Raw genomic sequence first — 72,089 nt, forward strand, 5'->3', positions numbered from 1 at the left:
TCAAGGGAGGCACCTGTTAAAAGTTCCACAGTGTTTCCATCCTCAAATATCCGACATATAATTATAATCAAGTTCCAGACAAGGAGGCTAGCTTTCTTCAATTCAACAAAGTTTTTTGACATTTTTCTCTCAGACAGAAAAAAGAAGTATTTAATTGGGGGAGGCAAACATGCAATCACCGTAGGTAACTTGCTGATTACAATAGATACTGCCTGAGCAGCAAGCCTTGTGAAGCCTGGGGAAGAAAGGAAAGAAAAGGTATGATTAATATTAGCATTTGCATTCCGTCACTGTGTTGTTTTGAGTGTTGCGTGGGGATGTCTAATTTTTGTGGAGAAAATTGTTGAGAAGAGCAAGTGCTTGACATATTCCGACAGAACTTCACTGGGGTCCCCTCCAGTGCTGCCTAAAATTCCTCAAATCTCAAACACGTTTTTTTTTTCTTTTCTCATGAATGAAGATTAGAAAATTTAAAATTATTAATTATACTTTTATCTATTAGGACTGCAGGTTTAAAGGGCTCAGATGCCCTCTTAATTAACAAATGTAAAGGCACTCCCGTTGGACCTCTCTGTGGCCTTTGATATTTTCTTAAACCTCTTCCTCCCTTGGAATCCATAACAGAATCATTCCAGATTTTGCCGGGACTGGCTCCCCTTCTTCTACTTTTTAGCCCAAATGTCACCTCCTCAGATAGCCTTCACTCACCACCCCATCCAAAGCATCCCTTTATGCTCTTCCCATCCCAGGTCCCACTTCCTCTCTATCATCAGAGGCTATTTTGTCACCAAAAATTCTCTTCCCAGTTGTTAATTATCTGTCACCCTCCACTAGAACATAAGCTCCATGAAGACACTACTGTATCCCCAACACTGAGTATTTCATATATCAGCTCTTCAATAAAGATTTGGTGAATGAATGAACCAACAAACTGTGTCCCATGCTAGTTCTAGTTTATACTAACACCTCTTAAATGTAGGTATTGTTAAGAAGTCCTTACCTATTGAATGATGATTCTACACACTCTCCCTTGCTTGGGGTCCTCTCTCTGAAGGATGTACTGATCTTCCCTCTCTAGATCAGGGTGCCTCAACTTTGGCATTAATGACATTTGGGCTGGATAATTCTTTGTTGGGAGGAGCTGTCCTATGCACTACAAGATGTTTCAGCAGCATCTCTAGCCTACACCCGCTAAATCCCAAGTAATGTTCTCCTCAGTGTGACAACCAAGAATGTCTCCAAGCATTGCCAAATGTCCCCTGGGGGGCAAAACCTTTCCTGGGGGAGAACAAACCACTCTTCTAGATGATTCTCAGAATCTTCAGTCTTGGCCTTTCTCCAGGGTAGCAATCCTACAACTACAGCTCCCTATTGGACATTTCACTTCTCTGTTCTAGTAATGATTAACTCATTATAATTAAAACCAAATTAATTGTTTTCCTCCCAAACTAGCTTTGCCTTGCTGACTCTCCCTCCCTCCTCCCTCCATCCCTTCCATTCTTCCTTCTTTTAAAATCTGTTAAGTAGTCCTGTTGATCTTTCATTCCAGAAACCACATTGATAAATCCTCCTACCCCCTCATCTCTGACATCCAGTTTCACCTCACTGTGAAACATGGCTACCCACCTATTAAAGCCCCTCCTTACAAATGGTACCTGGACTACTGCAGTACTTTCATAACTCATCTCCCTGCTCCGGACTACGCTCAGCCACTCTCCTGTGTTGTGAAGCCAAATTCACATACTATAAAATCTGTTATCTAATTTCTCAGCCACAGTTGTTTGAGCTGCTCCCACTGTTATGAGATCAGTCTCTGAAGTGTTGCTGTCAAAATACTCCACAGTCCAACCTCAGACAGTTTCTGTAAACCTCTTTATTTTTATCCTCATTGCTTTTAGGCTTCTAGATATCTCATTACTCTAACATGGAATGCCCTCTCTCTCCATGGGTCACCCATCTTTTTCAACTCTTGGTTCAAAGTCCTGTCCTCCTGTGAATTTTATTTGAACATACTATCTATATGACCAGTTTGGTAATTAGGTCTGTAATGTGCATGCTGTCATCTTTTGTATTATCATCTATTATTGCTTATGTTATTTATGTCTTCATGAGTTATCTTTACAACTAGATGAAAAGCTCCTCAAGAGCATGGAAAAAAACCTCATCAGTCTTTGACTATCCCACAAAGCCAGGCACGGTGTTTTAATCTACTACATACATAATAGAATTTGAAAATTGAAACTGAGTGACAAGTCAAAAGAAGGTAGCTTTGAGTTCTTCAGTAAAACATTCTTTACTGCTTTTGCTAAACACAAATCATAAAACAATGTGAAAGATTTTTCAAGATATTTGTGACATTTAAAGAAGTCACTCTGCTCTAAAAAAGTACAAAGCTCTTGGAAAACATATGTCTAGTCTAGTGACTCCACAGATATTCATGACAACTTAAGAATCATGTTAAAAATGAACTGGAACAGTCTTCATAAGTTTGTAAAATTGGGCGCAACATATATTTGAAAGATCTCATAAGACTATTGTGTTCAATAAAATAATAAATGTGAGAACACCTAGTTCAGTACTTGGTAACGAATAGTTCCTTGATAAATGCTTTCTTTTTGTCCAAATGAGTATGCGTAGATGAAGCTTGAAATATAGATAAAGCAAATTAAGAAACTCCTTTGTGACCACTCTTCCCTGTGTTCTCAAATGATTTTAAATGTTTGTTGTTCTTTACGTGTTTGTGTCATATACTCCCAATTCTACTCTCAGGTGTTTGACTTAAAAGATTCTATCTTGTGTTCTGCTTATTTAAAAGAGGGTTTAACTGCAGATACCAAGGAAACATTTGACAATCTAAGGAGATATCAGGTAAAGATTACCGATTCTCTTTACACCTGCACTTCTACTGATATTTTAGAAAATCTGAGGACTCCAGGTGCTCAGATCCCCACGACTTTATTAAAGCTTATGGCAAATTCCAATCAGAACCTTTAGACTACTGACAAATGAATAGATCTATTCTACTAATCATAGGGACTCTGAGTCTGTGATGATGTTAACAACACTCCAGGCAGGGATCTTTTAAGAATGCCACACACTCATTTTTCTGCCCTTATTTAAATGTTCTGGTTTCTATCTCAGCCATATATATGTTACATGTTGGAAGGGCCAACTTCAGAGCTGACAAAGTGTGAAAAAATGTATGTCTTAGAATGGATGCAATGTGATATGAATATTTATGTATTTATCATTTCTTTCTTCCTAGACATGGACCACTGGCTATAATAATATATTTTGTGATTATAAAACATGCAGAAAGGAAATTTACAATGAATGAAGACAAAATAATATCTTAAAGTTATTTTTAAAATTTTATTTATTAATGTTATAAGGTGTCCATAATAATTTCTTGACTGAGAATAATGTGATTTAATATGCTTTACTATTTTTAAAATCTGGGCTTAACACTTCAACAGAATGATTCAAAGGGCAGGTTCTAAGTTCAGTTTGTTTCAATGCTTGATTTTAATGACTATCGTAGGTGAAAAAGCTACTACATGAACCTACATAGATCCATGTTGGAACAAGCGTATTAATAACTGTGCTTGTGAAATCATGGCACTTGTTTTTCAATCTCAACCATCAAATAGGCAAAGGCTGTTGTTGACATTTGACTGCTAAATATTCATTAATCATGATGTCAATTAGTTATTCTTGAAAAATAGAAAAATATTTCATTTTTGTATTTTCAAGAAAAATATTCAGGAATCACTGAAACTCTTATTTGGAATATTTTAAATTATGTTAGAAAACTCTATTTCTAAGTTCTTAAGTGTGTAGGTAGGGTATTTTTATTGGTGATACTGGTTTTTATAGAACTAGTATTTCTGGGTTTTATAAAATGAACTATCTTAGTAACTTCTGATAGCATTTTGTAATTTCTGCCATCAGTTTCTTTCCCAACAAATCTGCATGTGAACGATAACATGAATACATTTCTTCTTGTAATGCTACATTTCTTCTTGTAATTCCTCGCCAGAATCCATTCATTTAAAACAATCACTCCAACAGTTTTCCCATAAAGCATTCTTTTTATTTAAAAAGTAATTTATTGGGGTAGCTGGCTGACTCAATATTACTCTTAATCTTGGTGTTCTAAATCAAGCCCCATGATGGGTATAGAGATTACTTAAAAATAAAATCTCAAAAAATAAATAAAAAGTAATTTACTGCTACAAAAATTTCTCTGGCATATCTTTAATTTAATTGTTGTCAATGAGGGACGCCTGGGTGGCTCAGTCGGTTCAGCGTCTGCCTTCGGCTCGTGATCCCAGGGTTCTGGGATCAAGCCGCATGTCAGGCCCCTTGCTCAGTGGGAAGCCTGTTTCTCCCTCTGCCTGCCGCTCCCCCTGCTTGTGCTCTCTCTCTCTCTCTGACAAATAAATAAAATCTTTAAAAAAAATTGCTGTCAGTGAAACAAAACAACTACTTTGTGTATCTGTTCTTTGAAACATAATGGAGCATATACCTAAGCTGAGCTGTATCAGAAGCATCTGAACTTTCATTCAACTCTTCAGTAAGTCTCCTACATTGTATGATTTATTGTAATATTTATTTCTTTAAATCGTCACTATTTTCTATGTAACAGTATTTACTGGCAATGTAATACAAAAACGCATTTCAGTTTGTCACCATAGTGTTGTCCGTGTTCTCTCATTTTCACCGTTTCAGGAAGGACAAATGTTCCCTTAAGTTAGTGACTATTTGTCTTTTAATAGGTTAGAATCCTCAAAAACACCCACCACCACCACCAACAACAAAAAGGACTCTAAATATTTAACGTTACTTAGACAAATACTGTAAAGTACTGGTTATATCACTTGACTTACTAACATTCTTGAAAACAATTATAGAGGTTTGTCTTCATGTTTTGGATACTTAGTTTTGAAATCTTTGGCTAATCAAGATGATTTCCAACCATCTTTAGCTAGTATCTCAAGGCATGATACCTACTTAGGAGGGATTCATGTTTAACAATAATGTATGGGAAGTCATATTTCAAGTGGTTTTCCCATATATTTCCTTTTTTAAAATCTTTTTTTTTTTTTGCCAAATCTGATCAGATCATCATCATTTTACCTTATAAATATGGCTGAGAAAGAGCTCATGTCAGGAACAGACATCAATGTGAGCTTTTTCACTTGGTTATTGCCCGCCCTTCTTGCACTGTCAGTATTAGGTTTCACCTGCAGCTGATTTGTTAATTTACAGGAATATGTTAAAGCCACTTGCGTGTTTTGTGAGGCTTAATATTGTTAAAACTAGATTCTGAAATACAAAGACAAACTTGATTCAATATTGTACCCTAAAAGCTAATGAAAGAGTAGGTCCAAGGGAGAGTTACAGTAACAATCTTCATATGAAATTTTAGTAAAATTTCATTTCGTCCTTTCTTCTCATATATCAAAGAATTGTGTTGTACATCCCCAGAGGCATTTGCACGCATGTGGAACCAGATACCTCCAAGAGGAGGTATCTACTGTATAGTTTATCTCTAGCCTCTACTAAAGCGCTTGGCATGTAGTAGTAACTCACTTAGTAATTATCAATTGAACGAATAAGGAACTTAATGTCTGGCCTGTAAATATTATCTGCCTTGCATACTGTAGTGATAATAAAGGTTGAGCACTGTCAGTCTAAAAGAGGGTAGAGAGATGGAGAATCATGGTATTCTCCTATTGTTATATCCAACTGGAATGCACAAAATGGTTTATACACTTTCCTCCATCATTTTCTTTTATATATTTATGTGACTTGGCACCATTTATGGCTGTCCATTGTATAAGGGTTATACATCTACTCTTAGTGATAGTTTTATGGAGAATATTACTTAGTATGGAAAATCACAAGAACTGGTATCAACAAAGTAAGCATTTTTTTTTAACCTGAGGTTCTTTGAAAGATTACGGAAGAATTCCAGAATACCTGTACAAAGCAAAATTATTCATGAATAGAATGACTTGAAAGCCACAAACAAAATAGTGCTACTCATACAACATATGTTAGCTATAGATTATGCCTCCTGAATTGCTCAAAATCTATGAAATATCCAAAAGCTAGAACGAAGGAGAGATGGCAACAACTCAGACAAGGAAGAACTTAAGTAATGAAAAGCTGACATTTTCCAATTTCAATTAAATGGCTTTACTAGATTCAAAGGCAGTTTAATAGGGCTTGGGCAGAATTAAAGCATTACTGTGAAAGGTCACAGATAGATAATTGATTTGAGTTTGTAATATAAGGTTGCTGGATAAAAGCCACATTAGTTAGGATCTCCATGGAGAAGAATGAAAGAAAGAGTAGTCCCTTCAATTGACTTTGGTAGGTTCAGTTAGAATATTTTAACATTGAAAGTTTCCTTAAGTTCATGAATAAATTCTTCTTTAAAGATTAATATAAAGGGAAAAGTTTTATTTTAAAAATCCTAAAGAAGGTTCATTAATATGGCTACATAATATACATTCAAAGGGATCTTAACACAGAAACACATAGGTACAAAGAAACCAGATAAGAAGAGAGGTCTTAATTAATAAAATAAATTGGGGGAGCCTGGGTGGCTCAGTCGGTTGAGTATCTGACTCTTGGTTTCAGCTCAGGTCATGATCTCAGGGTTGTGAAATCGAGCCCCAAGTCGGACTCCCTGCTCAGCATGGAGTCCCCTTGAGGATTTGCCTCCTCTGCCTCCCCTCCCCACTCTCTAAAATAAATAAATAAAATCTTTTTTTAAAAAAATTTATTTGACAGAGAGAGTGAGAGAGCACAGCAGGGGGAGCAGCAGAGGGAGAGGGAGGAGCAGGCTCCCCACTGAGCAGGGAGCCCAATTAGGGACTTGATCCCAGGCCCTGGGATCATGACCTGAGCTGAAGGCAGAGGCTTAAGAGACTGAGCCACCCAGCTGTCCCAATAAATAAATCTTTAAAAAATAAAATAAAATAAACGAATAATGTAACTCATGGTTCTAAAACACACTTAGATGCACGGCCCCTAATAGGAACAATGCACTGAATTCAGAACCATAGATATCGGGGGAAAATACTCTGTTAAAAAACCACATGGTTACTAAATGGGGTGCTATTTTTTACCTAAACGGCACACAAGTAGGTCTGTTAACAAGAGAAAAGAAAGTAATAATTGGTGGTTGCAGTGGAAAAAACTTCAAGGAAAAATATTAAACTGAACCTCAGAACAATCTTCTTGAGAGTATGAATTTTAGATTACTTAGTAGATTTAAGGTTAGTCACAATCATTGACTAATCTGTGAATACTAACATGAATGCAACATATCACAGAAAATTCTGTAGTTAAATAAAGACTTTGACCATTGGAGTAATTTTCATTTCTAGTTTCGTTGGTCATAAGGCTCACAGTAAAAAAAAATTACAGGTCCCAAATACACAGAAATGGTGGGAAAAGGACTAATACAGTTTACAAATCTTACAATTTTAGAATTTTACTTGATTTCATATCCTGGAAAATTGCTTCTTTGCGGATATGTTTTTTTAAAAAAAAGGAAAGAAAGAAAGAAAGATACCTTTGCTTGATTCTTTCCTTTTAGTTTCTTTTGGAATATAATTCCATTCCTTTGGAATGCTCTCACGCAAACATTCAGGAACGCTGTGCTTGTTGAGGTTGCTCTCACAGCTTCTCCCAGAGCTCATCACAAATATTATCTGCTGTATGATGTCCTTGACGGCGTCAGTCAGTGCCAATCTCAAGCATCGGATGACCTCTAGCTCGGACTCCATGCACGTTGAGACTTTAAAATCAGACAGCATATTACAGTTAGCAGAATCTGGAAATATTCTGTGTGTTATTCAACTGGGAATTCAGTTTGTCAGTAATCTAATTGAAAGCTATAGAAAAGGAGAGCTGCTTTTAACTTTGAAATCATATAATTAATAAACAGTCCATAAACATTTGGGAAAAAAAGTTTCTTCTTAGTAATAAAGAAAATGGCAATTAAAATAATAGTGAATCACAACATTTGCTTGTGGTTTGGAATTCTAAAGGTAGAAATATAAATGGTATGACCTTCTTAGATGACAACTTGGCAAAAATATCAACACTTTAACATTTTACTTACCTGCTAACCCACTTATTCTGTGTCTAAGACTTCATCCTAAGAAATTAATTACAATCATGTAAAGGATATAAAGGAAAATTGAAAATAATCTAAATGTCCAATAATTGGTTATTTGTTTAAATAGCTACACATCTATACAATAAAGCCATATATTATTCAGTAGAAAAATAAAGGCAGGTTAGGAAAAGCATGACATGATATTTATTTTAAATACACACACACACACACACACACAAAAGAATTAAAAGATGCACTCTACAACACTAATGGTGATTATTAATGACTGATGTGATTTCAGATATTTTCCTCTTCCTTTCCTTTTTCCCCTTTTTACTTTTGTTTCTTTTGTATCCTCTGTCCCTTCTTTCCTTTTTGCCATCCTGCCTTCTTTCTGATTATATATATTACCTACCATGGCTATGTATTACTTGTGTGATAAATGCAATAAAATTTTACTTGTTTTTTAATATGACAGGGAAGTCTTGGGATAACCACTTGAATCAATACAGAAAAGTACCTATATGTTTTTCCCCTCAAATTTTGAGGTAATGTTCCCTTTTTTTTTTTAAACTTTTATTTACTTAAGTAATCTCTACACTCAACATGGAGCTCAAATTCACAACCCTGATGTCAAGAGTTGCATGCTCTTCTGACTGAGCCAGTCAGGCACCCTGGGGTGATATTTCTCAAATGACTCAATCCATTGTTAAAACCACCAGGCTGCTGGAATGCCTGAGTGGCTCAGTCTGTTGAGTGACTTGATTTCAGCTCAGGTCGCAACCTCAGAGTCCTAGGATCGAGCCCCACATGGAGCCCCCTGTGGAGCCTTGCACTGAGCTCTGTGCTCAGTGAGGAGTCTGCTTCAGGATTCTCTCTCTCTCCCTCACTCCCTCACTCTAAAATAAATAAATAAATCTTAAAAAAAAAAAAAAAAGAACCGCCATGTTTAAGAGAATCTTGATACTATCCAATATTGAGAGTTTAACTTTTTAACATAGTGCAATCATTGGGTGAGCTGATGCTCTTTATGGGAATGGTGGAGGATAGAGCAGTCTATCTTTTTAAATGATGCTTCAAGACTTAAATTCCTTGAAAGGCATAAAGAAGCCTTCTTCCTGTATCCGTAATTAATATTTATTTTGCTTGAACTCTGTGGAGTTATGGATTAAATACATCTCAGGTATCTAAAAATTCTAGAAAGCCAGAAATTCCCCTATTTCCTTTTATTAAAAGAGAATGTTTATTCCTTTTAAAATAAAATCAAGGTATTACAAATGATAGAGAAAATAACAGTCTTATCTCAAAGAATTATTTAAAACCTATATGAATTAATTTGTAGGCACTATATACACTATGTAAGTATATGCTATTATTATTATTATTATTATTATTATTACCTAAGATGAATTTCTGTAAAGTTTATAATATTATAGTATAGGGTGCCCAGTGTTCTCTTGATGCAGGCTTCTGAAACAAGTTGAGCATGGGATACCTATGGTAGGGATAAGGTACAGATATGGCAAGAAGAAAAGGAAAAATAAGAAGTAGAGAGAATAAAGCAAGTGACAAGCCCTTCAGGTTTCTGGCTCTGTATATAAAGAGCTTGGAAGTCACCACTCTGTCCTAACAACAAGTGAAAAGCTAAACAGATGGAAAAATCAACAACTCTTCTTGGATCTGTAGAGAGGTGGGGACACTAGGCAAACCACTGTCCCCAAGACTGGAGTGACAGACAAGAAATATAGGGAGTCACAGCTTACTGGAGTGGAGACTCATAAGCGCAACCTACCATGGGAACAAGTGCCAAGGGAGAAAGTCTGAATTGTAATTGATGAATTGCTGGAGGCTCAGTGTGGACAAGTCTTAGAGTTAACACTCCAGGAGGACCCTGTCATGTGGAGGCTGCCACACTTCTGTGAGTTTTACCTCTATGAGTTCAACTAGGTGCCCATAGTAAATGTCAAAGAAAAATCTCCAAGAGCTTCTAGCAAGAGGAGAAGAAAAGGAATATTTTGAAATAAGCCAGAGCACTCTGTTCTTAAGGGCTGCCCTCAGGAGAAACTACTAAAATAGAGCCTACCCACTGGGATGTTATCAGAGCCTAACTGACCTAGAAGAAGGGACATATGCAACTTCAGCCCACTCTAGCCATAATCTCCTACATAAAATGGGAGAAAAAAAACCCTGAGAAACACTTGTGAAGTACACCATCCAGAGGTATAGGCCCACTAAAGACTGAGAGCTGATCACAGAACTATAGAATGCTTCTCCTCCCCCAAATCTCTCCCCCACATCACTAAAAGCCTCTTTATAGCAGTTTCTTTTACCCAATACATCATGTACAGTTTTCAAGAAAAAAATTACAAGATATGCTAAAAGGCAAAGAACACAATTTGAAAAGACAGAGCAAGCATCAGAAACAGATATGGCAATTAGAATTATCAGATGAGGAATTAAAATAACTATGATTAATATGCTAAGGATTCTAATGGATAAATTAGCATGCAAGAATAAATGGGTAGTGTAAGTAGAGAGATGGAAATCTTGAGAAAGAACCAAAAGGAAACACTAGACATCAAAAATAGTGTAACAAAAATGAAGAATGCCTTTCTTGGGCTTATTAGTAGACTGGACATAGGTGAGAAAAGAAACTCTGGGCTTGAGGATATCTCAATAGAAATCTCCAAAACTCAAAAGCGAAGAGGTCAAAGTCTGGGGGAAAAAAAAAAAAAGAACAGAATATCCAAGGACTGTGGGACAACTACAAAAGGTGTAACATACTTGCATGCATGTAATGGGAATACCAGGAGAAGAAAGAGAAAGGAACAGAAGAAATATTTAACACAATAATGACTGCAAAGTTCCCCTCGATTTACTATCAAACACAAACCACAAATCTAGAAAGCTCAGAGAACACCAAGCAGGGTACATGCTTAAAACTACTCCTATACATATCATTTTCAAACTACAAAAAAGTAAAGACAAAGAAGTCCTGAAAAAAGACAGAGGAAAAAAATTTATCTTATTTATAGAAGAACGAATGTAGGAATTAACATCCAACTTTTCAGAAACCATGCAAAGAAGAGTGGAGTGAAATATTTAAAGTGTTGCAAAAACAGCAACAACAACAAGAACAAAAACCAAAACCTGAACAACCTAGAGTTCTGTACCCTGCAAAATTATCCTTCACAAGTGAAGGAGAAATAAAGACTTTCTCAGGCAAAAAAAATCGAAGACATTTGTTCCAGTAGACCTGTCTTACAAGAAATGTTAAAAGAAGTTCTATAAAGAAAAGGGAAAGTATATACAGGGAAAACTTGGATCCACATAAAGTAAGGAAAGACATTGAAGAAGGAGTAAGTGAAGGTCAAATAAAAATTTTAATTTTTCTTTTTCAGAATTGATCTAACAGATAAGTCTGAAATAATTCCTACAAGTATTCACTTATGTATATATCTTATACCTGAGTGTACAAAAGTTGAGTCCCTCATGACCGCTGTAGGGTCTCAGGTTCTAGAAAATATTCAAGACCCAGAGAATATTTCATATTTACAGAGAAACAATTTACACAAAGACCAAGGACGTTTCACAAACTTGAAGTTCTGATCCTTTGAAACACCCCACACAATTCGGGCTGTATTAGTAAGTGTAATACCTTTTTCAAGAGACTTGTCTGACCTAGTGGAGAAGGGTTTGGTCAAAGCGTAGGTGAAGAGAAGACTAATTAGGAGCGAGTAGCACTTTTGCTTTCTGGTGGCAGCACCTAAAGGCCATTGGTATCTTCCAGGTCATTTTCAGTACAGTTTTGTGCTAAGAGTCAAAATGGTTCAAAAACTTAAGAGTTGAAGAATAAATGGTGGTTGAAGCATGTGGGTCACCAATTCTTTATAATCCTGTGAGAGAATTCAGCTCTCAATTCACCTGAATACCTAAAAGCAAAAGGGGTGGAGGAGCTTTCAAGGTTATTTTTCAAGGTTCAGTTCCATAAAGTCTACATCAGAAGTAATTCAGTCTTTTTAACTGGAAAACTGTCCCTCCTTTGGGTGAAGAGGTAGCCATAAGAAATACATGGAAACTAGGAGATAAAATTTTAAAAGGAGATAATTATTACACAGCCATTAAGTGATACATTCAGGTTTTTAAAATCATTACAAAAAGTTATCTATTGCTATTTTTCAGGGATAATGACCAAGAAAAGTTGTAACATAATGACTTTAAACTAGCTAAAAAGATATTCAAGTAATGTCTAGAGGATAGTCAAAAAGTCCAGGAAGAACAAAACCATGAATATGAGCAAGTTAGATTTTTTTATATGGGTCCCAGGAAATATTTTATGCAAAAGTAGTTTCCAAAACAGTGTATGAAACAGTTTATAGGTCGACAGCCAAATGTAAATGATGTAAATAGTTAATGGACTAACTACTAAGTTCTCATTCTTTGTTTTCCCAAGATATTATGCAGAATTAAAGCCAGGAGATTAAGTATAAAATAATGCAAGAACCTTTTCACCAGGCCCTGAAGGTGGGGCAACACACGAACACTTTCTATTCAGATATGCAACTTGTTCTGGCTTTAACATCCGTTCTAGCTGTAGGCAGAAGAACAGCACAAATGGAAAAACATATGGTCCCCAAAGGAACAATAGAACATGCTTGCCTTGTAGAAACAGAGACACTATGGTCATAATAATAAATGCCTTTTACATTTAAAAAAAATTGACCAGTAGTTTTGTCCATCGGTTTGTTGAATAAATACATCAAAGAATTACAAAATATTTTTTCACGTGTTACTAATGTCTTATATGCTCAATAGCAAAACATAATCTATGCTAAATATTAAATTAATTTTTATGAGAGGACACTTCCTAATAATAATTTAAAAAAAGAAAATCTGCATTACATAATTCCCCCACCCCCCAACCTTCCCTTCACCTTGTCGCAAGTATACTATATTTTGTTGTTGTTTTTTTTTTTTTAAAGATTTTATTTATTTATCTGACAGAGAGAGAGAGAACAAGCACACAAGCAAGGAGGGAGCAGCAGAGGGAGAGAGAGAAGCAGGCTCTCTGCTGAGCAGGGAGCCCAACGTGGGGCTCGATCCCAGGACTCTGGGATCATGACTTGAGCCAAAGGCAGACGCTTAACCGACTGAGCCACCCAGGCACCTCTGCAAGCATACTATATTTGATAGGACCGAATGGTTAATGATTCCCAAAGAAACGTTTATACTGAAAAAAAAAAAGTAAGATAAACTTTTACAGATAACAGACTCAGCATAAGTGACAACAATAAAATTTTCAAAGCACCTTTAAAGATATATTCAATTATCTATAAAACACTTCTTTTACAAATAGTAAATTGCTCATACCTGGGATGTTATATAGAGAGTCCCATAATTGTTCTTCTTCCATGTAGCTCACAAAAACGTTTCCAAATGTTTGTGGAGAAAAACTGCAATGGTATAATACTTTAAAGATGGTTTCTATCAAGCTGGATCCTTGGTTCAGATTATTGTCTGTATCAGAAACTTGTTCTTGAAAGGTACGTTCTTGGAAAGAATAAAAGTGACTTAGTAAGTATCAGTGAATGTGATGAAATTCTTATCACTTGGGGCGCCTGGGTGGCTCAGTTGGTTAAGTGTCCAACTTGATTTTGGCTCAGGTCACGATCTCAGGGTTGTGAGATCGGGCCCCTCATCAGGCTCTGCACTGGGTGTGGAGCCTGTTTAAGATTCTCTCTCTCTCCCTCTGTCTCTGTCTCTCTCTCAAAAATAAATAAACAAACAAACAAATAAATTCTTATCACTTACCCACACATAATGCAGTAAAACTGTATTTAATATTTACATAATAAGAGAAATGCCACATTCTTTCAGAGTAATGTCCCACCCAACCCAATATTGTTACTGAGATTCTTATGCTATCTGTGGGGGGAAAATTGTGAGAAGGGCCACAATGACATCACTGCAAAAGGCAAAGCTAGTTTACCTTTATGTCAGAATTCTCTTTCTCTTAAAGAAACTTTTTTGGATTCCTTTTGTCATTTAAAATTAATATACATTCATTCTAAAAATTATAGAACAAAAAACCACAGACAAGTAAGAAAATTAAAATTGTGCCAAATTCCACCAACCAGTGATAGCCTATATTTGGTGCAGTGTTTCATTTGTATTATATACAGATATGCATAAATGAATATATATATGTATAACTTGAACACCAAATAGAATTATTCTATACATATTCTTTTGTTATCTAAAACCTACTTAAAGCCAGTTGAATCTTTGTATCTCTCTTCTGGATTTGTGTTCTGAACATTATTGTACCCTTTATTCAGAACATAAATTTCATGGGAATTCAGTTTTAATCTTCTCAGAATTATGCTATAAATTTACAAATACATAAATGAAATAAATTTACAAATGTTTCTTAAACCCATAGATCCTGTCATTTAAGACTGAAGAGGTTTATCAATTGGTTCCTCAGGAAAACTATTTAAGGAATTCCCACAAAAACAGAGCCACTTTAATTGCCCTTTTCAGCCCTCGTCTGGCTCTGTTATGACTTCCTCAAAGATAAGTAATCATAAGCTCCTACACTATTGTATTGATAGGTTGGACTGGAAAGGTGAAATAATAATTTCTATTTTGTTTGGACTAATTAGCATTATATGCCCAGTATCATAATATGTAAAAATATTTATTGGATTAAAGATAACACATAACACTGTATGTTAACTACACTGGAATTAAAATAAAGTGGAATAAATAAATATGTCTTGTGTCTTATATTTTAAATATCTTGAATAAATAGAATCTAGATCATTTCGGAATGAGTACATTTCTTCTCCATGCTCATTTGGAAGCTTATGACTTCTATGTTTCCTGTGGATAATTTTATCTCTGTGATTTGACTTTCAGGATCTCGAGACCCCTCCTCGGGATTTTTGCTAGGACTATTGGTAAAGTGGCATTCCCTCTCTACGGAGTTGCTAAAGCTGGTAGAAAGTAGGCTGGAAGTTACTGATGGGTATTTTGGGGAGGACCTGGCTAAGGATGAATCCAAGACAGTAAGAAACAGAACCAAGAGATAGAATATTCCTGATGATATAACCCTGAAAACTTGGATCCAGCAATGCCTATATATTTATGTTAGCTGAGCTGATATAGTCTCCTTTATGCTTAAACCAGGCTAATTGGGGTTTTTATCGCTTGCAGTCTAAAGCATAAAAGGTTAAATGACAAAGAGTCCTAATCTAGGCATTCATATTTTCATCTTTTTTATTCAAATAGTTTCGGCAGTTCTCTGCCCTTTCCTCTCTCCAATCCCTCTGACATGCAACTATCAGTTATCCTTCGTGTCATTCTCCCATGTGTAAACCTTCCCCTGAAATTCCTTCACCTGACAATGAAGAGTTTGCACCATCTTTTCCCAAATGATATTCCAATCCCCAAATATCTGTTCCACACAGATTGGTGTATTCGCCCTACCTCATAAATGTTCCCTCCCATCTCCTTTTGTTGGTTTATGCTATTGCACTAGTCTAGAATGTTCTCCTCCAACAAAATCCCCATGGTTTAATTAATCAGTTAATGTGTCAGTGGTCATATTACACTAGATGCCGAGGCCTATGCCTTCCAGGGAGTTACTGACTGTGTATATGTATATATGTTCATGAGGGGAGGGAATGAGAGGTCTGTAACCGATCACTACAGCAATGTCAGGATAAGTAGCATGACCGTACACCCTGGTTTTCTCGGGGCACTCCTCGTTTATGTCTGTTGTTCCATCATAATTACTTACTAGCATCCTCTTTTAAAAGTGTCCGAGTTTAGAAGACAAATTATTCAATCATCTTAAGTCTAAGTGGCTTGAGAATAAGGCACTGTCAAATATAGTACAATACAAATAAATACAAATCAAGATGATGTTTTAAATTTTTTCAGAGAAAGTCTTTAAGGAGGAGGAGAAGTTTATCAGCCTGACAAGCCTGAGGTACTGGTACTTTCCAGCAACACAGAAAGGTTAGGGGGATGAGAAGAAGGCAGGAAGCTGTTGGCAGGGTGACACAGCCAAAGTGTGCCAGGTGTGAGGGAGGTGGGAGATGAAGCTAGTCAATCACCACAGCATGCGTAATCTAGGGATCCATAAATCGTGCAGTGAGAATGCTGTTGGAGAAAGGGGGTAGGATATGAGGAATAATTACAACAAAAAATAATTATTATTGTTATTACCATAGAAACGTGTCAAGAGGCTTCAATGAAATTATTTTTTTTTTAATTTTTTTCCTGTTTTCCTTTGCCCTGAAATAAAGTAGTCTGTTTCGGTTTCCTTGCCATAAAGGGTTTTGCTATTGGAAAAGCACAAATAGACATTGAAGTCAGCTGCCTTCCTAGAGTTTAAAAAAAAAAAAAAAAGGAACGAAAGAAAACTAAACCTTTTGAATTGTTATTTGAACGACATGAAATAGCCATTTTTTTGTAGGCCAAAACAGGTAAAATATTGGCACCACCATAAGATACCAAAGTAGAATGGTGTGTGTCCTCTGAAAAAGGAGATGCTCTGGAACTGAAAAGCAAAGCCACTGGGTCTGCAAGTAGCAGTGCCCAGGGAGGCCGGTTGGGGCGGGGTGGGGGGCACTGAGGGAAGCTGGCTCCCTGACACAGACTCTCGGCCTCATCAGAGGTTTCAAGCCCCACCCGATGGCTGCACCTGAATGCACCATCTGGACAGGGATACAAGGTATCTCTGCAGGAACTAGGTGCCCGGGTAACTGATGACCAATAAAGCCTCACAGGGACCTCAGCACCGCCCTGGGACCGGGGTAGGAGCCCTAAGAATAGCATTAAATGTTCTGCCAGCCTGGTAGGATGGGGCTCAGAATTTTCCTAACGTTGATCTGCAGATGATGAGTGATTCTGATAGGCCTTTTACATCTGAGTTTATGAATTGAGCTTTATACCAGCTCTATAAAGGTAAAGTTACTATTCACAAAGTACTTACTGTATGCCAAACATCACATGAACTGCTTTATATCTCACTTTGTCTTCATAATACTCCACAGAATGAGTGCTGATGATCCCAGTTTTAGGGATGAACACAGTAAAGTGGAGACAAATGAAGTAACTTGCCCCAAGATCACAAAGGGACTAAGAATTTGCCTGTGCTATTTACATTAAACTAGAATCTCAAACGTCTCAAAGCCTGTTTTGCCATTTTTTTGACAGTAACCTCTGAATGCAGAGTACTCAGTCCAAACTAGATGTTTGGCATGTGGCAATTTGCTGCCTTCATGCAAAATCCTTTAATTTCTGATAACATTCTACAATTTCACATACGCTATCTCAGTACATGTCATTATTTTTAGACTTTCTCTGGATGTGCATCTTATCTGGAGGCATTTTCCCACAGCACCTGCAGCAGTGCTGTGTGTTTAACTAAGGTTTTAACACTAGCGAAGGAAGAAAAAAAGGCAGAGGGGAGAAAGAGATCTCTTGAGTATTTTTGGTTGGGTTTTGGTCCATCTAGAAATTGGATTTTCTGGAATGAAATTTATCTCCTAGTCAGAATATTCAGAGATTTTTTTCCCCCCAAGTTTCATCCTCCTCATAATCCACTGTTATCTTCTCTAGTTACCGTCTCCTTTGAAACCCTCTTCTCTCTTGACTTCCTCGTGGCCATGCTTTCTTGGTTTCATGGTGCCCCATCTTTTCTATCTATAGCTCTTTCTCTTTTATCATCTTGAACCAAGTTGGCAAACTTTTTCTAGAGAGGGCCAGATGGTAAATATTTGAGGTTTTGCAAGCCATTTGGTCTCTGTCTCAGCTGCTCAACTCTGCTGTCATAACATAAAACCAGTCATAGACAATATGTGAATGCAGGGTCAAGGATGTAAATAAAACTGTTTACAGAAACAGTAGTGAGAGGGAGAAGTGGCATCGGCCCGTGGAGGCTCCCCCAGAACCTTGGCCTTAGCCTTCTTTGAACCTCGCTGCTTCACATCTAGCTTAGCAGTTCTGTTATCTTTTGATTTCAAAGACCCCTTTTGTGAAGAAGTTTCCAAATTCATCACCTCTAAATCTAAGCTGTCCTTTTCATGTTCCTTGCTGTATTCTCTATTTCTGCCTAAACCCCACCATTGTCTATTCATCTCCAGGGTCACTGCCTTAGCAATTTTTACTCCTTCTCTGAATTGTTAGATGTTATAAATTAAATGTCTCTCCCCTCAACTCCCTCTCCATAATGAATCAAATATTGATTTTTTTTAAGTTTTTATTTATTTATTTATTTAAGTAATCTCTACACCCTACGTGGGCCTCGAACTCACAACCCTGAGATCAAGAGTTGCACGCTCTTCCAACTGAGCCAGCCAGGTGCCGCTCAAGTGTTGAATTTTTTTTTTTTTTCCAATTGTGTGCCTTCTCTTTTCCTAATGCCATTAATACACTTTAGGTTTTTTTTTTTTTTAACCTCTTATTTTAATCAAAGCACTTGCCAGAATATGCATTAAATCTAACTCCTCCGGCAACCTTTTAAAGTCCTCCATAAACCATGCCTCAAAAATCCAGACTTATCATTTCATATCACCTCCAATATTCCAAGGTAATTTCTAAGTCGAACTTCACCTACTATCTAAGAAGGTCTGGATGGAAAGTGAGGCTCAGCAGATTCTAGATGTTTCTAAGGTCTGTGCCCTAGAAACCAGGTGAAAACCAATACCTTTGTGAGGCACTCGTGCACAAACCTTGGTTTTCCTTAGACTGTGAATTTCTTATACTACAGGAATTTTCCTCTGTGTTCTTTTTCATTCTCCTATCTCCCATTCCTTTCAAGAAGATTCAGCTAGAGTTTTATTATTTTTGCCTCTTCTTTTTAAGTTAGTCCCTTCCCTTTTCCTCCACACGCAGGTCTAGCCCTTTCCTTTTCCTTTCTCTCTGCCTTCTGGACCAGACACTTGTTTATTTGATGTAAAATCCTCCAGGTGTGTCTAGAATCTTCAGTCATGAAAGACATAAAAATCAATGAGTTGTAGATCTCCGTAAAGTATCCATTGTTCAGACAAATGTCATCCACTTGGCCTCACCTCGCTCAATCAATAATGTTACCCAAGAGGTATTTTCCCTTCAGATCTACAACTAACCCAGGCCTGCACTCCCTTATTGTTCTCCCCTTTAATATGAGTCACACTCCTGTCCTTCTTGACACTTCAAGCTAAGGAAGGAGAGGGGACTCTTCTCAGTGGTGAGCTTGGGGCCCACCGGACCGTAGGGAGTTGCATTCCCTGGCCTGCTCTACCCTCTGTTAAGTCTATTAGGGCTGGTTCTGCTATTGCAAGGGAGTCCCGGGGCTTTCAGCTCTGTTGGTGGTTTTAGGAGGTGGTAAGGGGGCAGGGAGGGCAGTTGGAGGGCTGGAAGGATTAACTTAACTCTGGAGATCAGTGTAGGCAAGCCATATTTAAAGCCATATTTTCTGACCCAGGTTTTACCAATAATAAAGCTGCTATTTTGAATTCCATCTGCTTCTCCTTTATCTATAAAATGTCTTATACATTCTATAAACAAATATAAGATTTGAAAACACTGCCTTTTCAGTAACACTGAAGGGCCCTCTTCATGGCAGACATGATGGAGAAGTGAACTTGTTAGGGCTTCAAAGGAAGGGTGGGTATCAGGCGAGCAGCTCTACCACCAACCCACCAGGAGACTGTGTTTATTGCTACCAAAGATTTACACGTACATGGTACACTAGCACTTTGCTTTCCAAGACTGCTTAATTTTTACTTCCTATAAAAATGCTGTTAATGACAAGTTCCTGCTGAGTCACTAAAATGGATTTGGCAGCAATGTTGTTGAAGAGAGTGCCATGAGCTGAGGGATGCTGAATTAACCAGGCTCTAAAGAGCATCCCTAACCAAAGGGAGGAAGCTGAAAGACTCACTTTAGACATAGGTATTAGAGAGAAAGTGTAGGAATAGAAAATGGAGCATATAAAACCAGGACTCAAAATCTGTTCGATAAATTAATACCCAAGAAACAGGGGGTGGAGTATCATATGAAAATTGCTTTAAAGAAGCACTAAATTTGAATGTCACATCCTAGTTCACTATGAAAATTAACAAAAATAAAATTGAAACCTGACTTGAAAATTAGCTTGGAGTCTGTTGTATAAAAGGTAAAAATAGATATAAAGACCTGCCATTTATTTACAAGTTTTCGGTGCTCGCTTCGGCAGCACATATATTTACAAGTTTTCAATTAAACATGGCTTGATTATTACTTTTCCCCCCTCAAACTGTCCTTATTTTGGCAAAATTTTAAATTTTAAGTTAGTCTCATGAAATGGGTCTTAAACTACAAAGACAAAAAAAAATCATTATTTTTCAGACATCTTCTTTCCCAACTTTTTCCTGGGAATTATCTTCTTGCATTATGTTCTAAAATGCTCCTATACAAATTAAAGCTTTTCTGACTTATTCTATGCTGTTTTCCTCAGTACCCAAGTAAATTAAACATCAGATTTCTACCTCTTTTGAATTCTGTCTGTTTAAAAATTATTTTGGGGATGCCTGGGTGGCTCAGTCGGTTAAGTGTCTGTCTTCGGCTCAGGTCATGATCCCAGGGTCCTGGGGTCGAGTCCTGCATCATCGGGCTCCTTGCTCAGCGGGGAGCCTGCTTCTCCCTCTGCCTGCCGTTCCCCCTGCTTGTGCTCTTGCTCTCTCTCTCTCTGACAAATAAATTAAATCTTAGAAAAATTATCTTGCAATATCTACAAATTTGTAAATGTAGATAGGGAAACTCTGTGAAACAGTTTTGTCTGTATCTGCTTGTATCTACTAGGGTTCTTCTCTATGCTTTTCATAAGGTAAGATTTTCTCCAAAGTGCATTTCATGGGATCTTAATGGCTATTAGTGCATATGTTCTAGAAGTGCTGACTTCAACAATTTTAAACACTTTGGTTTTCTGCAGGATTTCTCAGAGCCTTTAATTATTCATGAACCCTGTGCCTCTCCAAGAAGGGATTTTAGTATATAGTGTTTTTAAAGCATTTTTGACCATGAAACCCTTTTTAGTATTACATCTAGCAGGACTACTATTCTATAAAACTGAATCTAGAAATCCTGGCACTAATGTTTACAAATAGACTCTTAAATTAACTTCAAGCCCTTTAGGTTTACAAATGAAAGTGAGCAGTTCCAGTGAAAAAAGAAGCAAGGTAGAAGTACAAAGGGTTACTCTCCATTAGGAGACTGCCAATTTGAAAAGAAATCCTGTCACCAAAATTGGATTTAATTTTAATTCAACTGAATCATTTTGGAGCAAAGAAGGATTCTGCTTTACCAGTAGACACTGGCAAGGATAACAAAGCACAGCCAAAAGAGGTCTTCAAAAACTGATTCTTAACTCACAGATTTATACCAAGTTCTAACTATCTTATGAGAATTCAGGTTTTCTGATAGAGTGAAAGCCAAAATCCATCTCCTTCTAACTCATTCCCAAGTATTTCTACTTGCTGACTTGGACAGCCTTTTTTTTTCCTTCTTACATGAATACTTAAAATATCTGCCGATAGCTCTCCTGCCTCCTCTAGTCTTTTCTTCTCAAACTTATACATACCCGGTTTATTTAAGTAAGGTATGGCCTGGTTCATGTCTTACCTTTTCACTCTTAAATGGGCAATCTCCCTTTAAAGAAGTTGCACCAAGAAAAGACCGTGATACTTTGGGCAGGATCTGATGACCACTAAGCATAGGTGGACTAATTGGTCCAAACTCTGTAGGTGGCAGCCCTAGATAGTAAGAGATAAGCTTTGAGCTCCATCTGTGCTCCCCAATACACAAGGTCTCTAGATGTCCATATATTGTCAAACTGAGTTAAAGCTATTTCAAGGGGAAATTCCTTCTGTAGGCAGATACCAAGCCTATCTAGACTGTGGAAATGTCTATCTACCCAGACCTTGGGAAAGAAGTTAAAAGTGCCATGTTAAGGCTATATGCAGGTCTCCTCTCCAAACGACTACAATGCAGAGAAGTGATAAAGTCACCGTGGGAGCCTGGGTGCTGCACAATATTCTAGAACAAGGGTTGGCAAGCTCAGGGAGCAAATCCAGACTGATGACTGTTTTTCTACAGCCCAAAAACTAAGAATGGTTTTTACATTTTTAAATGGCTGAAAAAAAATCAGAAGCAGGATATCCTTTGTGACACACAAAATTATGTGCAATTCAAATTTCAGTGTGCATAAATAAAACTTCATCGGAATACAGCTGATGGGATTCAGACATGCTACCCCCGAATACGGTACCTTGACATACTGAATATTTTAAGCTGAAGGAGTTTGAGAAAACAGCAGAAGCAGGAAGGTCGGGGTGCCTGGGTGGCTTAGTCGGTTCAGTGGCTGCCTTCGGCTCAGGTCATGATCCCAGGTCCTGGGATTGAGCCCCACGTCAGGCTCCCTGCTCCCTACTTGTGCTCTCTATCTCTCTGTCAAATAAATAAATAAAATCTTAATAAAAAAAAAAAAGAAGCAGGAAGGTCACTTTGACCTTCCCCCTGATCTTCGCTCCTGAAACGGTTCATAAAATCCTCATGTGAGAGGTGCCCTCTCTATACCAGGAAGATAGGAGCATCCTTATCTCCCAACTCAAAAGGACACTAAGAAGGATCCTAACAAGGAGGCCTTGCTAAGCTTCCCCCAACTTACTACACTTACTTCACACTCTTTGACCTATCATGTTTCTCCATGACTGTCCATTCTTCATTAAACAAACCTGGCATAAAAATACTTCAGTCAAACTGTTTCTTTGGGTCTTCATGTCCTTATGAAGGCTCCTGTTTCATGTAAAACTTGTATTAAATAAATTTGTATGCTTTTTCTCCTGTTAATGTGTCTTTGTCAGTTAAATTTTCAAACACAATCAGGAACCCTAAGACGGCTGACGAAAACCTTTTCCTCCCCCACACAGCCACGCTCATTCGCTTAGGATGGCCTGTGGCCTTCTGTATGCCCCAGTGGTAGAGTTTGGTAGTTGTGACAGATGCCACAGTCTACAAAGCCTAAAATATTTACTATCTGGCCCTGTGTAAAAAAGTTTGCTGGCTCCTATTCCAGAATACTGGAAGAAAGTGTACATATATTCCAAATATCTAATACTAACAAACATCCTCCATCTACTCCCAAATAGCCTGTAAGTAAAGTCGGGGTCTACTTTTCAGAGACAGCCTCTATCACCCAATCTGTCCATCTTTCCTCAGCCACTCTGTTTTAGAAAAGTACTCTATGGTACTTATTAGCAGCTGAACTTACCTAATTTTTTCTACTTCTTTACTTTATAAGGTCTGTCCTCTCCAATTTTCCCCAGCAATTAATTCCCCCAAATACAAAGACAATATGGCATGTCACGCTTACCATTGTATTCTCCAGCTGAGAACAGTGCCTCATACCTAGTTGAGGCCCATTAAATATTAGTCAAATAGAGAACATATTTATAAAACCAAGTAACCAAACATTTTCAGAAATTAATTCAGAAGAATATTGTTTCTTATTTCTAAGAATGAATACCTTCACAAAGTCTCATGTTTTTATTTTAGAATTCATTTAAAGACAATAGTTAATACTGTCACAAAATAATGGCCCTTCTAACGAGGACCTCTTAAACATCAAGTAGGCAATTTATTCAATTTCTCTGTATCTAAGTTTTGTCATTTATAAAATGGTCCTAATAATCCAAGGGTCATAAATGAAATAATACTTTAAATTGCTTTGAGTTGTTGGGGAAAAAGATGCTACATAAATTCATGATAAGAGTATCATTTGTAATATAATACCCAATCATTTTGCACGCTAACACTAGAAGCACATTAACGACTAAAGAAGACACATGTTCCTGTAGTTATATTAGACATTTTCTAGGTGTCATCAAGAGATAGAACATAAAATATTTCAGCCACTGTCAAGCCAGATTAGATTTGATTCTATGTAGGAGAAGCATTACAGCAAAATTCATGCGACCAGGCTCCCAAGCTCTGTGGGAAGGTTCTCAAGGAGTGTTATAATATTTAGGACCTGGGAATATTTATTTGGCCCAGTTCTCATCTTCACACCCTAGCATCTTGACAGCTGCTTGGGCAATACCTTCTCAGACACACAGGTGTCAAAGCAGAAGCCCCACTTCCTAGGAGGCACTTAAATATATGCTTAGACAGAGGGGAGAGTTACTGACAAGCAGAGGGAGAGACCACTGCATTGGGAACACAGGAGGAGTGATTGGAGAAGAAAAATACATCAGGGATATTCTGCCAGGCATTCAGTATAAAAGAAGGAAAGAATCTAATACAAATTAAGTATCTACAAAGTGCCAAACAATGGTACTTCATATATATTTACTTTCCTAAGCCTCAAGATGAACCCATAAGGTCATATTAGTATTCCATTTAAAAATGAATGATATAGAATTGTTTCATGGAAATTTAACTGGCTTCCATTCGTTCATTCAATCAGTGCTTTTGAAGCATGTTCTACGTGCTTAGTATCAATCCGAAGTGTGGGGAATTAGGCCAGGCCCCGGGTATACAATGGTGACCCGTCTCTGCCCTTCTGGAACTTGTAGCAGCTGAGACAGACATTAAATACACAGTTATGTCCATTAACCATGCACTTAAAACTGTGACAAGTGTTACAAAAGGAATTACGGTAGGACCTTATGGAACGACCAAAGATGACTTCCTAGGAAGTAATATTTGAGCTAAAAGATGATTAGCAGCTGCCAGGAAAATGAAGAGGAAAGAGATTCTAGGCACAAAACACCACAACATTTCAAAGGTTCTGCAGCAGAAAAGAACCTGGCATATGGGCCAAGTGAAAGGTTGTTGGTGTGAAGAGCAGCAGCCTCTTTCCTCAAGACACTTCTGCAGGGACTTTGCTGTTATAAATATACAAACCTAGGATGCACAACCTAGACCAGAAGATGCATGCTAAGCTGGAGGAGAGCAGGACACAGTATGCTGGACACATCAGCCACAGTCAGAGCACAGTGGGCTTTGCTTGTGTCCCCAGGATAGGGTGCTTACCTGGTAAGTAGTGGGAAGCCACTAAAGGGATTTAGCAGGGGAGTGACAGAATCGGATCTGTATTTGAGTAAGATCATCCTTTCTGATTGCTGTGAACTTCCTGGTAAAATGGTTTGTAAATATTCTTAAGTAAATTCTGTCTCTTTAAAAGCCAGGAATACATCAGAAAGACAAGCCACCTAGTCAAATTATTTTGCCCTCTGTAGCAACAGATACCTTTTTGGATAGCCTTGTACTCAAAATGTGGTCCAGGGGTCAGCAGCAGTAGGAGCGGCGTCACACGGAAGCTTGTGAGAAATGCAGAGTCTCAGGCCCCATCCCAAGACCTACTCAATCAGAATCTGCAGGTTTTTTTTTTTTTAAAGATTTTATTTATTTATTTGACAGAGAGAGAGAGAGAGAGAGAGAGAGCACAAGTAGGGGGAGCTGCAGGCAGAGGGAGAAGCAGGCTCCCCGCTGAGCAGGGAGCCCAATTGCAGGCTCCATCCCAGGATCCCGGGATCATGAGCTGAAGGCAGATGCTTAACCAAATGAGCCACCCAGGGAACCCCAGAATCTGCAGTCTTAACAAGCTCCCCAGGTGACGTGTTTGCATGTTAAAGTCAAGATGCTTTGCTTTACATAACACCCTACAAGCACCCCACACTCAAGGAGACTCAGCAGACCCTAGGTGGTAACTGTTTCTGGGACTGTAAGAGGTCTATGGAGCCCATCGATATTCTAAGCTAGTTAGTCCATTGTCATTCTAGGACAGGATCCTTGGTTTGAAAAGACGGGGACAAAAACACACAAATAAGGTTCTACTGTTCCTAATACGAGTAGGGAACAAATCCAGTGAAGAAAAAAAAGATTGAACAAGTCAGAGTGCAGAGGTCATCACTAGCAAAAGCAGCTTAGGCCATCAGTGTTAGGTACACTAAGGGTATGAAGAGGGAGCATATTTTTACTTTTGGTCATCTCCTTCAAGACAGTTACAAAAGAACACTTTGGTCATACTTATCAAGTAAAACAAAACACACACACATACACACACACAGTATATAACAAAACACCAAGTTTCTGCCATAACAACCCTCTCATTATCCAAAAAATCAGGAAAATATTAACTGTAAAATAAGAGAGTTTGAATGGATTCATTCATTTTAAGTCAACCATCCCTTTTCAGTGGTAGCAGCTCTTTTTCTAGAATTTTGTGTAGGTCTGCTTCTTGATTATCTTCAAGCACTTTGTTTCAAAGTTGAAAAGTACAACAGTACTATCAAAATTATGCACTATACAGGTTCCTGACAACTCCCATGAACTGTGCAACTCTACAGTTTGGGAAACTTCCTCTGGTTCTGCCTAGATGCCGTGTGGTGTGGTGGTGGGGGAGCACAGCCTCTGGAAGCCAGCTGTCTGGATCAAATGCTGCTTTGCCAACCACATGTCGCTTGGATATGTGACTTAATTTCTCTGTGTCTCAGTTTCTTCACCTCTAAAATGGAGATGAAAATTGTTCCTACCACACAGAGTTGTTATGAGGATTCAGTGAATAAACACATTTAAAGCACTCAGAAATGATGTCTGGAACATATTAAATATTATGTATTTGCTTGCTTCTTGTTGTTACGTTACAAGTGAAAATCGCCAGAAGCCAAGAAGTTTCACTGGGAATCATTCTTGGGGCAATAGGCAAAGGAAAGAATGTTAGTCACACTTCATTCAAGTGTCACTAACAGGAAAAGGCCACCTGCTAACAAATGGGGAATTGCCAAATATTCGTTCCTTTGATGCCTCAAGTAAGAAACTGGTTTGGCCATGTGGTCTTAGTGAAGTAATTACCCAAACCATCACCCTAGGTTTTTAAAGTCCATAATCCAAAATAGTATCTTAAAACTTTAAAATCTTCTGTAAACCTCTGTAATTGACAGTTTTTTCCCTCAAATTTAAGATGGCCTTTCTTAAAACTAAAACCAACAAACATTACCTTCTAATGCCAACTGAACTGTACCCAAAGAATGTCAGAAACCACCCCCATGTGAAATCAGTTTATTTTCATCAAGTTTTAGCAATGTAATCACTCCCTCAAAATGCTACATATTTTTATATAGGAGGAATTATTATCCATAGCAAAAACATGATTTCACTTCTTAGAAGTTTGCAGCCTATGAAGCATATATTATAAATTAAAATTTTACCATTCCTTTATTAAATTTTGCTACTTTCCACCCTCAGTGAGGTTGCATCTCATAAAAGACAATCATTTCCATATATGATCTGCCAATTTAAAAAAAAATAAAGAGAAATTCTGATAAATCATTTTCATAGAGCAAAACCAAAAGTTATAGACGTAAAAGAGATAAACTGCATGTGTTCTCACCTTTATAATACATGATTGTTTATCAAAAAATTTTGTACCTAACAGAATTTAATAATTGCTCATTAGACAAGGAGAACTTTGTTTTTTAAAATATGTATAATGAAAATACGTACTAAAAATCTATTTTTTTTTCCTGAGCCAATTGAACAGAGTTAAGTTTTATCAATGAGACCAAAAAGACCCTATATATAAAGGAAAACTCTCCCAAAAAAGTTGGTAGATATGTTGCTTGAAACATCTAATTCAGCATATCTTATTTCAAAATTTTCCTTTTCTAAATTACCAAATGGTTCTGAAATACTCTGAGACTTCTAATCAAAGGAAATGAAAAGCTCCACAAAAAATATTACAATTTATTTTTTATTAGGTTCAGTTAGCCAGCATATAGTACATCATAAGACAAATTTATTTTTTATACATAACAATTTCCATCTTAGTCTAGTTAATAAGATTCCTTAAGTATATTGTTTCTAACTTAAAGTGACAAGACTTCCACTGGAGCTTAATAAGTCAATCAACTGATTAGTAAATTCTGTCACTTCATTATTATGGACTACGTATTTGCAGTCGCTAACAAAATTCCCTACAAGACAATACCAGAACAGCTATGTAACCCTAATGGTCAAACACCTAATGGCCTTTGAAAAATTATAGATATTTGAGCAGGTTGGGCAAATACCCTTCCGCACTCCGTAAGAACCACCACTGTAAGTAACACAATATAGGTAACCTTTGATTACTAAAGTTTCTCAAAAACCACATTATGTTATACATACTAGAAGGTGGATGTAATATTTTGGGTAAGTAAATGTGGAATACATTTGTAAGAAAACATGGTTAGATATTCATAACTACAATTGCTATGTGTGGTGGCTGTTATCAGCATAATCGAAAGGTTTGGACACAATTGATTTTCCAGGCTGCTCTACATAACTCCATCAATAAGAGACCATTTCTCTGCTGTGATCATGCCCTTGAGTTTTACTGATATTAGAGTAACTCTGCAGCCATGTCAGATACTATCCATGTTAGCCCCTTGCCTGAAAGCCCAGATTATGAAGTTTAAGGGAAGCTTAGTATTTGCTATGCTAACTGATCATTGATTGTCCAATCACTAGACTTTTTCTATAAAGCACTGCACTAGCTTGAAGAGGAATATAAAAATTTGGGATTGGCCTAATTACCTAACTAGAGAGGCCTGTTAAATACATGTGCATTGGGATGTTATGGTTGATTCAACCTGAGAGTGGGCAGATTATAGTTCTTCCAGATACCTCTAGCCACCCCATGATTTAATTTGTATGAATATTTGTATAGGAAGGGCAAGGGACAGAAAGCTCTGGCTGGGTTCAGAATCTAGGTTTAACCACCATTTATCAGCTCTGTGTCCCTCGGCAAGTGAGATTATCTTAAACTCTAATGTCATTATTTTTAACAGGAAAAAAACAATAATAAATACTTTATTAGGTTATAAGAATCAATTGTGGGGGTGCCTAGGTGGCTCAGTCGGTTCAGCAGCCTACTCTTGATTTCAGCTCAGGTCATGATCTCAGGGCTGTGAGATCGAGCCCCGGGAGGGACTCTGCACTGTGCATGGAGCCTGCATGAGAGTCTCTCTCTCCCTCAGCCCCTCCTCCCCCTGCTTGTGTGCACAGGTGCATGCATGCATGTTCTCTCAAAATTAATAGATTTTTTTTAAAAAGAAAAAAAAAAGAATCAAATGTGAAGTGCTTAGCACAGCACCTGACACCTAATAAGCAAACAATAGAAGTTGGCTACTTAAGGAAGTAGTTTCCCTAGTGCCAGTTTTTCTCTTTAGGAGAGTGGCCTTATAGTCTGAAGTTAAAGAAAATGCTTTCAGGTCAACTTTGTGAGATTTGAGGCCCAAACACTACTGTGTGGGGGCTAAAGGAATAAAGTCAGATTGAGGGTTTGGGAGAGGAGTCATCTCTGAACTTCTGCTTGGAACACAGCGAGACGAGGAGTTGTAATGACCTTTGGTGCCACAAGATTGTATGAATTTGAGAGCACCTGGGAAGAAGCAATATTCTCACAAGGGGCTCAGCTAGTGATGGGAGAGGAGAATATGAGGCACTGGTTGTGAGCAGATCTGAGAAACCAAAAATTTCCAGAAATGATGGAAGCCATCTGGACAGGGGAATGTTATGAGCGTCATTTGTATACTGACAGGCTGATAGGGCCTGGTGACATTTGCCTCATTTATATGCAAATATAATAACAGTATAAGGCAGCATATAATAAGGGCAAATAAGCAGCCAAGGTAATGAACACTGTGAAGTTCAGGGGAGGAAGAGATCAGTGTGAACTAGAGCATTCAAAGACCTGGAACATCAACCATTCCTTGGATACTGGTGGAGACTGGGTTGTCTACGGAGGGTCTTTCAAGTAGGAAAAATGGCTGAGCCAAGGTATGGAAGGGAACACATGCACGGGACGTTGGAGACAATGGCTGAAATGAGTGTGCATGTGTGTGTGTGTGTCTATGTGTGCGCATGCAAGCAAATGGGGGGGGGAGGTAAGAAAACTAGTTGAGGGTCACATTTGAATGGCAGAAGGATGGGAATTTGGTCCTGCAGTGGACAGAGAGCTAGAAAAAAAAAAAAAAAAAGATTGTGAGGCGGGAAACCTACAGTGAAGCTAGTGATTGATAAAGTTAATCTGGCCTCCCATGTGGTATAGAAAAGGAGAAATGTGTAGGGGTGTGTGAAAATGGTTAGAAAACTCTTCATAGATATATCAGGAGAGCAGTGGAATATAATTAGATTGGCATAACTTTAACTTACCGTTTTCTAAAATAGCACTTACAGGGAAAAAAAGAAAGTCTAATTAAGAGAAGTGTGGTCTTCTATTACTCTTCAGTTTCCATTCATACTTTTCCCATGATTACTTCTCCATGCCCCAGTGGATATGGCTGTAAGCCACAGCTTGCTTGTTTATAAATTAAGTAAGCCCTCTTCATGATCCACTGAAATTTCTAGTGTAGTTCTAATGGAATCTCTCTCTCATAGATCTGGTTGAGACTTCCATTTTGGACATATAACTATGTTTGTATAATTTTCTTAGGCATTTCAAACCCCAGGTATTAATATATTTCTAGGTAATGATAGTTATGATGGACTAGCACCACATAGAACATATTATTTTTCCTCATTCGGAGGTCCTGAAAAAGAATCTTTTCAGTAGGTGTATAAACTGATTCAGTATTTTGTTTGTTGCTAACCCCACTGATGGTTGATACGATGCAGTTGGCTTACATCCCTCTGCCAATGTTCAAGTAGGAAAAAAAAAAATTTCATTCAATGTGAGCAATGACTAGGTTTTTTGAGGACATTCACATAACTACAAATACTTACTTGAGCTCTTCAGCAAGATTCTCAGTAAAAGACCATCGTCATGCAGTAGGGTTTCCAGAAGCAGGTTCCAATTACAACCTGGCTGGGATAAGAGCAGTTTCAATTGACCCTCGGCTGTCAGTCGTCCAGATGATGGAGCCCTTTCAAAATGTAAGATAAAGATAGAGTAATGAAGTTAATTTATCTATGAAATTAATAGCCTTAAAGTACAGATGTAATGCTAACTCCTTTAAATGTCAATTCCTCCCAGATTACTCTGAAAATGCTTTCATGCTTGCTTACTTTAGGGTTGCTCTGGGAAGGAATTACATTTAATCTCAACTAGCTAAAAGCAAATTAACGTTTGGTAGCCTGCCAAATTTAAAACTGATACAAAATAACCATGCCTATATTTCACAAGACTATGTATGGTTTTGTTTCATGGAGCAAATTAAAATTATTTACGCATTTATTTTAAATGCATTTATTTGTTCATTCACCAAATACATGAGTGCCTACTATGTACTATTAACTCTTTTCATTATTCATGGGAAGAGAGTTACAGTGGGTTTTGACAACTTTGTAATTTGCCATGTACTGTGATTGCTGATAAAACTAAAGGAATTCAAAGCTTCTGTCAAGGGTCAACCATAATCTAATTATTTAATACATAAAGCCTTAAATCAACATGCAATTATCAGAACCACTCTCACAGTCACACTGCTACCTACTTGGGTAATCATTTCATCAAAGAGAAATAATTCCAAGGCAAATAAGCTTCTACTTAGGAAATGATCATCAGTGTTGAGTAGAAAATCAAAATCAGGTCTCCACATTACTACGTTAATTTACCAATGAATTGGCAAGAGATAAGGAAGTAAAAGTAGAAACTGAAAACTGATAACATTATTCACTTTTTCCTTTTAAGATCTCAAAGTTTAGATTGGCTAAAGATCACAACATCCAAAATGGGCTTACAACCACCACAACAGAAAAGGCAGGAAATGATGGAACTCAATCTGGTTGCGACCATAAGGGTTGTGGGAATAGGGTGGCGGTGGGAAGGAATGATGTGACTCAAATGGAAAGGTGTGAATGAGAACACCATATGCTTAGGAGAGGAAAGAAGCAGAACAAAGGGTATCTCTGAGAGAGATGATTTGCAGCAAAATTTCCAGATGACATTTACTGAGTGGTGAACCATCCAGTTACCAGCATAGTCTAGCCAGTGGGTTTTCAAAGTTTGGGCCCTAGACCAGCAGCATCAGCATCACTTGAGAACTTGTTAAAAATGCAAATTCCCAGGCCTCATCCCAGAAATCTGTGTGTGTGTGTTTCAGAAATAAAAGCCCCCTCTAGGAGAATCTGATGCCCATTCAGGTGTGAGAACCACTGTTACGGGCAGTGCTTTCTGGAGCATGGGCAGTAGGGACAGACCTAGTTGGTATCATTTCTCCTCCCACTATGCCTTTGTGCCCAGACAGGCCCACCTTAGCTGCCACCCATGCAATGAACTCCCCACAACCCTTTACTTATCTTAATCCTACCCATCCTTCAAACTGCAGCAAAAATATCACTTTCTCTCTGTAGTCTTCACTAAAAATTTCTCTGCATAGGAGTCTCTCTCACCCTGAATTGAAGCACTTTCAGCAATTATACACATTTTAGCACTTTATTATTTCATCAATTAAAGCTTTATCTGTCCACTCAGAGTCAGGCCTTGTCAGGACACTTGTTTTATATCCCAAAGCTCCTCCTGGTAAACTAAGCACATTTAAGGGCTCTGTAAATGTTAGGTGATTGACTCATATGATCACAGATGGGTAGGGAAACTCTTTAAGAAAAAAAAAGAGGATACTTTGTCAAAAGGCTGATTTAAGCAAAAGTGAGAGGATCTGAAGATATAAAATGAAATTTCAAAGCACCTCCCCTTGGTTTGGCTTGGCTTGGCATTTGGTACATCTCACAACATTATGATGCTCGAAACCGAAACCCTTCAGCCTCACGTGAACTTTGGACCAACTCAAACTTCCCAAGTGAGACTCTGATAGCATAACTGAAAACAGAGAAACTCCTGGCTAATTGGTGGGTCAGTGTGAGTGAGGCCAACCCCTGCCCTGGGTGGGTGGTGAAAAGAGAAGCAACGAGTTAAACTTAACTCTCATGCCAGAGGAATCAAGTCCGTCGGTTGAAGAGTTCTGAATGACTTTGGGCACTCCCAGATTGGTCTGGCTCTTGCAAAAGTTCCAAACACAGTACCACACGAAGACTCCAGTAGGTGAGCCCTTTGGACTGAAACACTGAGGCAGATCTGCACAACGGCTGTCCCTAATCCCATCCTAAACCCCACGTGCTGACTTCTAGAAACTTGCTTGGGGTTCAAGAGATGAAAAGCAGCTAGTTGGTAGTAAGTTATATATTAAAAGCAACTTAACTTTTAAACATTTCCTACCTATATATTTTGCTTGAGTTGAGTGCTGATTTAGGGGTACATTTGGTAAACTGAAAGATCCAGGTTGGTGGGGTGTAGAAAAGAAGGGAGAGGGTTGTTGAGAGACAATCTGAAGAAGGAGACAGGAACCAGATCATGGGGGCCTCATTAGCCAAAGTGGGGATTTGGGGCCAGTCGAAGAGTTTAACGGAGACGAGTTTCCTGATCTGGCTACAGTGTGGAGAGTGGATTGGAGGGGGTGAGTGTATTTGCTCAGCCCTTTAGACATGTAATAAAACAAGATAAACTGAAGGTCATTTCATACTACTGTATCTGAATACCTGGTTATAAATAAAACCTCTCATTTACCAGATGGGAAGCTGTTTGTTGAAACGTACCTCAATTCTTGGATCTTTCAACTTATCACAGATTTTGAAATGTACAGTAGAATGACTCACTATGAGGAAAAATAAAATATTACAAACATTCCTCAATCACTAAGCTCCGAGTAATAAATGCATTGAGGAGTCTGTGTTAGGCATATGGAGAAGCATATGTTCCCTCATCCTTTGAGCTGGTGGAGCTGTGAAAGTGAGATTAGCCTCACAAAAAAATGACAGAAAGGGAAATTTTATACATATATATATTTTATATATATGTTTCAAATATGTACATGTTGAATTCCACTATAATACAAAAAAGAGAACAAAAATTTATAGATCCACTGGAACTCATAAAGCTTGTATAGGGAAACAGAATGAATTTATGGCTGGGTTTTATTAGGCTTATACTCTAATAAGTGCTACATTTCTGGGGCATGAATTAGCCTAAAGAATTTTTCAAGTCCTGGGAGTAAGGAGTGATATAATAATAGAGCTCAATCATTACTGGTTATGAAACTAACAAATTATTTTTATAGAATCGTCATGCAAAATCTGAGCTGTATTTGGGTGTGTTTACTTTATGGAAACTCATCAGGTAGTTCACTCGTAATTACTGCAATTTTTTAGTATGAAATCATACTGCAGTAGAAAGTTAAAAAAAAATCTTAGCTCTATCAGTATACACCGGCCTGACTTCCAATAATGGTTATGCATGAGGAGCAGGGCAAGAGAAGGATCTGTAATAGGTTCAGGCTGCACGACCATGGGATTTACTGATCCCACCATATTTGTTTCATGCAGATGCTGTCAGACTAGAAAAACACTGGAATGGACTCTAAAATGTACAGCTTGGGGATAATACCCAACAATGTTTAGGAACTGTTCTTCAGGATTTGATATTTACTTTGAACCAATAGCCATTATATAGTACTATGTCCCTAACAGATACACTACACAAGTCTTGGTGTCAAGAGTGAAAGTACCAAGGGGCCCCTCTCACCAGCGCTCCTGATGATCCACTTGGGGAATGTGTGTTTTCTATTCCCATAACTCCCCATAGGTCGTGTAGGAGTAGAGGTCCTGGTTTCCATGGTGGGGTGAGTTGGGAGTATGCACACCTCTACCAGGGTACCATCAAGAATTCCACTAAACTTGTAATGTTACACCTGCCATCTGTTCATTTGTGGATTCCAATGCCAGCAGTCTAGCAGGCAAAGAAAGAAGTTACTATACTGGCAAGAGTAATGAACCCTAATTACCATTGAGGAATTGGAGTTGCTACTGCATAAGGGGAGCAGGGAAGAGTATGTCTGTGACTCAAGGGATTCACCAGGGCATCTCTTGATGCCATCATGAATGTTAATAACCACAAACAGGCTAGAGAAGTAACAACATTCTGATAAGGGAAGGTAGTCAGGGGTTCAAATCCTCAAGGACAAACGTCTCAGTGACTCAACTGGGCAAGCAACATAAATCAGCAGATGTGATGGTCAAGGGTGAGGAGAAGTTGGAATAAGTGGTAGAGGGATGTAATGATGATTATCACTTGCAGAGGAATAATTGCAGTAGGGGATACTCTAGCTTGTCCCACAAACTCTATTGCAATAATACTTTTTTTAAAGAGACATTTTGACCAGGCATCACCTTGAAGAAGCAATGACAAGACTCAGAGAACTTAACATGGGTAATGAGGGGATTTCAATAGTGTCAGGGGTACACCGAAGCAGATGCTGTCCATGTCCCCACATCCTCTTGCCCTCAACCACTCAGTTGACGTGGCTTGCATTTCTCTGCCTTTCCGGCCAGACAAGTCGGGAAGTGCCAGTGAATGCACAGCCCTGGAGCAGCCTTAAACCAATGAATGATGGAAGTTGCCATGTAAATACCTCAGCATCCTTGCTCCCTTGGTGGGATAACTCTCATATATATGCCTCCCACACAGGCTCCAAGAATTTCCCTGGAACATTTAAGTTCTGGTTATTCCCTCAGTAGTTGGCTTCATTACATGAATCTTGATTCACCGTCTTTCTTTGTTTCACATACCCACTCCCCTTCCAGTGTTCCCTCCACTTAGAAAATAAACTACTGTCACTTAAATCTTTGTCTCAGGGTCTGCTTCTTGGGGAGATCTAAAATAAGACATGCATAGAGACACTTCATATTCATCTCAACCTTTGTTTCAGGAATACTGAGAAACTAGTCAACAGTCATTTAGCTAATAAATATGGCTACTGGACTTTGAATCCAGGTCTTTCTGACCTTAAAACCCATGTTTATTCCTCTACTCCATGTTGCTTTCCATTCAACCTGGTTGAAATTTGGTAGGTAAGTTATATTTTCCAGCACTGAGTATGTTTGGCTCTGTTCAACCTCCTGATTGAGGATACCATCTTTTTGACCCAAAATCAAGTTTGTGGTCTAAGGCTGATTCCCAAATTGGAGCCATGTTATTCAAGGGATCTAGGGACTGATTTCAACCAGATGGTTCCTGTCATGGATTACAGGGCCAAATTTATACCAGACACCATAAGTTACATGATTCAGAGAACAAAGGCAAGGGCATGACTAAAGAGAAACTTAGGAGTAAAAGCCTTAAAGTGAGAAAATGAAAGCAGAGGAGAAGCCCCACGTTGCTGTACTACTCTGGGCTTTCCAAAACTGGTCCTTCATAATCTTCCTAGGAAAATTAGTAAATACAAATATTTAAAGCAATTTTGTCATCTTTCTCTAGGAAAATAACTTTAAAACTTTTGAGGGGGGGGGAAGCAACCCCAAATATTTTTCTGCATCACATTAACCAAGAGTGTGCAGATTATATGTAGTTATAGCACTGAAAATGTCTGCACATGTTTTATCTTGATAATGGGTATAAGCCAACTGTCTATGATCTATATAATTAAAGGTGATTAAATAGAAATCAGACAAGGTTCACCCATACACTTGCATATAGGATTTGCCTTGGTTTTTAATATCTCTGTCCACCAGGGTAGATTGATATTCTTAAAGGATCTCTCTTTTTTTTAGAGTTGGTTGTATCTACACTTTCTGGTGTACAACTTAGAGGGTAGGTGTTCAAACTATGGGGAGCAGTGTTATTTCCTAATTTTAGCAAAATTAAACTTTTTACATGGGATGACTTCATTTCCCCCAAATCACCCAAAGATATTGGTACCCAAACTCATAGCACCAGCTCCACACTTTAATGTTACACAGGTCAGCATATCCTATTTCTAAAAATATATAAAATCTAATTTCAATTTTTAAAATAATATTACGTATCAACCATCACTTTTGGACTCCCCCAGAAGTGCTAATCTAGCACCTGAGTCACTGAGGCACTGGACTCAGTGATCATCCAGCCATTCCTTTTGAGGAGCAGGAGTTAGCTCTCTGCAGCCTTTAACTATTATTGGTCCTCTCTACCAGATAATAAATACCTGTTATAGAGAGTTCAAGAAAGGTCTCCCCTGGCATCATGTTTCAGATAAGTGAGACTCAATGGGAAAGTGGTTCAATATTCTATCCACTTTATCACACTTATGGGAAGTCCTTTAAATATGTCTGGGTAACTGATAAAATCTGCCACTTTCTGAAACATATAGCTCTTTACTAACACAGCAGTACTGAATGGCTGTTTAGTGAGTACTTATGTGATGAGGCACTTTAGCTCATTTAATTAATCCTCAAGAAGGGGGGGAAATCAGAGGGGGAGATGAACCATGAGAGACTATGGACTCTGAGAAACAAACTGAGGGTTCTAGAGGGGAGGGGGGTGGGGGGATGGGTTAGCCTGGTGATGGGTATTAAAGAGGGCACGTTCTGCATGGAGCACTGGTGATATACGCAAACAATGAATCATGGAACACTACATCAAAAACTAATGATGTGATGTATGGTGATTAACATAACATAATTTAAGAAATTGAGTAATTTCAAAGTTGGTAGTACAAATGAATAGTAAACTTTGTTTATGCTGTTGCCACTTGTTAAAAAAAAACACTTTAGGGGCGTCTGGGTGGCTCAGTCGGTTGGGCATCTGCCTTCCACTCAGGTCATGATCCCACAGTCCCAGGATGGAGTCCCGCATCAGGCTCCCTACTCAGCGGGGAGTCTGCTTCTCCCTCTGCCCTTCACCCGCTTGTGCTCTCTCTCACTCTCTCTCTCAAATAAATAAATAAATAAAATCTTAAAAAAAAAAAGTTTTTCAAATGAACAAAGACTCTGTTGAATCACAGACCTGTACCTCTGAAACAAATAATACATTTTATGTTAAAAAAAAAAAGAAGAAGATAGCAGGAAGGGAAAAATGAAGGGGGGGAAATCGGAAGAGGAGATGAACCATGAGAGACTATGGACTCTGAGAAACAAACTGAGGGTTCTAGAGGGGAGGGAGTGGGGGATGGGTTAGCCTGGTGATGGGTATTAAAGAGGGCACGTACTGCATGGAGCACTGGGTGTTATGCACAAACAATGAATCATGGAACACTTCATCAAAAACTAATGATGTAATGTATGGTGAATAACATAACATAATAAAAAAAAAAAAACTTAATCCTCATGACTCCGGTAGGAGAGTATCTCAAAAGTTAAGGAAGGAAGATGTTTCAAGATGGAAGAAGTAAAGAATAGTATGGCAAGCTGTGTGCAAGTAGATCGGTAAGACTGTATTGTATATTTGTTTTAACTTTTTCACCAAAATATAAACTATTTCATAAACAGGTAAACTGAAGCTCACGTAGAGTAATTAACTTTCCAAGATCGCAAAACTACACAAGCCTACAAATCATGGTCTGTCTAATGTGGAAACACATAGTTTTCTGTTATCTCATTGCTGGTTCCAATATTATATCCTTTTTTATATAATACCTTTAAACCATAATAGAAAAGGGACAATATGAATAAATATCTAGTTATATCAAGTACCTAGCTCATCTGACATTTTAACTTCTTTTAATAACTGATCCACAGACATGTGACTTTCTAAAAATCTTTTTTTTAAAGATTTTATTTATTTATTTTAGAGGGAGAGATAGAGAGTGAGTGAGCAAGCAGGGGGAGGGGCAGAGGGGCAGGAAGAGGGAGAGAATCTCGAGCAGACTCCATGCTGAGCATGGAGCCAGACGTTGGGGCTCCATCTCACCACCCTGAGATCATGACCTCAGCTGAAACCAAGAGTCGGATGCTTGACCAACTGAGTCACCCAGGCGCCCCTCTAAAAATCTTCTAAATGATCCAGCTGCTTGTCCACCCACACTCTGGAACAACCACTTAAGAACTTTGGTGTTACAAGGCTCTCATTTCTTCTCCCCTGACTGTTGCCTCTGTGTCAAAGCTTAGCACCTCATCAGAGTACAAGATCGCTAAGCTCTTCTCCTCAGTCCTGTAGAACAGCCTGTCAGCAGCAGCGGAGAGACCAAAACCTTTTTCATCCTCCTCCCCAGAGGTTTTATCCTAAGGATACCAGAAGCCCCTTCAACAAGACCATGCTTCCTCTACTTGAGCTTTACCATTCAGATCAAATTTTGAAAAGAGCTAAATGTACCATTTAACATAGCAATATCTGAAACAATATTACAATAGCTCATGTGTTCCTTCATCCACTCATTCATTCAACTACTATTTTTTTTGACTGACTTCTATGTGCTAGGCCATGAATACACAGCAGTGAGCAAAAACAGTCACTGTTATTACAGAATTTAGTGGAGAATACATATATAGTTTAAATGACCATACAAATAAAGATTAAATTACAACCATAAAAACTCACTGCAGGAAAAGCAAAAGATGCTATTAGAAGATGTGGTAAGAAGTGAACTGATAAAAAGCTTCTCTACAGAAGTCACACTGGAGCTGAGACATGAGGAGAAGCTGGCATTATTAACTAGGTGAAAGAGAATGAAAACATTTCAGGGAAAGGGGGAAAAGCATGTGCAAAAGTCCTGTGGCAGAAAGGAGCATGGCACAGCAAGGAACTATAAAAAGGCTGTGTATGCAGAGCAGAATCACAGGATAGTGTGGTATCAGAAGAGGCTGCAGAGGTCTTAGGTCTTACAGGATGCTGAACGTTTTGTTTGTATTTCGGGACAAAGGAGAATTCATGGAAGGCTTTTAAGCCATAAATGTGAAATGATAAAATTTAGTTTTGAAAATAGATTTGGGCTTGAGAAATTTCTGGTTGCATTTCAGAAAACATTGGGAATGGGAGCCAACATACATATGGGAAGAAAACTAAGAGGTCATTACAGCACTAGAGGAGAAAGATGATTATTTGGACTAAGGTGAAGGTGGTGCAATGGATAGCAAATTGTAGGGGTTAAAGTTAATGAGACTTAGCAATGGACTGGATATGGTAGGCGACAAAGAGGGAGACGTTCAGGTTGCCTCCTGTGTCTCTGGCTTGTACAACTGCACGGAGGTGCCATTAGCCAAACTAGGGAATAACAGAAGAGGATCAGTTTGGAGGGGAATATCCTAAGTCCTTTCGGTCATGTTGCATTTGAGGTGTCTTTGTGACCTCCAGTTGCAAACCTCAGGAAGGCATTCATGTATGGTTGGCAACCGCGGATATATGGGTCTGTAGTCCCAGGAGAGGTAAAAATTAGAGATTCTAATTTGGGGACACATAGGGAGTACGTAAAGCCATAGGCATATTTCACTTCACCTGTAAAAGTTCTGTGATAGAACACTAAATGCGTTCAATATTTAATGGCCAGGTCTAAGGAGATGAACCGGCAAAGGAGACAGAGAAACAGCAACAGAACAGGAAGAAGAAGATTGGGAGAATATGTCAGGAGGGAATCGGGAGTGTGTCTCAAGATGGAGGAAGTGTACAATGGTATTATATGCTGTTGTCAAGTAGGTCACTAAGATTGTATTGCTTAACAATATGTAACTGTTTGAGGAAAGGGGCTTTGTCTCCAACTTCATTGCCTACCTCTTTCCTCACTACTAACACCTAGCACAGTGCCTTGCTTAGAGAAAAAAAAATTAAATGCATTTATAGAAAAAATGAATGGACACCTCTTCGTGAACTAGATAAAAGGAAAGACTCACATAGCATATATAATATAATGTAAAGGTAGCTTAATATATTTAGGGAGGGAAAATGTATATATCTAAAACAGGATTACATTGAGTAAAACTAAATAGAAACAAAAGCAGAGTAGAAAGAAATATCTACAGCTCAGAATGGACTGGCCACGAATCAAAACATCATGTTGTCATCATAAAAGAAAATGAGCAGTGTAAAATAAATGGGCTATTTACTCACACTGATTATGCTACTTGGTTTCAGTGTGCAGTTATGATCTACTTAGCAAAGGAAGACCGGAAAAATATTACAAAATATTTAAAGAACCACAAGAAGATGAAAGTTTGGAAAATAATAAAAAAACATTATAATGCAACAGTATAATTGACTAAGATAGTATTCTTCCTTGAACATTTATATGAAAGCACCGTATGGTGTCATAGTATTAACCTTGAGATTAATATATCCTCCACATGCCTTAGTTTAATCTAGTATGAAACTGATTACCCTTTCTAAATCAACTCACATTGTTAGCCTATACCAATGCTGGGGATAATGAATACAATACATTTTACTTACTGCTTTGAAAATACATTTATTTTCCCTAAAGCAAACTCTTCTAAACTCTATTCCAGGGGTTCTAGAAGAACATGAAAAATTCTATTTTTACCAATTTATATACTTCATAGGCTTTTGCTAGTAATCCTACAGACAAATTTATGGGTCATACAACTGTGTATACTGTAACTCTTAAGTCTTAATTTCAGGTCTTCTTCCTTGCTCTGTTTCTTCCTTGTCATCTACTTTTAATTCATTATCATAATATATTTAATACTTGTTAAAGGCCACATTAAATCCTTTCTAAAACAATGTACAGGTGCAAATAAATACGCAAGTAGGTGAATAAATTACTAAGATCCTTCATAATATTAGATATTTCAGTCATCTCTCCTCTCAACCTCACCTTTTCCAAAAAAGAAAAGCTTTATATATTTTTAGTTTGTCATTATCCAACCCATGTATTTCTCTGAACAGTTCATTTTAGTTGCTAAAGTGAAGAATGGAGTTTTGAAGGATAATTTAAGGGTGACAAACACACAGAAATGGCAGATATATGTGAGGAAAATGGATGGAGAGGTGGAGATTTTTAAGGTCGCATGACAGTGGACCAGGAATTCACACTGCAATGTTTCACAAATGCAAATCAATACCTTATCTGAAATTACTTTTATTACTACCCTGGGTTCCTCTGACTCTACCACTGTTCTGAGAGTGTTAGATCTTAAGTCACATGGATCATGTCTTTCTTAGCATATTCTATGGACCTGTCAGAGAATAATTATCAGAAAGTACTGCCCTCAGAATAGGGGAGCTCATCCTGTGCCTTGCGTGAGAATTTAGAAAAGCAAAGAAGAGAACCAAAGGTTTTCTGGGAGAGAAAACTTCATAAATAAAGGTCTGATGCTGAGAATAAACAATAATTAAAGTGAAATGTATGGAGTAACTGTGTCTTAAGAGATAAGAAAGGAGACTAACAACTGGAGTAGAGAAGGCTGTTGAGTACTCCAGGTAATAAGCCAACCAGTGTGGGCCACACAGAAGCTACAACAGATTCTTGAGCAGAAGAGTGATATAATGAAAACAGTATTTGAAACACGTGACAAATGGACTAGGGTTGTTGTAATAGGTTGGAGAGAAAGGATGGTTCTAAGAGAACTGTCAAGAAAGAATCAACTGAACATGATAAGACAGTAGGGATAGGTAAAGCAGAGCTCAATGTAGAAACTATCATCAAGATTCTACCCTGGAAGTCTCTAAGAATGATGACACTCCTAATACAATGGACACTATGCAAGGGGGACAAGGGAAGAACGGAAGGAAAGATCAGTTGAGGACATCAGAGTGGATTTCCAGTAATAACAGTAGGTTGTTTGAAAATATGAGCCGCTGGACATACAATGTGGGGGTAAAGGTAAGTGCTCAGAATTGGAGATGCAAAGCTAGAAATATCTGTCTCGAGATTAGAGGATAAGCCACGTGAATAAAAGAGCAATAAAAATGGGGTTTCTTTTTGCTCTTAAAAAACTTTTATCTTAATACAGGTGGTCCCAACTTAACGATGGTTCTACTTATGATTTTTCAGCTTTATGATGGTGTGAAAGCGATATGCAGTCAGTAGAAACCGCACCTCAAATTTTGAGATTTTGACCTTTTCCCAGGCTACGATATGCTGTCTGATACTCTCACGATGCCAGGTGGGGGCAGCGAGCGGCAGCTCCGGCAACCATGCGATCACAAGGATTAACAACCCAAACCCTTACAACCACTCTGTACCCATACAGCCATTGTTATTCACTTTCAGTACAGTAATCAAGATATTACACGAGATATGCACCACTTAATTATAAAGTAAGTTTTGTGTTACATGGTTTTGCCCAACTGTAGGCTAATGTGAGTGTTTGGAGTATGTTTAAGGTAAGTGAGGCTAATAAGCTATGTATGGTAGGTTAGGTGCTTTAAATGCATTTTCGACTTAACAATATTTCAACTTATGATGATTTTATCAGGACGCAACCCCATTGCAAGTCCAGAAAGATCCGTAAAATTAAATTGTTTTCATTGTATGAAATTCAGAAAATATGGAAATTGATACATAAAAAAATTAAAATTGCTTGCAATCCTACCACACAAAGATAAAAACAATAAGCTCCCCAGTATATATATCCTCTCAATTTTGTTTTTCTAGACATACTTTTTTAACGCTCTATGTAAAGCAGTATAGCGTAGTTCAACACTTTCAATTGTGTCCCACTTTCCCAAAACTGTTCATCCCCTAGGAAACAGGGGTCTCACATCCAGCAAGCTTGAGGAATCCATATACCAGATCCCTCCCTTGGAGATATACACTATAGATTAGTACGTAAGTACTAATACATTAGCACATAAAAAGAGACTTTACATAATAAATAACTAGCCATCCTAGATTTTTTATGTACACCTGTTAATATCACTCTGAACATCTGCTCTCCCCTTGACAGGTGAAGGTGTAGTTCTCAAGGGCGAGAACTTTGGAAGCACACAAGCCTAGCTTCAGAGTCTGCCTCCCAGCATAGTCCTCTTCAGAAAGTTGCCACCTACACATCACTTTACTCTCCATGAAAGAAGCACAGGAATAGGTGCCCCACAGACTGGTGTGATATTTAAAAGAGAATGTACATTAAGCCCCTAGAATGTGTGGTACACAGTTATCACTGGAAAAACTGGGCTGGTTTTGATGATGTCATAATGACTAACTGCAGCTTCCCTTTAACTATAAATCGTAACTATTTGTCATTTAAAAATTTTCAAAATCAACCCTTTTAATGACTCCACAGTAATGTATCATATGACTATCCCAACATTGACTTGTCTAATGCTATACTATGGGACATTTATTTCCATTTTTTTCTTTCACAAATAATGTTTCAATGGATAGCCTTCCACACAAAGCTTCATCAGCTGTTCTGATTAATTCCTTAGGATCAATTCCTAGAAATGAAATTTCTGGATAAAGAGGAATAAATAGTTTTAAGGTTTTTGACACAGCTTCCTAAACTCTCCTCTGGAAAGCTTACCAAACTTCATTTCTACTATGGGCTGAGTAGTGACTCCCATATTCTAATGTTTGTGTTAGGATAATGGTGGAGAAGCAGAAAGAAAGAAAAGTCTTATTACATTTATGTTTGCTTTGGGTATAAAAGAAAGAAGTTAAATACAAGAAGTGGCTATGTGAAAGATAAACCCATTTCCATGCTACCTTTCCAGGGCTCTAGGTGGGCTAAATGAGCCTGAAGGTAGAAACCTTACAGAGCAACGCCTGAATGGGGATAATCTTTTTTTTTTTTAAGACAACTCTTTTTTTTTAATTGTTATGTTAATCACCATACATTACAACATTAGTTTTTGATGTAGTGTTCCATGATTCATTGTTTGTGCATAACACCCAGTGCTCCATGCAGAACGTGCCCTCTTTAATACCCATCACCAGGCTAACCCATCCTCCCACCCCCTCCCCTCTAGAACCCTCAGTTTGTTTTTCAGAGTCCATTATCTCTCATGGTTCATCTCCCCCTCCGATTCCCCCCCTTCATTCTTCCCCTCCTGCTATCTTCTTTTTTTTTTTTTTCTTAACATATATTGCATTATTTGTTTCAGAGGTACAGATCTGAGATTCAACAGTCTTGCACAATTCACAGCACTTACCAGAGCACATACCCTCCCCAGTGTCTATCACCCAGTCACCCCATCCTTCCCACCCCACCCCCCCACTCCAGCAACCCTCATTTTGTTTCCTGAGATTAAGAATTCCTCATATTAGTGAGGTCATATGATACATGACTTTCTCTGACTTATTTCGCTCAGCATAATACCCTCCAGTTCCATTCACGTTGTTGCAAATGGCAAGATCTCATTCCTTTTGATGGCTGCATAATATTCCATTGTATATATATACCACATCTTCTTTATCCATTCATCTGTCGATGGACATCTTGGCTCTTCCCACAGTTTGGCTATTGTGGACATTGCTGCTATAAACATCGGGGTGCATGTACCCCTTCAGATCCCTACATTTGTATCTTTGGGGTAAATACCCAGTAGTGCAATTGCTGGATCATATGGTAGCTCTATTTTCAACTTTTTGAGGAACCTCCACACTGTTTTCCAGAGTGGCTGCACCAGCTTGCATTCCCATGAATGGGGATAATCTTAATGGTTATAGACGACAATGAAAGTAGTAATACTAAGAGATTAAAGCAACTCTGAAAACACGGAGACCAAATAGGTTGAGAAGTTTGGGATACAGATTTTTTGTTTGTTTAATTCACACTGTAAAAGATTCAGTTGTTCAATTTCTTATTTTTGCAACAATGAGTATTAAAAAGTCAGCTATTTAATTCTCAATGCCATGAGACTATTTACATGCAAGCTGCTGGGTACTGAGATGACAGGGTATTGAGGGTATTCTGTTTCTAGGAATCGATCATAAGAAATTTATCAGAGATGGTGAAAATGTTTTATTTGTAAGTAACAATACACTAAGGTCCTTGAAGGTAGGGTCTAGGTGTCACTGATCTCAGATTCCCCATTTCCTATATGGAGATAGCGACTTAGTAGATAAGATTTACTTCTTGTGTTTATGGAGATTCTGTGTAGAGGTTTACACAACCTCTATTTATGGGTAGGACTCCTGTTCCTCAAGAGTGAGAGACAGTCACTCAATTTAGAGAGTGAAATCACTGATAGTGTACTTCCAAGATGAATCAAGAATGTATGGGAATTAACAGTATCTCCGTCAGCTATACATGATGTATTTATTCACAGATACCAAGGAAAGGTACTTTCCAATGATATATTCAGCAAAGAATCAAACTGACATTCTATATAATGCCACAAAATGTCATCAGATTATTCTGCAAGTATATTTCATGTTTTAAATGATTTTTCTTATGCTTAAATGCCGTTTATTAAATAATAAAAGTGAAAGACCCTATTCATAATTTTTTAAAGTTTACTCTCTCTCAACTTTTACCTAAGGCTCTAGTTTGTTCCATGAATTACCCAGTTTTGCTTTTTTTTTTTTTAATAATTAGTTGGAGAACTGTTAAATCTCCATCATAGATCAAGAAGGAAGAAGTTTAAAATGACTAAGCAATTAGCTAAAATAGAACTAAATTCCAAAAATTCACATTTTCCATTACAACACTAAAGCTATAAGTTAGCAGAATGATTATGAAGCTTGTATATTGGATTCTTGAGCTAATAAAAAGAGATGTAATACTTTTTACTTACCTGCATACTATAAAAATTATAAGTTCTTTTTGTGAGATGCATTTACCTCCATGGATAAAAGTTTCTATTAAATTTTAAAAGGGATCATAGAATTATACATAGTGAGGCATTTAGAGGTTCTCACCTGAGTAAAGAAGGGTAGAAATGTGATATGCAAGAAAACCAATGTAACGGTTGCTTGAAAAATGGTTTTATGGAATCTGAAGCAGAATCATCTATGCCATGCTGAAAAGTCCTGGGGGAAATAAAAGAATTATTTCAGAATACACAGGAAACATTAACCATGAAGACCATCAGACTTTTTATTTTCACTGAGTATTTGAAGTTAATGTTTGTTTGTTTGTTTGTTTGTTTTAGAGAGCACATGTGATTAGGGATAGGGGCAGAGAGAGAATGTTAAGCAAACTCCACGTTCAGCACGGAGCCCCAGGCTTGATCTCATGACCCTGAGATCATGACCTGACTTGAAATCAAGAGTTGGGTGCTTAACCGACAGAGCCACCCCTGGCACCCCTCGAAGTTCATGATTTTACACAAAATGGTACTGCACTAACTAGAACGGACAATGCACCCATCCACTTGGGATCTATGTTAATAGGTAACCCAGAGGCCCCTATACCGTAACCCTTACACTTGGAAAAGTATGACAATACCATTATTAGGTAAAAACTACCATTATAAAATTTGTCAAAAATAAATGAATAAAGAATAGGACAGTAAATATCATTTATATCATCTCCTCAACCTGGATCAAATAAATGCCAATATTTTGTCATATTTGCTTCATTACTGTAGAAATGTTTAGCATAAAGCTACCTCTCCTTATTCTTTAAAGTGATTTATAAATACTAAACAATTAATGAGAATTTATGATTAATTTTGTATGCTCCTAAAAGCCTACAGAGGGCTTATAAAGAAGAATTTAACTGTAAAATATATGACTATGATTTCAAAATTAGAACAATTTGGCCAGAATATCTGGTCTACAATTATCTTTGGAGAAGTGACTGTAACATTTTTCTAGGTTGGCCCAAATTCAACAATAAATCTTGAGGTAATAAGAAAGAATTTTCTACACAAAATCTTTAGTAGACTTGGCTAATAAAATTTTTATCATAACAGGAGGCTATATTTGTCTACATGGAGTTAAGAGTAACAACTGGGAACATTTTAGAAATGGAATTGTTTGAAGTGGTACGATCTCTCTTTATATATAGTACAGGAGCAACAGCATCTTTTAAATATATGTAGAACAGAATTCCATTTTGAAAACCCATTCTGATCTTTTCATTCCATATCCTGCTTCTTGTAGTCTCACATTTTCCAAATGTGACCTGTCCCTCCCCAGTTTGTCTTGCCAAGTAGTACACCTACTATAATCAAATATACTTCAATATTTTTTAGACTTTTAATATATCTCTTCTTTGAAAGCCATTTTTTTCTTACTAAATTTCAGAAAGAACAAAATTTCTTAAATACGCCTCAAAATGAGGCTGTCATGTTTCCAATCCCTACATTACACTGTGTGAACTAAGCAGAAGCCTGGGTCAGGATCCCGCGATATGCTTTCATAAGGAGTTTGGACTTCATGCCAGCAATGGGGAATTGCTGAAGAGTTTATAGCACGGGAGTTATATCAGCTATTTTATATTTTAGAAAAATATATTGCACTTGTGCAACAGTGTGGAGTGATCTGGAGGGATCAAGGCTAGGGTAACAGGGATAATGACATGATATTTCAGTAGACCAGACAGAAGAGGACAACATCCTAACCTAAGTAGGAAGCAAAGGAGAAATAGGTAGGAGGCAAATACATAAAACATAAACATAAAATTCATAGAATTAACTCCCTAAAGACATGGGGTTGGAGATGGCACAAGGGAGAAGGTAGAAAGGAGAAGGGTTAAGGGTTGAGAGAAACCTGGGAGGACTCGCAGGTATTTTACTTAGTTTCAAGTAGGCTGAGGGAGCTGCAGGCATATGAAGTACATCCAAAGAGAGACATCCAAAAGAAATTTGGATTTGCTGATGTAGCCTATATAAGAGATATCTGGGTGGAAGATATTAATGTGGAAGTCATAATGGCAAAACCATGGGGATGGGTGAATTCACCCAAAGAAAGAGTGTAAGAGGAAAAGATGGTTAAGAACAGAGCTCTAGAACACACCAACATTTAAAGGGTGAGGTGAGAAAGAGAAGCACTCAAATGAAACCAAGAAGGAATAATTTAAGATGTAGGCAAAGAGCCAGGACAAAGTGATATTAGGGAAACCAAGGGAGGAGAAATGGCCAATAGTGATAAAAGCTGCAGAGAGGGTAATTGCATGGAGGGACAAAAATTGGAGTTAGCGACTGGATAGGCATAGATGATCTGTCCCATGCTGTTTGTTTAGCTGATGAGGGCAGTTGCGGTTCATGGAATGAATGACAGGTGTCAAAATGGAGATAATGAATACAAACTGCTTTAGAAGGGAAATACAATAATAGAGAAAGAAAAAATTTTAATATAAAAGAGCCTTTGGGAAAAGAATCAGAAGAGAAGAAAGACTATTTAAAAGACTACGGCCATGGAGTAGAAAGTAGATGTGATTAAGAGCGCAGGAAAAAGATCTACTTTGGCTGGAAAAAGAGACACATTGACTATCAAAGGATTTGGAGGTGAGTAAGGATCAAGATAATTATTTAAAATGGAAATGAGAAGTTAAAGTACATTCATGACGGTCTAGGTTTTCTCAGAAAGTACAGGCAAGGCCATCTGCTAACAAATAGTGGGATGGGGCAAAGTGGAGGGTTTGGCTGAAGTGGAGGAGGATGCTTTGGAGAGAAAGCCACCCACTAGTAGGACAAAGAGCAGCGTTATCAGAAGGTACAAAAGGCCAGCTAAGTGACTCTCACCAGCAGTGTTCCAAACTCTGGACAGACAGGCCAAAAGAGTGAGAGTAGGACATGCACTAGCAAGGGAGGTAGGAAGGGAGGGTGCTGGTATCACGTGAGAGGAGATGTAGCAAGGGGTCTGGCAAGAAAGGAGATCTCAAAGGAAATCAGGCTGGGGGAAAAGGATGGGACAAGAGATAAGGGGCTTCATGAGAGACAAATAGAGACTGGAGGCTGTGGTATCCTAGCCTCCGCCTAATTTGGCACATACTTCTGTGAGCCCTTTGCATAAAGTCCCATTTGTCCAGTTATCTGGGGAGGGGGGGCAGTTCATTTCTCCAAGAATAAACACCTTAGCTAGAATGTATTCTCTGTCAAGTTCAGCTGGCTCTCTAGACTGCTCTACCTCAAAACCTTGTAATGTCTTCCCTGATCAGCCTAAGATATTTCTTATTTCACCACCTCATCCCTCTTTATGCCCTTATTTTGCCTTGTTTCTTCTGAGGACTTAATCTACCTCTGATCCTTTCACATTTACTTTTTGCTGCCTGCTCCGTACCCAAGGGTAGGGTCACTGAAGACTATTCAGAGGCAGTGTGTGGGCATACACAGGAGCTCTGGAGCCAGAAAGACTAAGTTTTTAGCTTGGGTGGGCTCTTCACTGGATGTGTAATGTTGCTTGACAATTGATTCAGCTTCAGTTTTCTCATTTGGAAAAATGGGAATAATAATAATAATCACCTTACATAGTCAGTGTGATGATTGAGATCATGCATATAAAGGTCCTAGCAACGTGCAGGCACCTAATAAGGGACCAAGATATGTAAGATATTATCAGTATGATAACAACAGTTGCAAATACTTCTTAAGACGGTCTACAACTATCTCATAGTCTAAATGGTTGCCTAATTACAGTTTCATCCTTGAGATTAGAAAAAATAATGGAGAATCTAATAATAATGGGATGGTTATTTGGAATGGTGCCAAAATTTCTTAAGACTACAAACTACCGGCGATACAGCATTTCCCAGAACATTTCTGCCAGTACTGAAACTTTTATTCCACTCATGGTTTCTCAGTCATCCTGGTAATAGTAAGGTTATTTGGCTATAAGAAATGTTATGGCAGATGTTTATGGTCTCAGAGGGGGTGGGATCTGTATAAGCATTTAATTCCACAGCAAGATCCCAAATTAGTGTCATTATTCTGGAGAGTATAACAGGGTGAAAATTGGCCCACAAGCCTCACTGGGGGAATGAAATGATGAGCTGGCTATTAGATAACCTCTAATGATGTTTTGGTATACACTTAAAAGAGAGGGCGTTCTAAATAATTCATAGTGGAGAATAAAATACAATCATAAGAGCCACAGAATTATATTTTCTGCAAGACAGAGAAGAATTTTGATAGAGCAAATTTAAATACTCTTTTAAAAATAAGTAATTGTCCATAGGTTGAAGCAGAATACATTTCCTCACATTTCCAAATTAGCAGACTCTAAAGATCGTTTTGCTTAAGGGGAAGAAAGTGGGATTTGGGGAAATTCCCTGCCCTTCGTCCAGCCTCAGCTGCCCCTTGCCCCTTCCCTGTCACTAGCATCATGCAGGCTCTGTGCTCATCACGGCATGCCACTTGGGCCCTCTGCCCCAGATTCAGTCTCTTGTGGTTCTCTGATGTACAAGTATGTTGCCTTCCTTCCCTTCTTCATTAACAAAACTCATTGACTTTTTGAGCTTATGTAGCCAGCTGCTGCTAGAAAGAAATAAATCCAACACACATCAAAAGTGATAACAACTGATAAGCTAAAAAGAGCTAGCTGGGTTTTATGCTTTTCTTGTGCTGCCCTGCTTTTGGCTGCCCTCCCAAGAGAACAGTGTCTCATAATATGATGCTAATGGAACAAACCTCCAGGATGGAGTTGAAGCAGCCCAAGGATGTAAATTCCAAGGGGCAGAGGGGCCAGGCCAGATGCCTCACTCCTGTGTCTACCACGGAGCCTAAGCCGTTGGAGGTGCTCAATAAACTAAAGTACCAAGAGAAGACCACAACATCAGAAGAAGTAGAATTAGTTTGAAATTGAACTCCTGGGACAGCGCTGGAATACTTGATACAATGAGGACATGCAAGCCTTTCTGATCACAATTAACCATAAAGATGTACAGAGAACCAAGTTCAATCTACTTCACCATTTTAAACACAATTCTAAGTGATTGTTTTGCTTTCATAAACCAGCATCACCCCTGGGACTATAGGTAATTTCCTGAATGTCATTAAGTAAGAGAAATTAAGGTAAGACACTCAGAAATATGGCTCCCCACTTTTCTCCTGCCCCCTGGCTTGAGAGCATGATGACAATAAGTCTTTGAGGTTAGAAAATAATGATTTGAAGACAGAAAAGGACTGGCACAATGCTTGGACTAACTGTAGGTACATAACAGATGCTGGTTAAAAAAAAGAGAGTAAAGAATGAATAGAAGCTTTGTCAGACCTTCCTTAGTGGAAAGGAGGATGAATTTCAGGGGCCATCTGTGATGAGCAATCTTGGGTGGTATGCAGCCAAAGGGCAGACAGAGAATGGGACATATGGTGGTCAGGCCAAGCAAGACTTGATCTCAGAGGAGAGGGCAGGAAACAGCTAGTCAGAGATTCAGGGCACAAGCCTTCTCCAAAGGCAATGACTAACTCTTCACCAGTGTTTTACATTATTAGAATCATATATAAGGCTGTTTGATTTTAGGTTTTTTAAAAAAATAGATATTTTCCTCAAAAGCAATGTGTAGAGGAAGGGGACAAAAGGGAGTCATTTAATCTAAACAAAATGGCTAAAACAACTAACTTTACTTTCTGAATCATTTTATATTCTGCCATTTCTTTTTTACATTTTAATTATTTAAATCTTTATTTCTATTCAGTATGTATTCATTTTTTAAGAGCTTTATTAAGATATCTAATTCACATACCACAAAATGTACTCATTTTAAGTTGACAACAAATGGTTTCCGGTATATTCAGAGTTGCATAACCTTCACCACTATCTCATTTTATAACATTTTCATTACCCTCCAAAGAGATCCTGTACCCAATAGCAGGTACTACCCATTCTCTCTCCTCCCAGCCTCTGGCAACCACTAATCAATCTACTTTTTGTCTCTTATTATTTATTTTGAAAATTTCTAGTAAAGTGAACTGGACAATATATACTCTCTTTTGTCTGGCTTTTTTAACTTAACATGATGCTTTTGAAGTTCAGTCCTGAGTTGAGGTAGGTAGCATCTGTCAGCGCTCCAAATTCGTTTTTATGGCTGAATAATAGTCCACTACATGGATATGCTACATTTTGTTTATCCATTCACCAGCTGATAGGCATTTGGGTTTTTTTCACTCTGTGCTACTATTAAAATGCTGCTATGAACACTTGTATACAAATCTTTATACTGACATACGTTTTTACTTCATTTAGGTCTATACCTAAGAGTAAAACTGCTGGGTCATAGGACCATATGCTCAATATTTTACATAAGCATACTCTATGCTTAACGTTTTGAGGAACCGCCTATTTTCAAAGCATGCCAGACGTTCTTGAAGTATGAAAAGTGAAATTTCAGTCCATGCTCTGCTTTGTGAGGGACAGTGACATATTTTTAAATAAATAAGTAAATAAACAGGCTAAGACCATAACCTCAAAATACCTAGCGTTGGTTTGAAACCAAACTATAGACACAGCATATTTTGAAATACCTTGGAATCTAGTTATTCAAAGCCATACTAGTGATACCAAGTGAAACTCAAGATAGGTCTGCTGGTCAGTATTCGGGCCCATACCTGATGACTCCGGCCCTTGCCTGGTGTGTTGGCACTTGTACTGAAATTCATTCTTCTATGTTATTAAATGTTGCGACACAGGGGACAGTGGGCCTGTGTGTGTAAATAAATTTAACCTTAACATTAGAAATTTTATTAGACTTTACTCGATGGCAGGTATTTATCTTGCTCACTGCTATAACCCTTGTGCTTAATCCCTGTACTTAATCAGAGGGGCTGGAGAGGCAACAACATTGATTGAATTGAAACTAAACTGCATTTACCTAAAATTTGAAGAATTAAATTTTAATTTGCTATATAGAAACGAAAATTAACATTCTACACAAGCAAAATGCACCATCTGAAACCATGTTTGAGTATGTGTGTGAATGTGCACCGAGGATGCTTCTGAATGTGCACTTTAACTGCCTTGATGGAAGATCTACAAGCAATAGGCATTTTGGAAAATACATGGTGAATATTTTATGTTTCAGCAGGTCTCATTCCCTCGAGGACAAACTTAATGTACTCCTTTTATAACATTCTAACAGAAATCTACAAAGGAGGGTTAAAAGAGAACACACATTTTTGCAAACAGGTTTCATTCTTCCTGAAAAGACTTTAAAATCATGTATGCCTGCCCTGGGATTTAGTGATCCTACACTAAACTCAGAAAGGAAAATACATTCAGTTCATCTGTCAGAACTACTTGGAAGAAAGGCAGTCACCTTCAAAAAAGGAATATCACATGTAGTGACAAATGTCAGGTACAGTTTATAAAAAATTCAATACTATCAACTTCTGATTGTTACCTTTCACCAATTCCTCAAAGCATAGTTTAATTTTTTTTATTATGTTATGTTAATCACCATACATTACATCATTAGTTTTTGATGTAGTGTTCCATGGTTCATTGTTTGCGTATAACACCCAGTGCTCCATTCAGTACATGCCCTCTTTATTAATTTTTAAATGAGAAATAGAGATACACTTTTTTCCCCTAAATACTAATAATATGAGAATCTCATACCCTGGCTGTAACAGGACGCTAAATAAATCAATAGGGTCCTTGTAACACACGTACAACTTTTTCCTACTTGGTGAAGAACATGCTTATCAATACAAAGCAAAATACATTTCAAAGACTGCACTGATATTCTAGAAAAACAATCATAAAATTTAAATCAACATGAATGGATACAATTTGTGAAAATTTATATGAACTGAGAAATATTAAAAAGGAAAGTATCTAGACTTTTTGTTCATGCTTCAAAGCAATGTAGCCATCTATGTTTTATATTAAGAAAAACCAGAGGCAGTGCTTGGTGTAAAATGTTCTGTAATCCTGGTTGAAATTAGCAATTTAAATTTGTTGAATGAGGTTACAGTGCAGTATCTAATGCACAAATCACAGAGATTTGAGTACTTGCATAGTTGTTAAAAAATGTATCAAAAGGTCATGGGTTAACAATAATAAATGTATGTTACATTATTATTATTAAAATATGCAATCTTTGATAATAATTTATTTGTTTTACAAATGCATTGGGGGGGTTAAAATTTTTCTATTCATCTGTGACAAACCATGAAATTCAATATCGCTCACCATGACCAATCCATGAAATTTGTCAACTTTGTTCCTGATTTTCACAGGGCCTTCCTCTCAGATGAAATGACCCGTTGAACTAAGAGCATAGCGATTTTTTCATCTATGGTAAATCAGTTGAGTTTCTTAGGATTTATTATGTGCTTCAGACCTTGAGCTTTTTATGATTATGAACTATTATGCATATAATCCCAAACTTATGGCAATTTATCTCACTATTTCTTCCCCTTTCTGAAAGAATTCTCCATTTCTAAAATTAGTTCTCAAGGGTGGCATTGCCAGAAAAACAATCTATAAACAATGGGTTTGTTGAAAGTCAGAGTGGGTGAAAATTATAGGGAAATTAAAATCAAACTTGTTAATTACTCAGAGAATTTCGAACACACAAGTCTCAAAATTTACTGAAAATCAAGATTTATATATTTCTCTTACCAGAATCTTCCAGAAAGGAATACTTTACTGAATTTATCCTAAGAAATAGAAATATGCATAATTTTTCCTATCCAAGAAACTAAGAATATGCAATTATCTAGTCTTTCAAGATAAAGTGACTATTTTGGAGGAGAGTTTAAACAAAATTGTATTATTGTTTTATTATAAGATCTACTTCAACATCTTCTACAATATTACCAATTTGAAGGAAATAAACCAGAAAAGTAGTTCAAAATTTTTAATTTCTCTAAATCTTATTTACTACATAAAATCTTTCCACATTTTAAAAATGCAATTGATGAATCTCTCCTTTGCTGTCCTGCCCACTACTCCCTTCCAGTGTATTAATAAACTTCTGTCTCCTTTGTTCTGTCTTGGGTGAGTTCTTTCACCTGATGGGGTCACCCCACATTTGGTAGCCCTCACCGGAACCTCTGCTGGCCTGGGAATTTCCCTGGATTCTCTGGGACTTTCTCAGGACTTTTCCCCCAGTGGATCGACTCTAGTACTCCTTGGGGAACTGAGTAACCAGCAGAGATTACTCCTCTGTGAGGATCTGAAACTCCAGAGGGAGCCAGTTCCCCTCTTGCCTTTGGAGGGACACTGCTCTCCCTCTCCTTTCTGTTTTTGGCTCTTCTGCTGTCTAACCCTAGTACGCCTCACACAACAGATTTCTGGCCAGGGCGGCTCCTCAGTGTGGTCTGAAGGTCTGACGGTGAACAGGTTGGATTCCGGTGCCTGTGAGGGTGAAGGACCCCTTTCCTCTCCTCTCCCACTCCACCCCCCTGAGGCCTCCATTCCCGACATGTGGCGGAACTGGTAGGGGCAGCTCATCCAGGGTGAATCCACACACATTACCAACTTGGTGGGGACCCTTTGCTGACACTGGCTGACTCTCAGCCACCTTGCTTCTTTCGGGCTCCCCTTTTTTCCTTTGTTCCCTCAGATCCAGCTGCCATCTTGATCTACAGGCAAAAAACGTTCTCACGAGTCTGAGTGAATCCAACAATTCTGTACGAATGATGGTTCAACAAGGATCCCAGCCCATACCATCGGAGGATCCCCTCTCCCTAAATCCCATGGACCTGCCCACCAGGGATTTTCACTCAAATCGCCTGTCTGCACGTTAATATAATACCATGCTCTGGTCTATACCTGCACAGAACCCGTGACGGACCAACAAATTTAGGTAGGAACAGTGTGCCCCCTGTCCAGCATGAAGCAGCTACTGAAGATGAGACTTCCACCCAAATGCCAAAGATCCATCACTGTTGATCTGTCATAGGGGAATGCGGAGGACACTGTTAGGCAACAGGCATGAGCAATGAAAACCTGAGTAAGGTAAAAGGGCCCACAGTGAACACTGGGCTGAATGCAAACAGGCTCTTTAATGACCCACCTCAAAATATCCATAGGCCCTAGCTGACCAATAGGCTATTTAAAACCTGGCACGGGTAGTAAAAAAGGAAAACTGCATACATTCCCATACCTCCTCACTCTTCCTCTTAACTATAGCCCCCCACCACTGCTTCCTGGCAGACAGTCTCTCCTTTCCTCTTACGCCTGCTTCTCCCTTGCACTGAATTCAATAAACTTCCATCTCCTTTTCCAAAAAAATACAATTGCTGGGGCACAGGGCTGATTTAGTCAGTAGAGCACGTGACTCTTGATCTTGGAGTCGTCAGTTCAAGCCCCATGTTGGGCGCAGAGTTTACTTAAAAAATAAATAAGTAAATAGATGGATAGGCAGAAAATAAAAATGCAATTACTTATTCCTATTGCCACCTGCCATTACTAGCTCAGACACTACAGCCTAATACTCAAAATGCAAATGTATGGCAGATTAACTGACAGTGTGGAAACATTAGGTTTCTTCCAGATTTGGGAATATTTTGGCATCAACTTTTAAAATTTTTCTATTAGAGCAAAGCACTTTATATCAAATTAAAACTAAAAAATATTTTTAAGAGAGTAAAAAGCCATTAGATATGATTTTCTTCTTAAGTATCAAGCTGTGATTGAAAATAACCAACCCATTAATAAAATCATTTAAACAACTCAAATAGTGAAGCTCAAGGTAATCCCGATCCTACTGGGGCCTTAGCATCTGAGTAAGATTGACCAAAAGAGATATAACACAGTATTAGCTCGTTTTGTAAAATGGCGCAAATCACAATATCAAAAATGCACTTCAAAATATTTCTACTTGCTACTTCACACAATTCAATAAGTAGTATGAAAATAACTTTAAGTCCCGTTATTTACATATCACAATAGCTTAAAAAAATATGTTTGATACTTACTGATACAATTCAGTTAAGGGTGAAGTCAAAATAACTAATGTTGTGAACAGATTATTACAATGGGTATGAATTTTAAAAATTTTATCATCTATATACTCATGAGGATTCAAAAGCTTCTGTACAGATGGACAAACTGACCATAACATGTTCTCAGTGCATATTAAAATTGTCGTGACATCAAGTCTATTGGAAAGAAAAAGAAAATCATGTTAAATTGTTTTTCTGCTTGGTATATACACTATCCTTCATATCTTTTATATTAAACATATGTAAGAATAGAAATATTTGGTTAGATACCAGAGCTTCAGAGATCAAAGACAGAAAGAATCAAAGCTTAGCATTTGAGTTTCCAGGTGTTAGATGACTCATATACCATTATCTTTAGGAATGGTGAGGTCTAGCTATAATACTGAAGTGTTTTAGGAGTGCTTTTCTTTCTTTTTTGTTTTTTTTTTTTAAGGTTTATTTTGCATTATTAGGATACTATTCAAGAAGCTCAAGAGATTTTCCTTGAAATTATGTCCAGCAAAAGAGGAGCCAGATTAAAAGTTAATTTGCTATTATCCACATGTATATGATAGGTAAAATTTTGATAGGAGAACAATTCTCCTTATCCAAGCACAGGCTGCCAAAAGAAAGTTACAAGTTTGGGTAACATGTTTCCCCAGCAAATGGGAGAGGAAGAAAAAATGAGACCAGAGCACAAATGGAGAAGACTATAGTTTCCAAAATTTTCAATATTGAATAAATTTGTGGAAACTTTGTTGTATTTTATAATCTTATTCATAAACTCATTTCTTTGTTTCTATCTTTCCTGTGTTTTAACAGAGACCCAAAGATCTGTTTAAAGATTATTTTGGTATATGACTGAATTGTACAAACCTCAGTTAATTTTTTCTTTTTATTTCCTTTTAAATTCAGTGTTCAAGAAATAGATGATGGAAATCATGAAGTGATAAGAAAACAAATAAGTATGAATATCTTTTAAAATGAGACTTTGGGGGCGCCTGGGTGGCTCAGTCGTTAAGCGTCTGCCTTCGGCTCAGGTCATGATCTCAGGGTCCTGGGATCGAGCCCCGCATTGGGCTCCCTGCTCCGCGGGAAGCCTGCTTCTCCCTCTCCCCCCTGCTTGTGTTCCCTCTCTCGCTGTCTTTCTCTCTCTCTCTCAAATAAATAAATAAAATCTTAAAAAAAAAAAAAAATAAAATAAAATAAAATAAAATGAGACTTTGGCCTCAAATTTATTTTTATTTATTACATACATATATATAAAATAAGTTTATATATATTACTAACATACAACACATATTATATGATATATATGGTTTTGGTCATATGACGGCTGGAGGCCACTAGAATACTAAAAACATCAATAATTGCCTTTAGGAAGGTTTAACTGCAATTTGCATCCATTTGCTCTAATAGTTAATTAAACAGTTACAAATCCAAGATATATGTACACACACACACACACATACACATACACTGATTTCCACAGTAACAGTGGTTTGGTATTAATCAAATAAAATTATTTATTTATTTTTCTTTAAAAAACTATAAGAAATAACTCTAGCTTTTCATGGCATTTTTATGTAACCACCCAGAAAACATAAACCAAAAGTCTCTATAGTACAGTTAATTAAACATACTACCCAGTAAATCTGATTTCACAAACATCTCATAATGACTTGCCACCTCATAGTCAAAAGAGATTTAAGCTACACAGAAAAAGAATGAAGGGACTCTTTGCTCTCAGAAAAAACTTTCCATCTATTCTTCTGAGTTCAATGATTTAAAAAAAAAAAATGCTTGGTCAGTAATTCAAAACAGCCTTTGCAAAATACCATATTTATGAAACACCGTAGCAGGACCTAAATACCCTTCAAATGCAGCATGGTTTACAAGAACATGATCAGGAAATGATTCCTACTGCCAAAAAAAAGCCTCTGGTGTCTTTAGCTTCTTCCTAATATATATCTGTAGAAAAGACAGATCTTAATCACATCAGTGAGAATATTTATAAAACAAAAGCCTTTTCTTTGTCTGGACTGTTGTAGTCTTTTACGAACATTTTTGTAGCCATCGCCTAGATGCCTCATAGACCTGGACTACAGTTTAGTCATTAACACCCAGTGACTGCTGCACCTCTTTGTCTGTGAGTCCCCATTTTACTGCATTGGTTTTTAGTAATACATGATGGAAAGAAAGGAAAACAATAAAGGAGAAAAAGAAAGAAGTAATTAGAATATATCAAGAAGAAAAATTATTAGACAAAGGAGTTTCCTTATGAAGATAAACTACACTATTTATTTATTTATTTATTTGAAGATTTTATTTATTTATCTGACAGAGAGAGACACACACAGCGAGAGAGGGAACACAAGCAGGGGGAGCAGGAGAGGGAGAAGCAGGCTTCCCGCGGAGCAGGGAGCCCGATGCGGGGTTCGATCCCAGGACCCTGGGACCATGACCTGAGACGAAGGCAGACGCCTAACAACTGAGCCACCCAGGCGCCCCTAAACTACACTATTTAAAAGCTTAAAAACAAAAAGAAAAACTAAAATCCCCTGGTTGCCTAGAATTTCAAAGTCAAATTAACTGCCCAATCACAGTACTGCTGCTTCCTACTCCATTTCAGGCCTCAATTTTCCCTCTTTATCTTATTTAATAACCTTTGTATATAAATGTCTTAGACTGTAATACATCTTGAATCATTTTTTTTTTTTTTTTTAGAAACAAGTGCGTTCTACATACAGTTTTAAGAAGAGAAAAAAGCAAAGTTATTTTGATTGAAGTTCCACATTTCCACTTAAGTATCTCAGGAGAGTTGAATACGATTTCCTTTCAGATGTTAGAAACATATTAAATATACAAGGAGTTATGTCATGAGATTCAGAATTACATTCTGCTTTATACCAGTTGATGAAAAAGTTTTCTTGAAAAGCAATGGTTTTCACAACTTCAATTACCTGATCTGTGGCGTTCGCTTGTAACTGGGATGGGCCCGAGCATATCTGGAGGCCAGTAGACCCAAAGATTTCTCCAGCACTTCTGTTAGGATCACCTGGGCTAACTTAGGGGGCAGAATGGTCCAGAGATCGTGATGAAGAGCACAGAAGAAATAATGCCACATCTGGAGTGAGAAGGAGCATCTTTCCCCCTGGCAAAACCACCACACATTAAACAATAGACTCACATCTTCCAAAATGTCAGTTTGCTTCCTATGAACATAATTAGTTCAGGCTGAAAGGAAATAGCTGGAGAGTCTGACACACTCAATGACCAAGAAAGATTTTTGACAAGATGTAAAACATCCTTATTGACAAAGGAACGTATGTTTTATTTCAATTACAAGACCAGATATTCTAGTGCAAATCCAGGCCATAGGCTTTTAACCCAGCATATCTTGATTTACCTACTCCTAGCCTGGAGTTTAAAATTTATTTTAAGCAATCAGCTCTACAGTTGCCAAACAAGTCATGCTAGTTTAAGATAGTGGGCTGGTTCTTCTAAAATTAAATTTTAATAATTTAAATTATGTATATTTTTCTGAGACTATTACCATCATGGAGGTCATTCTTATAAATTATGTTTGAGATTTCACATTATAATGAAATGACAGGAATAAAGATAAACTTACATACCACATACCAGCATGCATGAAACCAAGGGGGGATGGGTAACTATTAAAGATTATTACATTAGGCTACTTCATTCATGGGGTTTTAATAACCATGCTAGAAACATACTATAATGGTCTGATTTTATAAGAGTTTGTAAAGCTTAGACAGATGTTACCATTTCTTAGCATTTTTACAGTACTTCATACTTCCAAGGGGCCAGATTCTCCTTCCTTTCCACCCCCTACAGACCTCTTCTGTGGTACCAAATTCTCCCTGACCACAGAGGAAGACCCAAGAGCAGCTAAGGCCAGTGGGAACAGGCAGAAATGAGACGGTGGCCTCAAGTGATTTACAAGCATTAATGAGTTAACAGGCTCTCAGGGAGGTATGCTAGTCATTTGACCTCATTTTCCTCAAAGCAGTTTAACAAAAAACTACTTGAAATAGGAAGAGTAGAATGTGTTTTTCAAGTATTAACCCTGATTGGTACCATATCAAAAATTCAATGAGCAAAACTTCGCATTTTATCTCTAAGCAATCCTCTTTGACTTAGAATTCCTGCTTTGCCCACTACTGATAGTTCTCAAACATCATTAAAAAAAAATCTGTTCTTTTATAGCAAAAGTTGATAGTTTCTCATGCAGATATGCCTATCAGTATTTTCCTTACATACTATTCTTCTGATAATTTCTCTGATTGCTAAAATCTTTGGTAGTCACTGTAAGAATAATTTATGGTCAATTTCTATTGACTTTCAAATGGAGTTTATAAACGAGTAGAACTGGTATACTTGGGTGGGAAACTAGAGCATCAAAATGTCCAAGAGTCACGTTCAAAGGAGGCGGGTTTTGACCACTTCTGAGTTCTGGACTAGACATATATCAAAACTGTTTAAGAAAAAAAATTACAAAATTCATGTGAAGGTAGCAAAATTAGAGTTTCTTATACTTTCTTTGCTGTGTGTTCTGTGATAAGGAACGCTTTTTAAAATTTCCTGAAGTAAGAAAGGAGTTTTAAAGCTTGATTTCGTCATACTTTTTGTGTTGTATGTTAACTAAAGCAAAATTGCCCCAGCTGATGTAATGACGAGTATGAATGATTTACACTAACTCTCTCCATGGTAATGGACGGGTGCTTTTAATAACGTGGCCAACATGATTTCTCATACTTTTCAAAATAGAAATCAATTTCCTTAATAGTTATCAATAAACGAGAAAACAAAAGTAACGAGGCATGCAGATTTCTTTCCCTGAATGTGAAAAATACTTATTTTGAGACTTTTTAAAATATAAACTTCGTGTTTACTTAAAAATATTCCAAACTGGTCATCGTTCCTCACAATTCTCTTTGAAGTGTGCGTAACTGTAATGTATGCAAGGGTTTTCATTAAACTAAATGTGATTCATTTATTTTTCTGACCTGTTTCTCTATTTGTTGTCATTTCAAAAGTATTCTGCTAGTAAACATCTGTTATTTTTATAGACCCACTATAATGTAAACAGATGTGAGCTTTTATTTAGATTATATATCAGGAAACAAGCAGCTGGGCTTTATTATAGAAGCCATTCAATATTATCTTTGAACAGACAATTCTTTATTCTTTGACTATTGGAAAACACAAGTTGCTAAAATTGAGCAGATGTCAACTATACTAAAAGCTTAATTTTAAATATGTAAGCTGAACACCCACGTGCCATCTGACCAGCACCTCATCAGAGAGATACGAACTCTCTGACTCTCTCAACCTGATAGTTTAGAAAAGGGAAATAATGTATCTAGGGCTCAGCTGATATCACAAAACACTAGCAAATATTCCTTCATATCTTGTAAGTTCTTTCACTATTTCCTTACTACCCTCTGCACATGGCGATAGGCTCCCCTGAGATCTCTATCCCACCCTTCGCTTCCAGTCAGGCAGATTTCATCTCCTTTCCTCTCAAAACGGCCCTGCCAAAAACATACTAGTCCTGTTTCACAAATCAGTTGGAATGATGGGGAGAGAAGAAAAGGGTGCAGTAAACGGGATAAAACCATTGTAAAGTACTCTGGTTGTCAAAACAGTTTAAAATTTGTGCTATTTTTAGAAGTTTCTTATTTTTGGTAAATAGGAAAGCAGTATCACTTTATTTTCCTGAGCATAAATAACAACCACTAACTCTGCAATTAAACTGTAACCACTGACCATGTAAGTATATGGAAGCTACAGTACCATGTAATCACAGGGTAACTATCTCGTTATTTCTGTCTTTGAAGCTAAACCCTTGTCATAAGTTCTAAGAGCTGCATGTTACATGGTAATTTCTTGTTGTTTTTTTTTTTTAATACTTGGTAACTTCAATAACAGGTTCTCAATGTATCCACTTATTATTTATACTGTACAACTCTTCCAGCTCCCGATTTGCATGAGAGAAGACATAATACCCCGATGTTGGACACAGAGTGAAATGATACCTGTGCCTTAATGAAAACATCGTATAAAATTGCTCATTAGTGCACTGACATATTGAAATAGTTTGAAACCGGAGGTGGACTCGTTTTCAATCTGTTTACCTCAAGGCAAATAAGGAGACTGGGCTGCTGCCGAAAGAGGGGAAGACCAGTACTTTTGCTCTTATCTCAGTCTGCCCGTGGTACCCTGGCACCACCACCACCTTGCGCTTGTTCTGCTCACTGCTGTTTGAAGTACATCAGGTTTGGAAAACCCTACATGAATACTCTACCTGGGCATATCTGAGAAAAACTATCTGGGAAGGGCCTCTAAAGGAGGGATGAAATGGCCTCAGAAAAAAGTGGAAAGTCCTTTAAGAGAGCTTCTGAGCTACCTTTCTCTGTTATGGCAACATTTATTATGATAACAACTTCGGCATAAACAGAGTCACAGGAACCTTGGGCGTCAGGGAGTTGACAAGAGTGACCCCACAGAATACTACTCCACTCTTTTTCCCAGTACTTCATGGCGATCAGGACAGTCAGGAAAAACAAGAATCATAAGCTTTGATCCCGAGGAAAGGGCAAATTGGGAAAGCTAATGAAGTTGGGCTTGACTGATGAATTTTTTTAAAAACCCTGATTATGTTTTATTAAGATATTATAAATGTTTCACCCTGCCCTGAAATCAACTTCAAGGAATTTTAAATATTGGGGCTTATGGATAATCAATGGGCTTGAGGGGAAGGAAAACTGATGAAGCCTGATGATCACTAATTTTAATTGGTTCTGGGTTTGGCTGTACTGGGAATCATTAGGCTTTAATTTAGTGGAAATTTGGGATTTCAAAACATGGGCTAAATGAAAATAGGGAAGCTATAAATGATCAGATGTGTCTTAAAGCACCTTCATAAGAACATACAATGAGAGGGCAAAAAAATATGTACAAAGAACAAAGTGGCTTAAGAAAAGATATTTAGCTAAAACAAATACAATAAGAAAAAAAAAAAAAAAGTGCAGGAATACCCAGAACCGGTCCCTTCGGAGAAAAATATGAAGTTGTAGCATTTTGGCATAATCTCTTTGACTTTTCATTGTATCCCGTTATATTCCAACTTAGATAGCACATGCTGCAGCTCAAATTAAGTTATTTTTACTTTTAAGCAGAAGGAGAGCTCTGATGTCTAGCTCTTTCAGGTTTTTAAAAAGTGTTTCTCCTAAGTACAAATTCAATATTTAAAAAATATTATCCTAACAGCCTTCGTGTGTTAGTAATGCCAAGCTCATGTTTCTAATTAGCCAGAAAGCAGGTAGGCAGTAAAACATATTTGTGTAAAAAGGAGGGATAGTAAACTTAACTTCACACCTCATAAAAAGCTTTGTAGTCATCCCAGTGGTGGCTCTCAGAATCCTGTAAAATGCTTGTAGCACAAACTCTGACGCAGTAGTCCGTAACCTGAAACTGGAGAGTGTTGATGAATTCCTGATATCTTTGGACAGGCACCAGGAATACGGGTCTGTTCAGAGGAACGATCAAAGAGACAGAGATTTAAGGCCTGTGCAGTAGACGGTAACAATCCCCAGTACTACAAATGGTTTTGATTATTAGATATCAATCATTCATTTCCTCCTAATGCTGAAGTCTGCATCCACATTCACTTTCCAAAAAGAAAAAAAAAAGAAAAAAAAAAAAAGCTGGTCTTTGTTTTGCAAGTCCTTTGAAAACGTACATCTGCTGTTCCACAAATATGCACTTCAACTTGAGACAAACTGCATTGTCAATACATCATTCAAAAATAAAAGTATTCTTTGTAAGCCTATTATTAGAGATCAGTGCATTATTTAGGCATTAGGGTATTGTTATTATAGAGAACAACATGCATTTGTCAGAACTAACTTTTATGAAGCTATCACACGTCCCACAAACAGACTCTTTTTGTTTTAAAAATTGTAATTTTGTAGATGTCAATTATCTCATAAACTGTTTTAAAATATTCTGCAGAAATACTGTGATTCCTGGCACATTTTGTTTATTAATTCAAGTATGAGTCACCATATCTGACTACTTACGGGAATTAAAGAAATATCAGAGCTATATTCTGCATCAAGCCAAATTTATTTTACTTTTATCTTTAGTTATTTATATCACACCTTCTTATGCTTTCTCTCCTAACCAAGGGACTACAAATGCTGCGTCAGGAATACCGCAGAGATTGTCGGACTCGGGCCGGAAAGCCAGATCCACGTGGTCCTTTGCAAGAGGCTGTGCTGTCTCCTAGAGGGTACAAGGGTCACTGGAAAGACCATGTGGTCATCTTTATCCTATTTCCAGAAAATATACAGTCTTTTTAGACTACAAATACATGAGAAGTAAGACTGCCAGATGCTTTCTGCTCAAATATTAAGGACAGCTTATTACTATACGGATGCTTTGAAATATGTTTACATTGGTCAATAGAACAGACGGAAAATGCATTTATTCTCTATGTAAGTCCTAACATCCTGTTTGCTTAGAAACAAAAGAGAGAAGTGCCTATTTCACAACTTGTATACAAGGGACAAAAACAAGCTTAGTTTTCCTTTCCAGGGTAGTCAGTGTGGTGTGCCTTACAAAACGGGAGGGTCTGTTTGGTCAGGTCATCAATAGCATGCAGAAAATCGCTGCTCCCGATCAGAATATGGAAAATGTATGGGTTTCTCTCTGGAATAGGCCTTAGAAAGAATAGCTGTCTTTCTTCCTAAGCTATGTATCTGGTTTAATCGATCCCATGCTTCACCTTTTTGACATGTTCAAGTTAAGACAAATGAATGTAATTCACCGTGTTCATTATACTTTTCTCCTTCTCAAATATTATCATCAAAATTTCACTCCAGTGATATCCAAAGATTACATGTTCCTTTAAGCATGGCCATCAACTTAATGTAAATGACACTCACTTCTTAGTATTTTCTTTCATCAAATCATCATACTGCGTAAAATGCTGGAAGACATAGACGGCTGTGGAGAGCAACGTGTGTAAGTTTGTCAGGGGTGCTTTGGCAGGAAACTCCTTGCCTCTCTCTTGCAGTCTCGCCAGGACAGCTGTTGCCACTTTACAGCAGGCCTCCACAAAGTTTGCTCTAATTTCCTGGAAAGAATCATCTCTGCATGCCAGAGCCAGTGGAAGCATTGTGTCAAGTTTTTCCATGATGTCAGAACAAAACTAGGGAGAAATAAATGTAGCACTGAGTTATTTGTACTCTGACAGCACCATGTAATTTATGTACAGGGGAGCCAAATTCCTAAATAATGAATTTGGCATCAAGCATAAATATAATGACACAACGTTATAATAATCAATTTCTCAGTTTCTTGTAGAAAGTTAAATGTTTTATGTCAATAAGGAAATACCAAAAGGATGCTTCTCTATATATAACCTTCAAAACTTATGCTTTCCAGACCGAAATTATGAAAAACTCATGAAATGGCTTTACATGACAATGCTTTATTTGTAGTTAACAGAAGTTGGAAAACATGTATCCTTGATATTAATCTGTATTATTTTTGAACTTATTCTAGTTTCTTTGTTGAATTTTCATAAAGTATCTTCTTATTAATCACCACCTATACATAAGGTCTATCGATTTATTTTAAATAATCTAGAAGCATCAGAAACAATATCACATGGCATCTTCTTATTAGTAAGGAATCAGCAACTTTCAGAAGTGATGTTCTTGGCTTTTCAGTTGTTATTATCAATCTACTCTTTCTCACTGGCAAAGGAAGTATGAGGGATGGGAAGGCAATACTAGCCTGCACTCCCAATTTGCCAACAGTCTTCCCAGGGGAATGTTCTAGAGCCTCAGGTTGGCAGTAGCCAAATAAGGAGGCCATCTTTAAGAATGCTCTTTAAAAAAAAAAGATTTTATTTATTTATTTGAGAGAGAGAGAATATGAGCTGGGGGAGAGGCAGATGGAGAAAGAGAGGCAGACTCTCCGCTGAGCAGGGAACCCCATGTGGGGCTTGCTCTCGACCCTGGGATCATGACCTGAGCCGAAGGCTTACCTGACTGAGCCACCCAGGCACCCCAAGAATGCTCTTTTAAAAACATTCCAGTCATAAGTTCCTGAACTCATTGTGGGCTTAATACTGAGTAACTGCATTCATTTATTTGCATAATTACTTCCTATTTTCTCAGTATGCTCTGTGACTCTCAAGGCACAAATAAAGATGCAAGACAGATGCTAATGAAATAGAATGTGCATTGGCGTGTAAATAAAGATTTAAAAGTTGCCTAGACCAATAAAAGACAATAATTCCTTCAACCTCAATTTTTCGGGAGAAATCATTCAAAGGTATAGCCCAAATAAGCAGTTTTCCCAGCTCCCCATGAAGTCACAGAAGCGTCTGCTTTAGAGGCCTCAGACCCATGGAGCAACAAGTTGGCCACAGGTTTGTCTTTTTTGCTAGCAGTGGCTGTGGCCCATGGACACCAGAGAAGAAATCTGGTACTGAGTTAAATACCAAGTATTTGCCAAGAGACTCTACAATTGTTCTATAGGTTCCCTTTGCAATGTCTTATATATTTTTTTTTTAAGATTTATTTTATTTATTTGAGAGAGAGGAAGAGAGTGAATATAAGTGGGGGGGGGAGGGACAGAGGGAGAGAATCTTCAAGCAGACTCCCCACTGAGTGCAGAGCCCGTCGCAGGATTCGATCCCACCACCCATGAGATCACGACTGAAGCCAAAACCAAGAGTCAGATGCTCAATCAACTGAGCCACCCAGGTGCCCTGCAATGTCTTATATTAAAAAAAAAAAAAAAAATCTCATTATGCCAGTCGACAGTTTGAAAGGATTTCATTTGACACTTGCCTTTGCAATTTTCTTTGGTTGATCCTCCTCAGGAACCACATGACTGTCTTGCCAAACTTGCTGCACATTTACAAGGGTCATAGCATAGGTTACAGCCAAAGACCTTTCATTCTGTTCCTGTTGGAGAATTTTTGTGGAAAAATCTTCAATTGCTGTTGTTATACACTGTGCCATAGGAAGAGACACTTCTTTAAATGCACTTCGCCAAGCAAAATCTAGTGAAATAGCCTGAAATATAAATTTATATGAAGTTATATTAATCTTAACTCAGCAACAAGTGTTCATATTGTTATAGATATAAAATTATTACTTTCTTTCAGCATTTGAATATAGGTATTCTTTGGTAAATGGCAAAAACCATTCTTACAACCTGAAAAATATTACCCAGTGAATAAAGCAATATACAAAAACATGTGTATTCTTTATACAGAGTAATATACTGGCATTTCATTTTAATTCATCAGTGGATTTAATCAAAAACTTTTTTCAAAATTTAATCTTTTAAATATAGTTCAATAAAACTATCTTTATGAGAGTTAAAAGTTACATTTACTGTTTATCACATAAAGCAACCTTTAAATTCAATAGATTTAATAAAGCCTAAATTAGATTTTTATAGTCTTTTTTGTAGTTTATTGTTAACAAGCATTGCAACATAAGACAGGATTTAATATTCAATTTTTTATTTCTTTTTCACTCTCAGAAATCCAGACAAGCCAAAAAAGAGCAACAAGAAATTCCTCTGAGAAATTACATCAAGGCACCTTTCTAGAGTTTTACTTCTTTAGAATTTTACTCAGTTTCTTCACCCACAAATTGGTAAGCAGCACTACTTTTGTTCCAAGAAATGAGGAATTAAAATTATCTGCATTGCTCTGTGTTGGGGGAGTGGGAGAGGCTGCAGGGAATGGAGGCTGGTGGTGTTTTGTCTTCTTTTTTTCTTGGGTTCTGGGCTCAATATAATTATGAATGTATATTATCCCCAAGTCCTCTAATGTTCTCTTAAGTACTAAAAAATTACAGGTAGTAGGTGAACACAGGCTTAACATTAAATTTTCCCTGTTTCAGTGTAATCTTGCTTACTGTAATAATACACCTACTCCAACTTCAGAGGACCCTAGGCTCAATATGCCTGATTGAATTACTTATTTTTCTGGATCTCAGTGTTTTGGTTAGAAAAGTAAAAGAGCTGATTTTGAATGATTTCTATGGTTTGTCTCAGTCTAAAATCACCGAGATTATGATCATTAGCTTACTTTTCCTATACATACATTCCAGTCAGCATTTATTTAGTGCTTTCTGTATATAGTGTATGAAGTAATAAAGATGATTCATCTTCTAGAGCTGAAATTCTATATAATTCTATGACTATAATCAATAATCAAATCTAAAATCAAAATCTATAATAAAAAAGTAGCTCTCATTTTCATTACATATATAATTATGTACATATATAATTATGTATGTATATTTCTTTCTAAAGTATATTTGGACCTTTAACATCATAGGGCCTGAAAACACATTTCTCATCTTATTTTTACATAAAAATTAGTTAATAATTGAAATTACTCAGCTCATACAATCTCCTTCCTTATAAATGAAACTTCAGAAGGGCCACAGGTATAGTCCTCTGCCCTAACAGTATTTTCTTGGGACCCATTTATGATAGAAATGTAAAAAGGAACTTACCTCCATGAAAAATAAAAACAACAACAAAACTCTGCTTCTTGTTCTCCCCACCAGGGCATGTCTACTCATTAAAATCATTCATTCATTCATTCATTCAATCAATCAAGGAAATATGTTCTGGTGAAAATTGCCATTAATTGCCATGACCTCAGTGACAATTCTCTATTTTGTGCAATGATGATTATCTTTGCCTGTGGTAATTTATATGTCATTACAATATCTTGACCCATCTGAATTCTCTTTTCAAAATACAGAAAACCAAGCACATTAACAGGTGCTCTTAAAAAGAAAACTGGAAACTTTTACTACTCAAATCAACTCCTAGAAGGCTGTTTTCATGAACTACTCCTTGCCTACTTCTACTCTTCCCATCTGATGTTTGGCATCACACATATCCAGTTAGAATAGAGAACGTTTACTAGTTGATCCAAGAAGAAAGAGGAAATAATGTGGCTTTATGTTCTGTGCACAAAACAGATACCTACTGAATGCCCTTCTTCTATTACCTAAAGCTAATTTCTTAATACCTATGCTGATTTTTGGCTAAGGCATAATATATAACTTTCCATTTTCCCTATTATTTCCCTTCCTTTCTATATTGAAACTGTTAAAACTCTGGGGGTTTTTTGCCCTTTTATTTTTTTAAATTTCTTTTTAAAGATTTTATTTATTTATTTGACAGAGAGAGTGAGAGAGCACAAGCAGGGGTTGCAGCAGAGGGAGAGGGAGAAGCAGGCTCCGGCAGGCTCCCCGCTGAGCAGGGAGCCCGATGTGGGGCTCAATCCCAGGACCCTGGGATCCAGGACCCTCGGATCATGACCTGAGCTGAAGGCAGACGGTTAACCAACTGAGCCACCCAGGCGCCCGTTTTTTGCCCTTTTAAATGTTTACCTGCTATATCAGTCAAGATCCATTCAGAAAACAGAGACCACGCTAGGTATTTCAAAAGGAAGAATTTTAATGTAGGGTGTTAGTTACTAAAGTGATGGAATTTTGAGGAGCCGAACATGAGATATGAAGCAAGACAGATATGAAGAGAGTAGGAAGCCACTGCCACTTCTAGGGCTGGAGGAACAAGAAAAGGGACTGTATATGGGAGTGTGGTTCCTGGGGCCACCAGTCTAAGTTAAAGGTAATGCAGACATGACAGGTGGAGCTGTGTGTTGAGATCAGGGTCCATGGAGGAGATGAGAGTCACGGCTACTACTAGAGATGTTTCCTAAAACAGAAAGAGGGAAAGAAATACTCTGGTTTCTCTCTATCCACCCTCCAGTTCCCCATCACTGCCTTCCATGGGCCCAAACTTCCTGGAATCCTGGAAGGCTAGTTCTCTATAACACAAAGCAGAGCAGGGGAAGAGTAGTAATGGATCTGAGAACAGGCAGAGACCAGTGGATTATTGATAAGCACTCTAAAATAAGAGACCAGTTCAAGCTATTCTTCCCTCTTTCCTTGCCTTTCTAATGTCCATTTTCTCACTTTCAACAATTACCTACAGCCCAAATTCTCAAAGTGTAGACGGTGAATTGGGATAAGAACACAGATTTCTTCACTTGCAGTGCCCTACTTCTTCCAGGAAATACACTGTGCAAGAGAGCGGCGTCCCAAGTAAATTCAATTTTTGTCAAAACTTATAAGCTTTTCAACCAGGAATATTTTTCTTTAGTGGCAAAGGGTAAAACTCAAGACCTTTTGATTCATAATGGATTTATAGACATATGATACTGTTTTATATGAGTAAAAAACTACCACACTTTTTTCCTCATTCACCTCTTTCACCGGTAGCAATTGCTCTGAAGGAACTCTGGTTTCACTTGCTCTAGGTTTCTCTATTACAACTTCTTGACTGGATGGATCCAAAATTCCTACGCAAGAGAAAAGAAAA

Source organism: Neomonachus schauinslandi, chromosome 7 (genome assembly GCF_002201575.2).
Source record: "Neomonachus schauinslandi chromosome 7, ASM220157v2, whole genome shotgun sequence".
Classification (NCBI taxonomy): Eukaryota; Metazoa; Chordata; class Mammalia; order Carnivora; family Phocidae; genus Neomonachus; species Neomonachus schauinslandi.